The sequence below is a fragment of the Zingiber officinale genome, chromosome 5A (assembly GCF_018446385.1).
Source record: "Zingiber officinale cultivar Zhangliang chromosome 5A, Zo_v1.1, whole genome shotgun sequence".
NCBI lineage: Eukaryota > Viridiplantae > Streptophyta > Magnoliopsida > Zingiberales > Zingiberaceae > Zingiber > Zingiber officinale.
In genome coordinates, this window is record NC_055994.1 from 45,770,985 (window position 1) to 45,843,073 (window position 72,089).

General features: G+C 39.7%; 1 protein-coding gene across 5 annotated transcripts; it reads left to right on the plus strand.

Annotated features, from left to right (window-relative positions):
- The first annotated feature begins 20,871 nt into the window (after positions 1-20,871).
- LOC121980470 (ER membrane protein complex subunit 3-like) lies at positions 20,872-52,118 on the plus strand. 5 transcript variants are annotated; one of them, XM_042532533.1, is made up of 10 exons: positions 20,872-21,162; positions 21,294-21,466; positions 21,583-21,676; positions 23,801-23,920; positions 24,001-24,049; positions 49,846-49,945; positions 50,037-50,098; positions 50,203-50,261; positions 50,341-50,419; positions 51,711-52,118. In XM_042532533.1, exons 1-9 carry the CDS (start codon positions 20,887-20,889, stop codon positions 50,374-50,376), a joined length of 969 nt encoding a protein of 322 aa, XP_042388467.1. In that variant the 5' UTR covers positions 20,872-20,886; the 3' UTR covers positions 50,377-50,419; positions 51,711-52,118. The 5 variants fall into 5 exon arrangements, with proteins under 5 accessions (XP_042388467.1, XP_042388465.1, XP_042388466.1 ...); XM_042532531.1 differs by lacking the exon at positions 50,341-50,419; XM_042532532.1 differs by lacking the exon at positions 50,341-50,419 and having other exon boundaries at positions 20,872-21,150.
- The last annotated feature ends 19,971 nt before the right edge of the window (positions 52,119-72,089 follow it).

Consider the following 72,089-nt stretch of genomic DNA (forward strand, 5'->3'; position numbering starts at 1 on the left):
TGTGAATGCATTCTACATCTTCTTTTATATTTGATATAAACGAATGGACATGTGTTTATTATGATTTGCTCAAAATGATTTATAGGTGGTTCTGACGGGTGTTGTTTTTTATTTATCTGGAATGAAATAGTTTGTGTTAATCAATAGTGATTGTGGTATCTTCAAGTTAAATATGAAGGCGTGCTATAATCCGATTTCATTTGGTGAATCATAAATCCTATGACCCCGTATGGTTTCACCATATAAATCGTTAATCAGAATCATAATAAAATGGTGTTATAGATTTGTTACATGTGATATTTGCTATGGTTCATGGTTATGGCCTATTATCCAATTTTATTAGATTATGTGTATTATTGTAAATTCATAATATAGCCTATGTGCATGCCTTTTAACTTCACACTTTAAGTTGTAAAAGGATTTCTCTTCTCAACAAACTCTCCTCGAATGTAACTCAAGGCTTTATTTTGTAATGTATAAATTAGAATAATTCTAATATAATACTAAACGACGATTGAAAAGAAGGAGGCCAACAACATATCACAATCAAAGAAGCACTTAGAGAAGATGTAATCTCCTAGGTTGGCTTATCGATCCTCTCATTGGCTTGAGAATATCATAGTAGATGGGTCATAACCATGTCACATTTTTTGCTTATTTTGTATATATGTTGATGTATGTCATGCTTGAATATGATGCATATATAATTAGCAGTTTTACCATAGTTAGGTCAATTTAATATACCTACGAAAGTTTGATACTCACTACTACCTTGATCAATTATAGACATGTTTGTCAAAATAAAATGACTTAATTTATCTTAGTAGAGTGTAACAGGATAATTATGATGTCTAACTATTAAACTTTGGGTGTGACTTAAAAGGCATATGGTCATTCGATGAGCAACAGAACAAATAATCTTATTTACCTAACTATCCAAGAGTTGCATACGATGTAATTAGTAAATGTTACCTATCTAATATATCTAAGTCTTGAGTGATTAATCAAAGCTAACTCAAGATGAAGTACAATATGGATCTTGTCCCACTTGAATGTTATTGTTATTGGGGGTTGGAGCTAGTAGTGTGGGTAGACTATGGTTGCTCACATCTACGACTTGCTCCTACTAAGCTTTATATTTTAGTGGGAGAATCATTTAATTAAATGCCTAATTAAGTGATTTAAATATGATACTTGTTTCTGTATTTTTTTAGATCACTATGTAAACACACACATCTAATACCCTCTCACTGTGATCTATCCTTGATAAGGACAGGCTCAATAGAACTAATTTTTTGGACTGGTATAGAAACTTAAGAATTATTCTCAAGCAAGAGAGAAAACTATACATCATAGAGCAACCTATTCCTAAACTACCCGCCTCTAATACTACTCGTGCTAATGAGGATGCTCATAAGAAGCATAAGGATGATACTTTGGATGTGTCATGCCTTATGCTTACTACCATGAACTCTAAGCTCTAGAAGTAACATGAGAATATGAATGCTTATGATATGATTGAACATCTTAGACAACTATATCAGTGGCAGGCAAGACACTAGAGATTTGAGATATTTAAGGCTTTATTTCAATGAAAGATACACGGAGGTCTTGTAGGAACTCAACTACTAAAAATGATTAGGTACGTTAAGAACCTTGAGAGATTGGGATTTCCATTGAGCAAAGAATTGACCATTGACCTTATTCAGCAATCATTGCTAGAAAGCTATAGTTAATTTGTCGTGAACTATAACATGAATGAAATTGATAAACTGTTACTTGAGATGTTAAGCATGTTGAGAATTGTTAAACTAAATCTTAAGAAGATAAAGCCTAGTACCATTTTGATTGTGCAAAAGGGTAAAAGCAAATGGAAGCTCAAAGTTAAGGGTAATCCCCAAGCCAAAGGCAAGACCAAGTCTCATGCATTGAAATCTAAAGGTAGAGTGGCTAAGGAAGGAACCTGCTATTGACATTCAATCAAAGTCACACATTGAAAAGATTTAGGAAAGATCATAGGGTTAAAAGGATGTAGGATATCTTCATTGGCATGAGGTCTTTTGGGAAGAGCCCAAGATCAAATCCATAAGGGTCTAGGCTCAAAGTGAACAATATCATGACATTGTGGAGATATGTGAGCATTCTTCGATCCCAACAAATGGTATCAGAGACAGGGTCTAGACCAGATGCAATGTAGGGTGACCTTGAATGAAGTTGAGGGTAGACCCGGAGTAGGTCAAGATGACTGATGCTTGCGGGAAGGCCTAGAGTAGGTCAGGGTGATCGGATACTCGCAAGGAGGGCTGAAGTAGATTAAGGTGACTGAATGCTCATGGGGAGGCTCAGAGTAGGTCAAGGTGACCGGGTACGGATGCTTGCGGAGAACCCTAGAGCAGGTCAAGGTGACCAGATGCTCGCGGGGAGCCCCAGATCATGAGACTAATTGTGGTCATTCGTTTAAGAGGGGGATTGTTGGGGTTCAATCAAAACCCCCATATTGGAAATATTTGGGAAGATCATGGGGTTAAAAGGATGCAGGATATCTCCATTGGCATGAGACCTTTTGGGAAGAGCCCAAGAGCAAAGTCATGAGGGCCTAGGCTCAAAGTGGACAATATCATGTCATTGTGGAGATATGTGAACATCCTTCTGTCCCAACACCTGCTTCCACTATAGTGAGACCAGACATTGGAAGAGGAACTATAAGTTGTACTTGGAGGAAGTAAAAAAGAAAAGGAGTGAGACTTCTGTCTCAGCTATATATCTTATAGAAGTCAATCTATCCACTTTTTTCTTCATGGGGATTAGATATCGGTTATGCATCTCGCATTTTAACTAATTGTTGGGTTTTTCGGGCCGCGAAAACCGCTTTTTCGCGTCGCGGAAACCCCGAAACTCCCTAACCAACGGATCTGTACGAAGAGTATAGAACAAAACTTTTACATGTACGAGTTTCTTACTTAGATCTACTCTTAGATCTATATGTTTAGAAAATTACCCTTGATGGGTGCCCTTTTCGAATCCCGCTCGTCCAAGGAAGTTCTGGATCTCAAGATTATCAACGTAGACAATCCTCAAGAAGTATCTACACGAACAAGATGTGTTCTCTAACACACAAGGATGAAGAAGAGAACACCACAAGTGTGCTAGCACTTCTTGATGCTCTCGGATGGGATTGGAAGAAGAAGAAAAGAAAAGAAGAGAACACACTCCTCTAAAAAATCTCTATGTGACTTTCACTAACCTTTCTTCTTGGATTAGACTCACTCTCCTTTCTTCTCCCTTGCTTGAAACCCACGACCAAGAGAAGAGAAGGAGCAAAAAAAAGAGAGATTGAGGAAGAAGATGATGTGAATGTGAGTGAATGAAAAATTCATTCTCATTCAAAACCAAAAAGGTAACCCCCATTCTCATTAAATGTGGCCATTAAAGAGAATAGATTTGTAACCCCCATGAGGTGGCACACTTTGATGATGTGGCACATCATCATTAGTCCTCCTAATGCCAAATCACTAATGATGTGGCAAATAGTCAAGTCAAACTTGACTCTTCCTCTTCCTCTCAAGTCAAGTCAAACTTGACTTAATCTCTCTCATGGTTGATCTAATCCAACCATTTAATTCAAGCCAATTTAATATAATGAATCTAATTCATTTAATTAAATTGATTCAATGAGTTATAATCTAAATTAGACTCATTGAACACATGAATCAATTTGAGTCCAACTCAATTAGCCCAATTAGGATTACTCTTAATCCAATTTGATTCATCACATGAATCTAATCCTCTTGGTTCATCATATGAACCTAATCTCCATCCACTTGTTCTTTGCGTGTGACCCAATAGGTTCTTGTAACATTGGGAATGCCCCTAAATCCATTTAGGACCATAAGTAATGAGCGGTATCTAGCAATACATCATTACTACCCAAGTTTCAAGAATGTTGAGATCCAACATCACCTTGTGACTACTAATTGTGACTCCTCACAATATATGACAAGTGTCATTCTATCCTAGACATCTAGATTGATTAATGTGAGGCATAGACCGTGTCATCCTCTAATCAATCTAAATCTTGAACTCCAAGTAGACTCAATAAATCAAATGAGCTCAATATCTCATATTGACTCATTTGGGCATGGTCATGCACTTCGTGGTGTCACTCTATCAAGAATATCGATGTCTCTCCCGTCATATAGGATGGATAGATCCCATCTACATCACTCACATTCCTTCGCATAATTTGTTACATACCGAGTAATCGCCTTTATAGTCCACCCAGTTACGGGTGACGTTTGACGAAACCAAAGTACATAACTCCTTATGTAGGGAACTATGGTGACTTCAGGTCTAAGGACTAGTAGTCATACTAATAGCCATATGAGAATGTATATGACACTCATATAATGATTCATGATACTTTCTCATGGCGGGTCATTCAGTATACATTCTCTAATGTATACCCATGTGTCAACTTGATATCTCTATATCCATGACTTGTGAGATCAAGTCATCGAGTTGACCTACATGCTAGTCTTATTGCATTAACATTGTCCCTGAATGTTAATACTCGACTATGAATGATTAAGAGTAGTGTTCCCTATATCATCTCACTATCGATTCAACCAATCGATTGATATAGGTAAGAACCTTCTACTCAAGGATACTATTAAACTTAGTTTATTTGGCACCAATATAAGTAAGTATAATAACCAAAACAAATGCCTTTATTTATTTAAGAATATGATACAACAAGTCCATAATACAATCATCAAATGATTGGCTCTAGGGCTCTAACTAACAATTTCCCACTAGCACTAGTGTCAATCAGTGTAGGCTCTAAGCCCCAATGACCTAGTGTGACCATCATGCTTCCTCTGTGCCAAAGCCTTGGTCAAGGGATCTGTGATGTTAGCCTCTATGGGTACTCTGCAAATCTTCACATCTCCTCTCTCGATAATCTCTCGAATGAGATGGAAGCGTCGTAGTATGTGTTTGGTTCGCTGGTGTGAGCGAGGTTCCTTCGCCTGTGCTATAGCTCCATTGTTGTCACAATAGAGCTTAATAGGGTCAGCAATGCTAGGAACCACTCCAAGTTCAGTGACGAACTTGCGAATCCAAACTGTCTCCTTTGCTGCCTCTGATGCAGCAATATAATCGGCCTCTGTCGTAGAATCAGCTACTGTGTCCTGCTTCGAACTCTTCCAGCTCACAGCACCACCATTTATGCAAAACACGAACCCTGACTGCGATCGATAATCATCCTGGTCGGTCTGGAAGCTAGCATCACTGTAACCCTTTACAGCTAGCTCATCATTGCCTCCATATATCAAGAAATATTCTTTAGTCCTTCTTAAGTACTTAAGAATATTATTGACCGTTATCCAGTGACTTTCACCTGGATCTGACTAGTATCTGCTCGTCATGCTCAAAGCATACGAGACATCAGGTCGTGTACATAGCATGGCGTACATGATAGATCCTATGGCTGAGGCATAAGGGATCTGATCCATGCGGTCTCTCTCCTCTCTAGAAGAGGGACCTTGAGTCTTCGAAAGACTCACGCCATGTGACATCGGCAGAAACCCCTTCTTGGAGTTCTGCATGGCAAACCGAAGGAGTACCTTGTCAATGTATGTACTCTGACTTAGGCCAAGCAATCTCTTAGATCTATCTCTATAGATCTGTATCCCTAGAATACGGGATGCCTCACCTAAGTCCTTCATTGAGAAACATGTCCCTAACCAAGTCTTGACAAACTGTAGCAAAGGGATGTCTTTCCCAATGAGTAGTATGTCATCCACATACAATATGAGGAAGATAACTATGTCCCCTACAACCTTCTTGTAGACACAAGGTTCATCTTCGTTCTTGATGAAACCAAACTGTTTGATTGCATCATCGAATTGAAGATTCCAGCTCCGAGAAGCTTGCTTTAGTCCATAAATGGACTTATGCAGCTTGCATACTCTGCTAGTATGTTGTGGATCTACAAAACCCTCAGGTTGTGTCATGTACACATCCTCAAGTAGGTTTCCATTCAGAAACGTGGTTTTGACATCCATCTGTCATATCTCATAGTCATGGTAAGCTGCAATAGCAAGCATGATCCGAATGGACTTAAACATCGCTACTGGAGAAAAGGTTTCATCATAGTCAATACCATGAATCTGCTTGAAACCTTTAGCTACCAAGCGACCCTTATAGATAAGTCCATCCATGTCAGTCTTTCTCTTAAAGACCCACTTACACCCAATGGGTTTTACCCCTTCAGGTGGATCAACTAAAGTCCATACTTGGTTGGTGTACATGGATTCTATTTCAGATCTCATGGCCTCTAGCCATTTCTCGGAATCTGGTCTCATCACAGCTTCCTGATGGGTGGTAGGCTCATCCTCTACGAGCTCAACGTCATCATGGTCAGACAAGAGAAATGAGTATCTCTCAGGCTGACGAGGTACCCTATCAGACCTGCGAAGAGGTATGTCTACTTGAACTGGTTGTTGTTCCTCAACTCCTTGTGGAACAACATCATCCACAACACTTTGTGGTTCAAGTTCAACTTCCATCGAGGCTTCAGTGCTATTGTTCGCATCTTGAACTTCTTCAAGATCGAATGTGCTCCCACTAGTCTTTCTAGAAACAAAGTCCCTTTCTAGAAAGACCCCAGTCTTTGCCACAACTACCTTGTCTGAATGTAGAAGTAATATCCCTTAGTTTCCTTGGGATATCCAATGAAATAGCACTTGTCGGATTTAGGTCCTAACTTGTCTGAGACTTGACGTCGAACGTAAGCCTCACAACCCCAAATCCTCATGAAAGACACTTGGGCATCTCTCCCAGTCCATATCCTATATGGTGTCTTTATCACGGCCTTGGATGGAACTCGGTTGAGTATAAAAGCTGTCGTGTCTAGAGCATAGCCCCAAAGGAATGTCGGAAGATCTGTATGACTCATCATAGACCGTACCATATCTAATAAGGTACGATTCCTCCTTTTGGATACACTATTCCACTGTGGTGTTCCAGGAGGAGTGAGTTGGGATAGGATCCCACACTCAGCTAGATAGTCATGAAACTCATAGCTAAGGTATTCTCCACCTCGATCTGATCGAAGTATCTTAATACTCTTGCCAAGCTGGTTCTGTACTTCATTCTTGAATTCTTTGAACTTTTCAAAGGATTCAGACTTATGTGTCATCAAGTACACATAACCATATCTACTGAAGTCATCAGTAAATGTGATGAAGTACCTATAACCGCCTCTAGCAGCGACATTTAAAGGGTCACATACATCACTATGTATAAGTCCTAACAAATCAGTCGCTCTTTCGCTTTGCCCACTAAAAGGTGTCTTGGTTATCTTGCCTAGTAGGCATGACTCGCACGTCTCATAAGATTCAAAATTAAATGAGTCCAGCAAACCATCCTTATGGAGCTGGGATAAGCGTTTGTCATTTATATGACCTAAGTGACAGTGCCAGAGATAGGTTTGGTTCATGTCATTTGACTTGAACCTCTTGGTATTTATGTTATAGATAAGGCTCTCAAGGTCTAGAATATAGAGTCTGTTCATCAGAGGTGCACTACAATAGAACATATCGTTTAAATAGACGGAACAACATTTGGTCTTTATTGTAAACGAAAATCCTTTCTTGTCCAAACAAGAAACTGAAATTATGTTCTTAGTCAAGGCAGGTACATAACAACAATCATCTAATTATAGTACAAGCCTAGAGGGTAGAGATAGATAGTAAGTTCCTACAGCAATAGCAGCAACTCGTGCTCCATTGCCTACTCGTAGGTCTACCTCACCCTTCGTCAATGTCCTGCTATTTCTCAGCGCTTGTACATTAGTACAAATGTGCGAAGCACATCCGGTATCTAATACCCACGATGAAGAAATAGAGAGGTTGACTTCTATAACATGTATACCTGAAGTAGAAATCTTATTTCTCTTCTTCTTAAGATCTTCCAGGTATTCTTTGGAGTTCCTCTTCCAGTGCCTTGCTTGTCCTTGATATAGGTGACAAAGATGTTTAACCATATCATAAGCGCCCATCAACTCATGTTGCTTCTGAAGCTCAGCGTTCATGGTCGCGAGCATAAGACAGGACACATCTAATGCGTCATCTTGATGCTTCTTGTAAGCATCTCGGTCTGTTCGTGTGGCAATGGCAGGAGGAGCCTCCAGAATGGGCTGCTCCAGAACGTACAGTTTACGTTCTTGGGTGAGAACTATTCTCAGGTTCCTGTACCAGTCCAGGAAATTTGCTTCTTTGAGCTTGTCCTTCTTAAGGACAGAACGCAGAGAGAAGTTGTTCGTGTTTGACGTCATGGAAATTCTACAACAGAAATAAATGCAGAAATAGATATCATATTCTTAATCATTTAATTAGGCCTTCAACTAAATGATGCTCCCACTGAATTCTATAATTCATGTGGGACAAGATCCACATCATACTAACCCTTGAGTTAGCTTTGGCTAATACGCCCAAGACTTAGTATGATCGGTAGGTAACGATTATCAATTACATCTCTATGCAACTCTTGTTTATAGGATCAAGATCCGCATTGATATTAAAACTTGAGTTAGCTTTGGCTAATACACCCAAGAATTAATATAAACATGATTTTGTCCTACCTTTCCAACCGTTGGAAGAATGCCTATAGTTGTATTCGATCCAACCGAGTAAACTAGGAATACTCAATCTAATTGAGTTTGTACTCGCCCATGCATTGATAAGAGGGACCAAGATTGTCCCTCCGTACCCTACCAAGATAATATGTGTTGCTCTGCTTTGGCAGATTCAACAACACATGTGATCGAGGTAGTGATAGGTATCACGGCACGGTAGGCATTAGAGTTGACGTGATTTAGATCTAATCTAAACGTCGATGTTGTATCATATACTCGATATAGATCTAATCTAATCGATAGGGTGCATCTTATACATGATGTAGATCTAATCTAATCGTAAGGGTGCATCTTGTGCATGATTTAGATCTAATCTTAATCGTTAGACACTAATTAATTACTTAATTAAACATGCATCACATACACAAGTAATTAACTAAAATTTGTGATTATGTCATGGCCCTACTACGATCTTCTCAAGCCAATGAGAAGATCGGATGGTCAACCTAAGGTCAATAGCTTCTCAAGCTCCTTCCTTTGACCACCTCGTGTTGCTCGCGCCCTCCTCGTAACTTCGTCTCGAGTGGACCTTCCACCGCTTCAAAATTTACATTACAATTTTGAAACTCGAGTTACATTCGAGTCTAAATCTAATTTACAACCAGAATATAAATAGGGAGGCATGATGCCCAGGTCGCGTATCAAATACAGCACACACTAACACATAACGGCACGCAGGCCGTATTATAAATTACAACACAAATCCAATCATATTGGGTCTTTTTAGGCCATGACTATCACAAAAATAATATATAATTCAAAATTATATATTTTCATAATTTTCTGTAATTTTTCATAATTTTTACAATTTTATGAGTAAATTTTTCCCGGCTGTCCCAATTAGCAATTTCGGGCGCAATCGCGGAGCAAATCCCCTTGCGGGGTTAGGGGCAGTACCCCTACCCGCGATCTAACCATCGCGAGTTGCTCCTAAGTGATCCTACAGTGCCTTGGCCCACTGTCCCAAAAGGTTTTTAGGTCGAAACATTGTCGTTACGGAAAAATCTTCTCGGTAGTCAAAGCCTACAAGTGTCTAAACACTTGTGCTTCGCTTCTACGAGAAAAATACCCTTTAAAACTATAAAAATCATGAAATAACAGAAATTCACAGAATGTTTATTTTTCATAAAAAACAAAATAAACTCGTACACGCCTTCGCACGTGGCTCTGATACCACTGTTGGGTTTTTCGGGCCGCGAAAACCGCTTTTTCACGTCGCGGAAACCCCGAAACTCCCTAGCCAACGGATCCGTGCGAAGAGTATAGAACAAAAATTTTACATGTACGAGTTTCTTACCTAGATCTACTCTTAGATCTATATGTTTAGAAAATTACTCTTGATGCGTGCCCTTTTCGAATCCCGCTCGTCCAAGGAAGTGCCGGATCTCAAGATTATCAACGTAGACAATCCTCTAGAAGTATCCACACGAACAAGATGTGTTCTCTAACACACAAGGATGGAGAAGAGAATACCACAAGTGTGCTAGCACTTCTTGATGCTCTCGGATGGGATTGGAAGAAGAAGAAAAGAAAAGAAGAGAACACACTCTTCTAAAAAATCTCTATGTGACTTTCACTAACCTTTCTTCTTGGATTAGACTCACTCTCCTTTCTTCTCCCTTGCTTGAAACCCACGACCAAGAGAAGAGAAGGAGCAAAAAAAAGAGAGATTGAGGAAGAAGATGATGTGAATGTGAGTGAATGAAAAATTCATTCTCATTCAAAACCAAAAAGGTAACCCCCATTCTCATTAAATGTGGCCATTAAAGAGAATAGATTTGTAACCCCCATGAGGTGGCACACTTTGATGATGTGGCACATCATCATTAGTCCTCCTAATGCCAAATCACTAATGATGTGGCAAATAGTCAAGTCAAACTTGACTCTTCCTCTTCCTCTCAAGTCTAGTCAAACTTGACTTAATCTCTCTCATGGTTGATCTAATCCAACCATTTAATTCAAGCCAATTTAATATAATGAATCTAATCCATTTAATTAAATTGATTCAATGAGTCATAATCTAAATTAGACTCATTGAACACATGAATCAACTTGAGTCCAACTCAATTAGCCCAATTATGATTACTCTTAATCCAATTTGATTCATCACATGAATCTAATCCTCTTGGTTCATCATATGAACCTAATCTCCATCCACTTGTTCTTTGTGTGTGACCCAATAGGTTCTTGTAACATTGGTAATGCCCCTAAACCCATTTAGGACCATAAGTAATGAGCGGTATCTAGCAATACATCATTACTACCCAAGTTACAAGAATGTTGAGATCCAACATCACCTTGTGACTACTAATTGTGACTCCTCACAATATATGACAAGTGTCCTTCTATCCTAGACATCTAGATTGATTAATGTGAGACATAGACCATATCATCCTCTAATCAATCTAAATCTTGAACTCCAAGTAGACTCAATAAATCAAATGAGCTCAATATCTCATATTGACTCATTTGGGCATGACCATGCACTTCGTGGTCTCACTCTATCAAGAATACCGATGTCTCTCCCGTCATATAGGAGGGATAGATCCCATCTACATCACTCACATCCCTCCGCATAATTTGTTACATACAGAGTAATCGCCTTTATAGTCCACCCAGTTACGGGTGACGTTTGACGAAACCAAAGTACATAACTCCTTATGTAGGGAACCATGGTGACTTCAGGTCTAAGGACTAGTAGTCATACTAATAGCCACATGAGAAAGTATATGACACTCATATAACGATTCATGATACTTTCTCATGGCGGGTCATTCAGTATACATTCTCTAATGCATACCCATGTGTCAACTTGATATCTCTATATCTATGACTTGTGAGATCAAGTCATCGAGTTGACCTACATGCTAGTCTTATTGCATTAACATTGTCCCTGAATGTTAATACTCGACTAGGAATGATTAAGAGTAGTGTTCCCTATATCATCTCACTATCGATTCAACCAATCGATTGATATAGGTAAGAACCTTCTACTCAAGGATACTATTATACTTAGTTTATTTGGCACCAATACAAGTAAGTATAATAGCCAAAATAAATGCCTTTATTTATTTAAGAATATGATACAACAAGTCCATAATACAATCATCAAATGATTGGCTCTAGGACTCTAACTAACACTAATGTGTATGAGCTAAGAAAAAGTAGATCATTGACAAAGGGTGAAGTGGACTTACGAGTAAACAATAATGCAGGAGTTGCTGCTATAGCTGTAGAAATATATTTCTTATCTTTGCCACTAGGCTTGTCTTAGAACTTAAGGAGTGATATTAGAAGTCTTCTTTGACTAAGAATATAATTTCTATTTCTTATTTGGACATGAAAGAATTTTCATTTATAATAAAGAATAAGGATTATTCTATTTATTTAAATGATATGTTCTATTGTAGTGCATAACTAATAAATGGACTCTATGTTCTAGATCTTGAAAACTCAATCTATAACATAAATACAAAACAGTTAAAATCTAATGATTTAAAATAAACATATCTCTGGCATTGTCTCTTGGGACACATAAATGAGAAACGTATATTAAAACTCCATAAGGATGGACTTTTAGACTCATTTGATTTTAAATTATATGAGGTATGCGAATCTTGTCTATTAGGCAAGATAACAAAAACTCCTTTTAGTGGACACAAAGAATGAGCTAATGATTTATTAGGATTAATACATAGTGATATATGTGACCCTTTCAATATAGTAGCTAGAAGAGGGCTATCAATAATTCATTATTTTTATTGATAATTTCAGTAGATATAGCTATGTGTATCTAATGATGTAAGATACAGCAAATTAAATAATAAGTATTATTGGAGAAATAACCTTATAGAATTTTTTGGAAATTTTTAGGAATTTTTTTAGATTTAAACGGAGTTCATATGACACGTTTAAAGGAATGAATTGATTAGGCTTAGAGAAAACCTATTTAGAATATCACTTAAGTGAGAGTTGATTAACTTGATTAACCTAAGTTGATTAACTTAAACCTAAGTATATAAAGTAAACCTAAGTTTACTTAATTCCCTCATTTCTCTCCTTTCCATCTCTCTGGATCCAATCTATGTCGACTCCTCCCTCTTTCTCCTCTTTGCTTCCTCGCACCACTACCTAACACCGCGGCTTGGTATTAGTCGGCCGTCTGCCACCAGCCGCCCAAGCTTCCCCTATTTTCCCTGATTTCTCTCCTCTCACGTGATATGCATAGAAGAAAGCATCCACTGCTTGGCGTCGCCAACATCGTCGCTGGGAGGGTGGAGTTGATGAAGGGGTTGAGGGCAAACTCTTCCCCTTTCTTGCGGATCCCAGCAAAGCAACATCGATGAGGTCTATTGCCTCCTCTTCATCGGATTTGTAGTATCTTTACCTCGTCGGCATAGATCTGCTACTGACTCTTCCAATTTCCTTCAACCACGAGTTTTGCCCTAGTTCTAATCAAGTCACCTACCTTCTCACCCGCCAGATGCAACCACTTCTGTAAACCATCATCGTTGTGTGTTGCCACAGTGAGGTCTATCGTTAGTACCTCTTCTCCACGCCATTGCCACTGTCATTGCCTTCCTTCTGGTGAGCAATGGGTTGCTCCTCATGCAAAGATCGGGAAGAAGCAGTGAACCTCCGACAAAAAGAAGGAAGGTAACGAATGGAGGAGTTTGGAATTTGGGGTACTGTTTTGATTGTAGTTGATGTAGATTGAGGTTTGTGATAGTTTTGGACTGATTAAGATTATGTGAATTGGTTTGAAATGTTTGTAGTTGTTGGATCAACCATTGTAGCTCCAACCCTTCTTTTGGCAGCAGCTTCATAGTAGCTTCAATCATGAATTTCCAGTAGCAAGCTTCTCCAGCTGTGAATCCTATAGCGAAGCATCCGATTTAGGTGAGTTTTAAAGTTGATTTTATTTCTATATTAGATGTGAATATTGTATTATAGATTGGATTGATTGTGGGTTGGAATAATTGAGATGGATTAATTATGTAGCATTGATCCATGATGTTTAGTAGATGATACAATGGTTTGAATGAGGGGTTAATGGATTATAGAAATTGATTAAGTTGTATTAGATTAATTAATGGATTGTAGGTTATGATTGAAGCAATTAAAGGATTTATGGATGAAAGTAATTGAAGTTAATCATTAATTAGGATAATTAATCATCATTCGATTAGGGTTTTCCCTAATTAATTTAGGTTTGTGTTTAGCTAGTTGTTTCTTATGTGATTAGCTAAACTATACATCATGTGACTTGCAGAATTTTGATTCGAGATGAACGTTTCAAACGTGGGATTGCTTAGCACGATTGACACATAAGGCAGGTACTTCTTGCTTTGTCTCTTTAGTATTTTGACCTTAGTGCATGAGCTATATATTCAGATAGTTGTTGTATTTACCTTGACTCCACTCGTATTTTTCCTGTGCTTGATACTTATTCACTTGATCTTTGAGATACTCATTTCTATATCTATACATCTCACATTGCTATCCATGATATTTAGCAGATAATAGATACTATATACTAGATATTAGATATCATGCTTACTTGCTTTGAATACTATTTATTTACATACCTTATTGAGCATGCTGGCTTCCTATAGCATACCTGATTTCTATTTATATGTATATATGATGATTATTGCATCTTACACATCATGTCATTGCATGCATGTCGGCGACCATGTCACCCTTATGGTTGAGAGGGTCGTTGGCCAGAGCAGCACGCTCGGCCACTCATGGATAGTGGTAGCTGGAGCAGATATCGCTTGTCCTATCATGCCACACTCGACCACTCATGGGTAGCTGTAGCTGGAGTTATGTGCAGCAGGGACCCCCTTCGCTTACAGCTAGATAGCTACTCAACACCTGTCCACTCGATCACTCGAGAGTAGTGGCAGCCTTTGAGTGAGTACAATTGTCATCGATCCGGCCTCTCGACCATACAGGGGTCGTGGTGCAGAGGGGTGGGGGGGTGGCCATCCGTGTATATGCTATTATTATTATACCTGCAGATGTTGTTGATTGCTTACTTATGCGGTTGTTTTATTATATCCATGTGATATGCTTACATATGTTGAGTTATATACCTGTTGTATAGGCTTAGACACTAGCTTACTTGTTAGTAGTATGTATATATCTCACAAGTTATCCTTGTAGTTATGAGCAGTATTGTAGCAGATCTTTACTACTCCTGACATTCTATTACTAGCCTAGGATATGGTTTCAGGTATGAACATTTATTATGATATCACTGTAGTATTTGTTAATATTCATTATAAGGCTGTATACCTTGTATCTCTAGTTCTTTATTACGTTCATGCACTATCTATCTATTAACCACTGAGTCCCAGCACTCACCATCCCATAAACTAGTTTTCTTTTGCTAGGTAGTAGGTAAAGGATTTATGGAGTCACCTGAAGATCTTGTCTGCCAGTCTCATGTCACATTGAGCGACTTCTTTTATTATTGCTTTCATTTGCATTATTAGCTTTCGATTTGTTTCATGAATATGTATCCTTTGTATGGAGTTTAGTTTTGTGACTTCCTGTAATTATTTTGATGTGGTTGTGTCAAGACGGGTCAGCTCACATTTAGTTGTATTATGATTTTACATTCATTATTTTATGACTTCCGCTGTGTTTTCCTACAACCGTGTGGGTTGTTTACTATACAACTACGTGGTTATGTTCCTTTTGTTCCAGCCATGTGGGTTGTGTATATAACTGCGTGGTTGTGTTTTTATATCTAGCCATGTGGGTTGTTGTTGGCTTATGAGTAGCCTTGGGGCAATGTATACATGTTTCATTTGTCACTTCTACATGGGAGGTGCTATCCGATTTTCGTCGGACAACCATACCCGCGAGGCGTGACAAATGAAACACAAGTCAAAATCCTTTGTAAAATTAAAAAAAATTCAAGAATGAAGTACAAAACCAACTTGGCAAAAAATATTAAGATACTTCGATCAAATCGAGCTGGTGAATACCTAAGCCAAGAGTTTCGTAATCATCTAGTTGAGTTAGGAATCCTATCCCAACTCACTCCGCCTAGCACACCACAATGGAATAACGTATCAAAATGGAGAAAGCGTACTTTATTAGATATGGTACAATAAATGATAAGTCGGACGGATCTTTCTTCTTCCTTTTGGGGGCATGCTCTAAAGACAGCTGCATTCACACTTAACTGTGTTTCGTCTAAGGCAGTCACAAAGACATCATATATGATATAGACTAGGCAAAGTTCTAAGATGTCTTTTATAAAGATTTAGGGTTATGAAACTTATGTTTGACAACAAGTCTTAGAGAAGCTAGGACCCAAATCTGACAAGTGCTATTTTGTAGGATATCCCAAGGAAACAAAGAGATATTACTTTTATAATCTAACATAAGGTAAAGTGTTTGTCGCAAAAAGTGGTATTTTCTAGAAAGAGAATTTATTTCTAGAAGAACTAGTGGGAGAGAAGTAGATCTTGAAGAAATTCTAATTAGCACTGAGACCTTAATGAAAATTGAACATAAACCATAAAGTATTGTGAATCATGACTCTACTACACCACAAGAAGTTATGGAGCAACAACCTGTTTAAGTAGAACGAGCTTTATGCAAATCTGATAGGGTTTGTCGTCAACCTGAGAGATATCCATTTCTCCTGTCTAACGAAAATGATATAATGCTTGTTGATTTGAACAAGCTATATCCTATCAGGAAGCTGTGATAAGCTTAAATTTTGAGATAAGCTCAGATTCTGAGAAATGACTAGATGTCATAAGGTTTGAAATGCAATCCATGTATTCCAACCAAGTATGTATTGGATCGAGTCACACATGAGAAGGGGGTGAATCATGTGGTTTTGAAAAACTTATTTTGTCATTTTTAAAATCGTGAGTGCGCAGCGGAAAACTACAAGAAAAGACAGAAATATAAAAGCAAGTAAAAGAACATGTGTTTGGTTTTTCTTAGTTGGAAGCCTTTGACGACTCCTACTCCAAGATCCAGGTCCCGTGGACCTTTCGATGGGTAATCCACTAAATTACCTTTTCCGGTACCTCTAGAAAAGGGAATCAAGTATACAGAAAGAAGCAACAAGTACAACACCCTGCACTTGTCCTATTGCAAATAATTAAGTACACAAATTATAGTTTGTTACCCAACACCTTTGAAGATTATCAGCTTAGGCTTGGTGTCGGTTGGTTCCTCGGCAGTAGTTAAGCATAACAGTGTCGTAGCAGAGTCACAGCAGTAGGCCAGAGCAATTGGAACCTCAATCAAATGCGTAGAAGCTTGTATATGTGTTGTATTGAAGCATTCTCGAGACTGCCTTATATAAAGCATGGAAGGCACCTTCCATAGGCGTAGAAGGCGCCTCCAATGAGAAAATCTAGCCCAAACTTCGCTGGAGCTTATCGTCGAATAGGTCAAATTTTACCCTTGGGAAGGCACCTTCCGTAGTCATGGAAGACGCCTTCTATGAATAGTACGAAGATGCCTTTACTGCTTGAAGGCGTCTTCGGACACTATTCATTCAAAGGCAAATATGCTCCTTTTATCCTGCAAAACAACATTAGTCCAAATAACCTGTAAAACAAATATTAAAATAATAATAATTAATAATAAAGGGTAGTAATTAATTCCTTTCCTCCCAGAACCAGGAACTAGTCAAGGTCTCAGTTTAGGAATTCTAAATGGACCTAAACTAGACCGACACCTACTGTACCTCAACCAGGATGCGTCCTCACAGAGTTACTCTCTTTTAGTGACTTACCTTAACTTACCAACTTACCAAACATCCGGTCAGCCCGTCAATCTGTCTAGAATTCATACCAGCTATTCGGTCGGCCCGTCGACCTAGCTAGATTTCTTGCCAGATATCCGATCAATTCATCGACCTATCTGGACTTCTCCTGCACACTTAATTAAGTGGTTAGATCACAACAATACATAACTTAACTTACTTTGTTATTCATCAAAATCTTAGTAAGATTGTTAGTGTAAACTGCACCAACAGTATGAACTCTGGTTGACTCAACTAAAGATCTCAAACCTATTAAGTATAATTATATTTTTTCAAGAAGAAAACTAACATGGATGGCCAAGTGCGTACATATAAAAGGTGATTAGTAGTTAAAGGATTCAAACAAATTCATGGTATAAACTATGATGAAACATTTTCAATAGTTGCAATACTTAAGTCTATTCAGATCTTGCTTGATATTGCAGCTTATTAGGATTATGAGATCTGATAGATGGATATCAAAATTGTATTCCTTAATGAAAATTTACTCGCAACTGTGTATATGATGCAACTTGAGGGTTTTGTGGATCCAAAGGATATTGGAGAGGTATGTAAATTGTAAATGTTCATTTATGGATTAAAGCAAGTTTCTAGAAGCCGAAATCTTCTATTCAATGATGCAATCAAAGAGTTTGATTTCATTAAGAATGAAGATGAACTTTGTGTGTACAAAAAGGTTAGTGGGAGCATCGTTATATTTCTGATCTTATATGTAGATGATATACTTCTCATTGGAAATGATATCTTTGTCCTACAATCTGTGAAAACTTGACTTAGAAATTATTTCTCAATAAAAAACTTAGGTGAAGTTGCTTATATTTTAGGTATCAAGATCTATATAGATATATCTAAAAGATTATTTGGCCTAAGTCAGAGTATATATATTGATAAAGTGTGTAATCGTTTCCAATGTCACTTGGTGTGAGCCTTTCCAAGGCTCAATGTCCCTCTACTAAGGAGGAAAGAGATAACATGGATAAGATTCCTTATGCATTTGTTATTAGATCTTCATGAATGTCATGTTATGTACTCGTCCTGATGTTTTGTATGCATTAAGCATGACAAGCAGATACCAGTCAGATTTAGGTGAAAGTCATTGGATAGTGGTCAAGAATATACTTAAGTACTTGAGAAGAACTAAAAATTATTTCTTGATATTTGGAGGAGATGTGAGATGTGCATGACACTAATAGATGCTAACATAGTGGATCCACTGACTAAGACTTTAGCACAGAAGAAGCATGATAGTCACACTAGGTCACTCAATATTCGATACTTTAGTGATGGACTCTGGTGTTAATGAGAGATTGTTAGTGTAAGCCCTAAGAATTAATCATGAGTTGATTGACTTAGGATATATTGTATCATATTTTTCGCATAAAAGGTAATATTTTAGTTATTATATTTATTTCATACTTGTGCTAGCTGAATATATATAATAATGTCTTAGAATAGTAGGTTATAGTCTACAACATATCAATTGTTGAATTGATTATGAGAGACTGTCGACATATATAGAGACCACTATTTTTAATTATTCCTAGTCAAGTATTAATATATAATGACAATATTAATACGATGAGACTAACATATAGGTCAATTGATAACTTTCACAAAACATGAATATAAGATATCAAATTGACACATGATTATATATTAGAGAATTTATACTGAATTGACTCGTTATGAAAAGTTTTATGGACTATTATATGAGTGTCATAAATATTCTCATAGTGATTATTAGTATAAATAATCTTTAGACCTGAAATCACTACGGTTGCCTACATAAGTAGTTGTGTACTTTGATATCAACAAACGTCACTTGTAATAAGGTGAACTATAAAGTCATTCACTAGGTATGTAATAAACTATGCAGAGGGATGTGAGTGATATAGAAGAGATTTGTCGCTTCCATATAACATAAGAGATATCTATGAGCCCATTGATTGAGTAGGACCATTGAAATACATGATTATGCTCAAATAAGTCAATATAGGATATTAACCTTATTTGGTTAAGTGAGTTTATTTAGAGATCAAGAAACACATAGATTTATTAGAAGATAACATGGTCTATGCCTCGTAGATCAATATAGATATTAAGGACATAAAGGTTAAGCTATACAAGATAATGGTCATGGACATGTTAGGTCGGATCTTGATATTCTCGTCACTTGAGTATCATTGATACATTACTAGATGTCATTTATTGCTTATGTATCTAAAATAATTTTAGAAACACTGTCAACATTATGAGAATCTAATGAGTCACACACACAGAGCATGTAGATTTGGAGATTAATTTATTTTATGATTTCAAACCTTAAGCATATTGGATTAATAAATTAATCTAATTGAGTTTTAGACTTATTGGATTAATTAGTTACTCCATTTAAGGCTCAATTCAACTATAGAGCCTGCTAAGAGTTCTTCTTGAAGATGAATAATTTTTCTTGAAGATGAATAGTTCTTCAAGAAGGTGAAGGATTAATAAGAAGGTGAAGAGTTAACAAAAAAGTGAAGGATTAACAAGAAGATGAAGAGTCAACAAGAAGATAAAGAGTTAACTTTTTCTTCTTTACCACCTTAAATACCCATCACTAGCAAGACCCCCTTCTGTAAAAAGAAAAGAGTTCTTCTTCACCTTTTACCACCTTAAATAGCCATCTCTAGTAAGAAGGCATGGTGGTGTGAGATTCCGATTCTGGAATTCATGAGACGAATGAAGGGACATGCTCGTGTGGATGTCGTAGAGGTATGGACATTCTAATCGCGCTTAGATCAGCCGGACTAGAAGTCTTCTAAGTGTTGTTTATGCATCAAATGTAATAATCCTATTCACTAGTGTAGTTGTAAGAGTAGTTTTATAATCGCATGAATCTTTGGAGGGATCAATTTCCACTACGTTTTAATTTGTTTATCGCTATAGATCTCTACAATCGCTTGGTTCGTGATTTATCTCACTATAGAGCTAGCAATGAGGAGTGCTTGAGATGAGTGAAATTATCTTTTTGCTGCACTGATTACTCCTTGAAGAGCCTAACTAGTGTCGTAGCCCGAGCAACAGTAATATTCGAACACTCTCAAACATGTTACTAAATGATTATCACATACTATAGTAAAAAGATGATTGCACTCACCCTAAGTATTTCTCATAGTCCGCCCCCAGATATATGAAGGGAGGTAAATCATGATGTCAACTTATAACCAATCTCTAAGTGGTTAAAAAGTACAAAATATTTTTTTATAAGAATATATGTATATCAAAAATTGATCTCTTATCTATGATAGTAAAATTGTACTAAGTGATTATCCGGACAGAGAGATTATCACACACACGATCCAATTAGAGGAATGAATTGATACGATCCAATTAGTGAATGAATTATTCAGGGCAGTTCACTTTGGAAAAAGGGGTTATTTGGGAATTTAATGTTGGGAGTTTTTTTTTTTTTGGGCATTTCCCTCCGGCAGTGTGGCTCTATTTTTCTGTATCCTCCTCCGCAATCGAGCCGGCTGCGACCGCTGCACCCTCCGGCTGTGTGCCGTTTTTCGTCTCTGAGATTTGGACGTATTCCTTCCTCAATTCGCAGCAAGCAAGCACTGAGGCCTGTCGCCAAAGCAGAGTTCCCTACCCCCGACCGGTTTATCTCCCTGTCAATATCCGGATCGAGATCTAGTTTCGAATTTATTTTGGCTTCTTTTACCTTTTCTGCCTTACCTTTGCTCCTTGCGATCTTAGGTAGATTGAACCTAGTGAGTGTAACTGATGAACGAACTGCTCTAGGTTTGCAAGGACATTTTCACGATGGCGGAAGATCTTGTCCTTGACAGGGCCATAAGGGATTGGGTCTTGATCCCTCTCTCCGTTGTGATGGTTTTGATCGGCGTCCTCCGCTACTTTGTCTCCAAGCTTATGCGATCCTACCAGACCCCAGATCGTAAAGTTGTGAAGGAAGGGTTCGTCTCTCTTTCATTTCACATTCTCCTTCTCACTCTTCCTTAACCTCTAATTAATTCTGTCCTAATTCTCCTGTTTTATTGTATTTGATTTAACGTCCTTTTATCGCTTTTAGGCAAGTGGTTCTTAGAGCGAGGAATTTGAGGGCTGCAGCTGGATTTATTCCCACTAAGTCTTTCTGGTCCCGAAGGGTGTATTTCACCAATGAGGTAGGCATCTCGGTTTGGGTGAAGTGCTTAAAAGAAATTGTTTTATTAATACTTTTTGTAAGGAACAATAGTGCTAAACACATCGAAAAGCGTAACAGAAAAATAAGTTCTTATCTAGAAGATCCATACAAAGGAAACCATATACTAAGTTTTGTTAAAAGATATATATCTTTACTGCGTGTCCTTCGCAATCCCGACAGTAACGTTTCTTGAAGATGTAGATCTCAGCGCGATCAACACGTCCGCGCCTCTATGGTATCCACACGAACATGTTCTCCGTCCATCTCACGAACTCACGAAATGGAAAAAGAAACAACCAAAGGTTGTGCTAGCAACCTCTTGTGAAAGTTTTTGGCCTAGAGTGGAAGAAGGAAGAAGAGCAAAAACCAAGAAGAGCATAATCACCTAAAAGGTCACTTCATCTATATAAGGTAACTTCACAAAAGGGTTACTTTACCAAATAGGTTACTTCACCAAAAAAGTTACTTTACCAAAAAGGTTACTTCACTCAAAGGTTACTTTTACGAATGGTTTTTGTATTCATCTAATGAATACAAAATATTTTTGTCTCTTGATCTTCCTTTTGATTAATGATATATGAATCTCTATTAATATTCATTAATCTTAATGGGTTGGATTTAGAATATAGGATTAACCATTAACCCAATAAGTCATTAACCCAATAAACCAATGAGTCTAACCCATTACTTAATAAGTCTAATCTGAATTCATTCGAGTCTAACTCAATGTGTATAATTCGGATTAAACTTAACCCCATAATCCATCTACAAATCAACATGTTCTTTATGTGTGATCTAATAGGCTCTCGTAACGTTGGCAATGTATCTAAAACCATTTTAGAAATATAAGCAATGAGTGACATCTAGCAATGCATCATTGCTACCCAAGTGACGAGAATGTCGAGATCCGACCTAACTTTTCCGTGTCTATTATCTTATATGACTCAATCCTTCTATCCTTGATATCTAGATTGATCAATGAGGCATACAATGTGTCATCCTCTTATCAATCTTTGTGTTTCTTGATCTCTAAGTAGACACACTCAATCAAATAAGCTCAATATCTCATATTGACTCATTTAAGCATGGCCATGCATTCTTGTGTCTTACTAATCAAACGGCTCACAGATATCACTTCCGTCATATGGAAGGGATAGACCCCATCTACATCACTCACATCCCTCCGCATAATTCATTGCATACCCAGTGATCGACTTTATTGTCCACCTTGTTACAGGTGACGTTTACCGATACCAAAGTACACAACTCCTTGAGAACCGTAGTGACTTTAGGTCTAAGGACTATTCATACCAATAGTCACATGAGAATGTTTATGACACTCATATAACGATCCATGAAACATTCTCATGGTGGGTCATTCAGTATATATTCTCTAATATATATCCATGTGTCAACCTGATATCTCATATCCATGACTTATGAGATTAAGTCATCCGTTGACCTACATGCTAGTCTCAACACATTAATATTGTCCTTGCATATTAATGCTTAACTAGGAATAGTTAAGAGTAGTGTTCTATGCATATCTACAATATCTCACTATCAATTCAACCAATTGATATGTTATAGATTAGAACCTCCTACTCTAGGACATTATTATACTTATTCAATTGGCACTGAACTGAAATAAATATAATAACCAACTTTGCCTTTTATTAATAATGATATAGGATACAAAATGAGCCCTTTACAATCATCTCATAATTGGTACTAGGGCTAATACTAATACTTTTATCTCCCTGTTTTCCCTAAATCTTAATTTTCCTGAAGGAGATGCGGAGTGACAATATGATGTATTTTCATATGTGCATTAGATTTCATAAAATCATGGTAGAACCTCAATGGGTTATGGTAACATCATTGTTGTTGCAAAATAGCTGGAAAGAGGAAATATGTTCTCTTTTATCTCATAACTACTCAAAAGGTTTTCTTCAATAGATTTGTGCATCTCTACTTATCAAATACATTTTGCAGAACATTGTCTATTTGATTGGCATAGAAGTTGTGTTGAGAAGAAAAATGTAATGGAAACAGTATTAGCCAATCCAATCTTCTTGGATAGTGATAACACTTAGTGCTGCAGGAGAATGGCTTGCTGCATGTTCCAAAAGGGCAGGCTCAGAACCCACAAGCACAGATGTTTTCAGACCCAAACATGGCTATGGATATGATGAAAAAGAACATTTCAATGATTGTTCCACAGGTTAAAAACTTTCAGCTCTTTTTTGAATGGCTTTATCTCCACTTTCATTTTTTGATGGAAAATAATATTACATCTTTCAGACACTTACCTTTACATGGGTGAACTTTTTCTTCTCTGGTTTTGTGGCAGGTAAATATGTCTTCCATTGTCTGTTGTCAGTTTCTTGTTTACTTTATCTAACAATTGGTTGAGTTGATAGGTCTCTTGCAGTAAAGGATACTACTGTCTTTCTTTCCTAATCCATTAATCATGGAATCATGTCATTATTATCAACCTCTACATTTTTAGACATCATGGTTCAATTTATTTTGGTTTGAGATGAATAAGAAACTGAAGTAGCAATTTTTTTTTTCAAATATACAGTTGATGTAAATGCAGAGTAGCATATTTAACATGTTCGAGAAAATCATTTTCTGTCCAAGCCTTTATTCTCTAAGTGTTCGTCCTGGCGAACTCATACCATCTCTTAATCTTGGTGGTACACCTGCTGCATAAACTAATGAGCAAAATGAAGGAATCTCTGGAACGGAAGAGGATCTTACCCCCTGTAGACACTCTTAGCTCATAAAGCTTATGATTCCTCATTAGAATTTGGACATGATACATGCCCCCAAATTCTGTATAATACCTTTGAAGAATAATACCATTGAACCTGGTAAAATCATGGAAGTAAATAGTTCAAATATCAGGATTCTCCTTCACTGTAACTTCTAAATTGGATATGAATTCATATTATTTTGGAACTCCTTTCCCCAAAATTAGGATTGGATTGGATGTTTTCCTCAAAAAAATATGCATAGGCAAAGTTGATATCTTGCATTAATTAATTTGCTTGATGATGGATAGTAAAATCAAATTTCTCATAGTGAACTTGCAACTAAGGATTGCCACTGTTCTTCTATCCTTGGAAGTGATGTTAGAGATACAAAAACTACTATGCTCTTTTAGGAGGGAACACCTTTCTCGTACTGAAAAGGAATTGGGGATAGGTTTAGGTTTAGCTGCTAGGATATTTTTAGCATCCAGATTCATGCACAGGAAAAGTGAAGGGCAATATTTGCAAGTGCTTTGGGGAATACAAAAGTCACTGAAGTTTTATATTTAAAGAAATAAATCAACAAGGTAATACAGTTCTGGATTTTCATTTTATTATGTATCTTATGATTATTGATGATTATGTTATAAAAGAAAGATGAGCATTTGAATACTTTCAAAGGTTGTAATGATAATAGTCTAATAGATTTTTTTCCTTTTCATTTGAAGGCATACAAAAAATATGCAAAAACATAATATGGTCATTTCTAGAGAAGGGTTAAGTAATCATCATGTTGTGGTTGTCAAATTTTGCTGAACTTGTTACCAATTGGCCGATTTGGATAGGAATTAGCAAGTGTTGAATGCTGATCACATTTTGGCTTAGATCAAAATCAAGAAGTGTTATTTGATTTAGTCAAGAAATCAAGCACACTTATGAGGAGAAATACAATATGTGAGATTATTGAAGAAAATAGGCAGAAACCAATTTATCACATATGATTTTTATTGACTTGAAAAAGTCATATGACAAAGCCAGGCCCCTCCATTAGTATTGTTTTAGGTTATAGAGAAGAAAGGAATTTCTAATAATTATATTGGAGCAATAAATGATATCAATCATAATATAGTTACTAGTATTGGAGTTATAGGTAATGTGTCAAAAAATTTTCCTATGATTTTAGGTTTCTATCAAAAGGCTCAATTTCAACTTTTTATCTTTTTAATCTAATACTAGATGACTTCACCAATTATAGATGATCTTGTCAGAAAGTGAAGAAGATGGTAGGCTAGGAACGTGGGTGGACCTGGTGAAGACTCCTCATTGTCCTGCAAAACCAGGAGTGTTAGTGGTCTACTCGGGAAGGGGTTCCCGTCGTTGGTCCTCCGACGCTAAGTCAGTCTTCGATCTAGTGGAGAAGAGAAAACTATAGCTAGAACGTGTAGAATAACAAGATATTGCATACCTCTGCTTGTGGATGGGAACCCCCTTTATAGTGTCACTGTAGCACTGTGCACGCATCTCAAAGCGTATGCATGTTTTCCAAAGTATCCTAAGAAAAGACATGTCAAAAAGTGTCCCTGCTACCTTTCCTTAAGCGAGCACACAAATCTTTGATGTGAGGAAGCTTCTAAAGTACGATTTATGCTTTGTTGTCAATGACACAAACCTCCAAAAGAGTATGAGAAGATATGTAGGGATCCCCTTGGCCGATCGGAAGCCACTCGGCGGGGACAGAGGCCGCTCGGCAGGGACGTCCTAGCTCAGTTGCATTGAACATAACTGTTTTCTTTCACTCGTCTTTCATGTAGTAGGAGGGCTGCCTTTCATCCTACCGGCCATGGGTTCGGTTGGCCGGGACAGAGGTCTGGGGGATCCATTGTTTCTCTTAACCCTAAGCGCAGGTTTTTCGTGGATGGTCGTTCGGATGACCATGCCCGACATTGGACTATGTTCGGCCAACTATGCCTGATCGATGAACCTAGGCTTCTGACTGTCTTTGCTTTGACTTCCACGCCGACCGTTATTCCCTGCTTTGACCCATCTTTGGTGGGACCTCTCTTCATCACCGTATCATAAGCCTTCTCAAGTCTAGTCGAAGGAGGTTTACAAGTCCAATTGACTGAACAATTAGTATGTTCTGAAACTTTTTTTCCTGACCGGGTGTTCTAGGGTTTAGAGCCACCGCTCGGTTATGACATTCCGAGGTTGATGCCGCTCGGAGCCGTCACTGACGACACTTAGCCAATTTTTTAACTTCTTTCTGATCATTCTCCCGATTGGCTACTCAAACTCCGAGGTTGATGCCGCTTTGATCTAACACGGACAATACTTAGCCGTTTTGTAGCTTCTTTCTGATTTCTTCTCCGAGCGACCACCTTCACTTAGTACCTTTTAATTGTCGCTAATGTCACCATAATTTCTTGGAAACCATTTAAATCCTCTACTATTAATGTAAAGCACGCCGACCATGCCTTTTAATCATGTGCTTCTATTCCTCATTAATGTCACCTGCTATGTTGTTAGAGGCGCAAGGCGCACCGAGGCGCAAAGTGGCTACTAGAGCCCGAGGCGCGCCCCTCTTGAACATGAGGTTGATGACTACTAAACTATTGGCACACTCATATAATATGTCAAATATGATAACTATTAATATTCCACACACATCAATATCAAATATGACAAGCAAAGCAACACCATAATAAAATTAATAAAACTTTCAAACTTTCAAGTTTCAACTTTCTAATTTAAACTAACAAAGTTCATCAAAACAAGTGTAATAAGTCAAATTAATCATCAAACTCAAGATCATCCTCATTGTATTCTTCTTCTTTATCTTCATCTTCTTCAAATTCAATTTCTTCTTCTTCTTCTTCTTCTTCTTCTTCATCTCTAAGTCTTAGAGATGAGTATCTCATAGAGGAAGATGTATTTCTCTTCTCAACTTGTTTAGGCCTAGCATGTGAACTAGAGGTCATGGATGCAATATTTTTTCCTCTAGTACAATATTCAGGCTCTTCAACTTCGCTAGCCCTAGCAACGACATCCCATGTTAAGTCATCATCTTCAAAAACCAACTCATCTTCTTCATTATCACTTTCTCCATCCATTCTACCCATCAACCATTCATTACTATCATCAATATCTATGAAAGAGATGAGGTTAATCTTATCACGTGCATCATACCGAAGTTTTAAGGCACAATTATATTTCACAAATACCAAATCATTTAAGCGCTGCTAAGCTAGCCTATTCCTTTTTTTGCCGTGAATCTACAAAATGTCAAAAATCACAATAAGTATAATAAAATAGCAAAGAATATTTTCTATTTATAAAAGTAACATACTAATAGTATTAAACATTTATATTTATTATTATATACCTGCTCAAATACACTCCAATTGCGCTCGCAACTAGAAACACTACAAGTGAGGCTAAGCACTTTAATAGCAAACTTTTGCAATTCTGGGGTATTTGCTCCATAACATTCCCACCATTCTGTTGGAGATAATGCTCTTCTATGTCTAATTGCCACATTCTTCCCAAATAACCCTTCTGTCTTTCGATATATAGAGAGCTGGGTAGTGATTTTATCTTGCTCAGCAGCGCTTGAAACCAATCTCTCCATACTTTCAAACAAACCATTCACCACTTCTCCACAGATATTTGAATCTGTGTATGAATAAAAATATTCTGGATTCAAATGATGTCCTGCAGCATGCAGAGGCCGATGAAGTTGACATTCCCATCTCGCATCAATGATCTCAAACACTTCTTTGTATTTCTCTTCTTTCTCCTTAAAGGCCTTCATAATTATTTTTTTTGCCCTATCCATAGGCTCATAAATATAGCCCATTACAGGTTTTCTTTCGCCATCAACCAGTTTCAGAACACGGACTAAAGGGCCATATATCTTTAAAATATGCACAATACTGCTCCAGTTTCAGAACACGGACTAAATATAGCCCATTGCAGGTTTTTTGTCGCCGCCGCTTCTTTTGCCCATTTACTCTCTGTCCAATCCTTTGAAATGAACATTTTTCTTAAATTTTGCTTCGGTAGGTGCATCCTTTCAAGCGTGAGAAAAGTAGTAGCAAATCTTGTGACACTCGCCCGACAAAGCTCTTTTTGTCTTGTGAATTGCCTCAACATATTTACCATGCCGGGACGAACATAAATGTAAGCATTCACACTCATTGCCTTCTTCAATGTTGCTTTAAAATCAGACAATTTTCCAATATCTTCTAAGATCAAGTCGACGCAGTGAGCAGCACAAGGAGTCCAATACAAGTGTGGCCTTTTTGCTTCTAATAATTTTCCTACAAAAGAAGTTAGAAAAATAGATAAGTTTAACATATATAAGAAAAAATATATTGATAAGAAAGAATTAAATAGATTCTTACTAGCAAACACATTGTTACTTGCACTATCCGTAACAAACAACATTTACTTATCCTACACGCTCCACAAATCGATCAAGCAACTGAAATATTTTCTCTCCAGTCTTTGCATAATCAGAAACATAAACCGATTCACTGAAAACTGAACCTTTAGGAGAATTAACTAAAAAATTAATCAATATTCTCTGCCTTTTATTTGTCCACCCATCTGCCATCAAACTACAACTATACTTGGCCCATTCTGTTTCACATGATTTAATGTAATCATTTGTCACACTATCAACAACTTTTTTTAGAAAAGAAACCCGCACCTTATGATAACTAGGTCATTTTAGACCTATACCATATTGGCCAACCAAGTCCAACATTCTTTTGAAGCTTGAATAGTTAACGACATTAAAAGGAATTGCCGCATCATACATCCACTCAGTTATGGCCATATAAGCTTTTTCCCTCAATTCTTTCTTGTATGCCTCATTTATCGTGGTTTGTCTTTCTTTACCCTTTCAACTTTCAACATTTTTTTTTTTACATTAGGAGCAAAATACGTATCCATTGGACCTATTTGTCTGGGCCTTTTTTTGCATATTTACTGATCTAGAACTTGTACTTGTACTTATAGGCGACACAACTTTAGCTCTAATATCATCCATATCAATATCATCACCAAGAGGGTCTACATCCTCAAAGTCCAATGTCGCAAGTTTAGAAAGATTACTTTTCTTCGTCTTTTTCTCCATGAAAATTTTAATTTCTTCACGTACATGAGACAAACATTTTTTGTAAGTCGTAGTATTTCGAAACCCCCCAACAAGATGTTTTGCACGATAGATACTCTCTTTTGTAACTTTTTGACAAAAGTTACAAATTAAATCATTTTTATTATCCGGATTAACTTTTTGAAAATAATTCCATCCCAGATCTTTTGATATATATGTTGGAGTATCACTACTACCTTCCATGATAATTGAACAAGAAAATAGTCTAAAAAATTAAAAATAAAATAAAATCAATATGGTACCAGCAATAAAAAAGCACTGTACAGTCTGTACCAGCAATAGCAAAATAGTAAAAAACAAAAAGCAAAACAAGACAAAAAAAAATGAAAAAATAGTAAAAAAATGAAATATTGGACAGCAACACCAATACGAACCAATAAAAATGGAAAAACAGTACCAAAAAAATCCAAAATCGGACAGCAGTAGGAAGCAAAAACACAACCTGCAAAAATTAAAAAACAGGAAACCAAAATAAAACAAAACCAGATAGCAGCATAGCAAGAACACGAACCGGACAGCAGCACAACAAAGAAAAGAAGATACAGAACTGCAGAAGAAAAGAAGATACATAAACGAAGAAGAAAAAGAAACGAAGAGAAGAAGCGAAGAGAAGAAGATGATAACAGACGAAAAAGAAGAAGAGAAGAAGAAGACAAAGTGAAGAACAGAAAAAACAGAAAAAAGAAGGAAAACATACTTGGGCGACGATGCAACTCAGCGATGGCGCGACTCAACGATGGCGGCGGCGGACAGACGGAAATGGGTTTAGGTTTCTTCCTCCCTTCCTGTGTTCTCTTCCTCCCTTCCTGCATTTTCTGCTCCTGTTTCCCGTGTCCTAATTCCGAACAACGTTGATTTGGAATGTTTTTTTTGGTTTAAAATCCAGATTTGTTCACGATCGATCGCGGCGCCTCGATCACGCCTTCGTTGAGGTGCAAAGGGTCACGAGGTGCACCTAGGCACGCGCTTGGCGAACAGCGCCCGCCTCGCGTGGGAAGAGGCGTTCTTCCCAGCGCCTAGCGCCTCGGGCGCGCCTTTAACAACACGGGTCACCTGTAATTGAATGCCACGTGTCGCTTTATCCTAGTGCCGCGTGTGTGATGTGACAGGCGACTGTTTGGATCCGATGCGACAACTGCCTTTTCGAATTCAACGGTCAAGATTAAACCTTGTTTTCCTAAACTCTTGATCGGACGACTCAGAGCAGTCGTCCCTAGGGTTTTTAGACCCTTTGTTTCTTCCTTCAACTCTTATCGTTTCCTTTGTTCTCATCGACGTCTTCCTTGCTCCTTGCTCTCTTCTTCTCACTGGCGATCTTCTCCTTGTAAGCTCTTTCTCCTTTCTCCCTTTCGATCTTTGATTTCTATCATTTGTTCATGGTGCGTTCTCCTTCTCCACTCCCGGCTATCCCCGTGCTGTGGTATACCTCCACCGAGTCTAATTTCAACGGTGACAAGGTCGATCAAATGAAGATGACTTACCATATTCCTGACGATTACAAAATCGTAATCCCTTTTGCCTGTGCTCGCCCACATACGCCTCCGGACGGCTTCCTCCCTTTCTTTAAAGACCAATTCTATGTCGGCTTGCGATTTCCTATTCGCCCTTTTTTCTCTAAAAGTTTGTAGATATTTTCCCATTCCCTTGCAACAGTTAGTACCCAACTCCTTTAGGTTACTGTGCGGAGTGGTTATCCTATTCCAATTGTACGAAATTCCTCTTTTACCTTGTATTTTTTTTACTATTTTTATTATACAAAATTGTCCGAGCCGGACACCTTCCTCTTCTAGGCCCGAGTGGGTGTTGTATACTTTAAAAAGATGCCCACCTTTAATAAGAGCAGGAAGGATCATTACTTTTTCGTCCGTCTTCCCGATCATCCTGCTTTCTCGACCGACTAGCAAATGGAGCTGCCAAAATCCCCGTTGGGAGTTGTCCTACCTCCAAGTAGTCATGCACCTAGCCGATCAGAAATATCACATCCACAAATTATTGCTGGAGAGCCTTCTATATATGTTTGGGCTAAGTCCCATCCGAGCTCGGTTGCTTAGTTAAGCCATTTCTTTATCCATTGTTTTTGAATCTAACTGATTTCTTTTTCTTTCTTGCAGCTCAAGTTATGTTTAAGTCGTTGATGAGCAGCAAGGGTAAGCTAACTGATGTCGAAATCAACGCAAAGGGGGCAGCCAAGCTGGAAAATTCATGGGTGCCTGCCAGTCGGCACATCAGAGGAGCAGATCAGATCGGAGAAGCAAGCCGAGACGTGGGAAGCGATGCCGCGGCTACCATAGGTGAGCTTCCACCCGCCTGACCTCCATGGTCCCAGTGGCAGTTCCTTCCAAGTCGACCACCTCCGGCAAGCCCCTGATCCAGCGCTAACACCGGAAGAGGCTCCGATCGGAGGCTTCCTCCCGCTCGGAGGCCTCTAATCCGCATCTTTCTACAGTCGTATCAGCTCCTCGACCTCCATCTGAGCGGGGCAAGAGCTCTTCATCCGTTGTCCTTGAGCGGACTGTCGGTCTGCCGACACATCCATCGTCCAATCAGACCCCTTCCTTGTCCAAGCTGCTAGCTGGGACGACGATAGCACCCCTACATCAATTATCCGTTCCTCCCCGATGTCTAAGTCCAAAGGTAAGTCTACTTCGGAACCTTCAGATTTGAGCGGCCGTAGGCATATTACGGCTATCATCAAATTACCAATATGATTGGTGCCATCCGGACGACGTCGAGCCGCGCTTTCCCAAACACCAGATCAAGACACAAGGTCCCCTAGCCCAAACCTGGGTAGATGCTATGGCTAGGGCGGCGATAATTCTGCCCAGGGAACTCGCTGACAGCTTAGTCAGAAATCTACTGGGGTAAGCTTATTTGGAATTTCTTATTCCTTTTTCTCGGTCGGCCGTGAAAGACTTGCAGTTATGGATGGAAAGCTTGGCTATGTGCCAAAGACTATCCTTCCTTGAACATGAAAACAGGTAGCTGCATGCTTCGACTAGGCAGTCCAGCACCTCGCAGGCCATGGTCGATCAGCTCACTACTGAGGTGGTCCAGTTGAAAAAGATCTAGATACAACTGCTGAGCAGCTCCTAGGGTCTTAGCGAGCGCTGACAATTGAGAAGAATAAAAACCACGATCAGGCCCTCCAGCTCGATCGACTGACCAAGCAGGCTCATTCTTTCGAGGCCAAACTCAACTCTGCGAACGTCAGGAAGTTCCGGGCCATCGATGACTTAGATATTAAAAACAAAGAAACCCGGGTCTTGGCAAGAAACTTGAGGAGGCAGAGGCAGCTTTAGCTACGGAGCAAGTTAGCCGAACAGCTGAACAGTTAGCCCCAAATTGAGGAGTACCAACAAACAATTGCTGGAAAGGACGTCGAGCTGCAATCATTGAAGGTTGAGCTGGAGGCGTCCAAGGCTCAACTTGCTAAGTTACAAGAAGATAAGCCCGTCCGGTTGGAAACCTTCAGAGTTGAGTGTCTCCGTTCAGAGGGCTTCAATCAGATGCTTTTCGATCGGTCCTTCCGACTGTTTGAGGGCGGCTATCTTTCCACGAGGTCTCGAACAAGATTATCCAGAGGGAGAAGATTGTAGATTTGCTCCCCAATGATGTAACCACCGATCTGGCATAGTTTTATCTTGTATTTATCAACAACCTTTTGTGGCAACTCAGCAGCTTCTGTAAAAATTTTCTAAGTCTAATTCGATGTGCATTTGTTCAACATTTCAGAGTTCTCGTTCCCTTTAACCTTCATGTTCCGTCCTCGAGACTTAACGTAAGCGCAATGCAGAGCGCGAGAGCTAGGCCTGCTCGGAACTTGGCTGAATGGCTCAAGAGCCTAGAGACGTGAGAGTTTAGCTCACTTATAACTCGCCCGACTGGTGACACGTAGTGCGAGGGCTTTGCTCGTTTATAACTTGACCGAATGGCTCAAGAGTATGGAGGCGTGAGAGTTTAGCTCACTTATAACTCGCCCGAACGGCGCGAGAGTCTTTGACACTTAGCGCGAGGGCTTTGCTCGCTTATAACTTCGCCGAACAGCTCAAGAGTCTAGAGGTGTGAGAGCTTAGCTTACTTCTAACTTACCCGAACAACGCAAGAGTCTTTGACACTTAGTGCGAGGGCTTTGCTCATTTATAACTTGGCCGAATGACTTAAGAGTCTAGAGGTGTAAGAGCTTAGCTCTCACTTATAACTCGCTTGAAAGACGCGAGAGTCTTTCATGCTTAGCGCGAGTGCTTTGCTTGCTTATAACTTGGTCGAACGACTTAAGAGTCTCGAGGCGTGAGAGCTTAGCTCACTTATAATTTGCCCGAACGACATGAGTCTTTGACACTTAGCGCGAGGGCTTTACTCACTTACAACTTGGTTGAATGACTCAAGAGTTTGGAGTCGTGAGAGCTTAGCTCACTTATAATTCGCTCGAAAGGCGCAAGAGCTTTTGACACTTAGTTCGAGGGCTTTGCTCGCTTATAACATGGCTGAACGACTTAAGAGTCTGGAGACGTGAGAGCTTAGCTCGCTTATAACTTGCTCGAACGACACAAAAGTTTTTGACACTTAGTGCGAGGGATTTGCTCGCTTATAACTTGATCGAACGACTCAAGAGTCTGGAGGCGTGAAAGCTTAGCTCACTTATAGCTCGCCTGAATGGTGCGATAGTCTTTGACACTTAACGTGAGGGTTTTGTTCGCTTATAACTTGGCTGAACGACTCATGAGTCTAGGGGCGTGAGAGCTTAACTCACTTATAACTCTCCCGAACGGCGTGAGAGCTTTGACACTTAACGTGAGGGCTTTGCTCGGTTTTAACTTGGCTGAATGACTTAAGAGTTTGGAGGCGTGAGAGCTTAGCTCACTTATAACTCGTTCGAACAGCGCGAGAGTCTTTGACACTTAATAATTTTTCATTCAAATCTTCCTACATTCATAGAACAAATTTTTTTACAATTTACATGAATTGAATCGCAAACTTACTACCTGACTCGATAGGGCTGTAGATGGTTTGTGCTCTAAGGCCGGTCCAGATTCCTCCCGTTCTCATTTTGTAGATAATAAGATCCTGAGCTGAGCTTCTGAATTACTTTATACGATCCACCCCTTACTAATATCGTCTTGACTCTTTTCCAGACTAAGTCGTCGACTTGGAATGATCTGGGAATCACCCTTCGGTTATAGTTCTGCTTCATCCTTTGTCGGTACGCCATTAGTCGAACGACTGCTTGATCTCTGATTTCATCTACCAAGTCTAATTCCATGAGATGTCGCTTGGGATTGTCTTAATCATATAGCTGTCTTCGATCGGACTCCACGCATATCTCAATCGACACTACTGCTTCTCCTCCATACACCAAGTGAAATGGGGTTATACTAGTAGCTTCTCGACGGTGGGAAGTTCATCGACCTAGCTTCCTCCTAGGTGGTCGAGCCGAGTCCTGAGTCCTCTAAGGATTTCTCTGTTGGTGACTTTTGCTTGATCGTTGCTCTGGGGATAGGCTATTGAAGTGAAGGCCTGTAGAATACCATAGTCGGCACACTACTCCCCAATCCTTTGTTATTGAAATTGCCTTTCATTATCAGAGACGAGCTTGTGAGGAACGTTGAGCCAGTACACAATATTTTACCATAAAAATTTGATAACTATTTGTTCGGTTATCTTAGCAAGTGGTTTAGCCTCATTCCATTTAGAGAAATAATCCACGGTTACGAGAAAAAATTTTCTACCAGTCGCCATTGGAAAAAGTCTAACGATATTTATGGTCCACTGGTCGAATAGACAAGAGATAATGGATGCTTTCAGTTCTTCGGTAGGTCAGTATGGTATGTTCTAATACCTTTGACAAGATAGGTAAGTTGCCACTGCCTATGCGACGTCTGCTTGTGAGGTAGGCAAAAAATATCCAGCCAGTAAAATTTTCTGAGTTAGAGAGCGGTCGCTCGGATGACTGCCACAAGAGCCTTGATGCACTTCTTACAGGATGTATTGAGTGTCTTCTGATATGATGCACTTGAGTAATGACCTCGAGAAAACTCTTTTGTATAGGTGGTCTTCAATTAATGTGAATCGCCCGACTCTTTTTTTTATTAACCAAGCCTGCTCTCGGTCGGTCGGCACGTTGCCCGATCGGAGGAACTCAATAAAATGTGTCCTCCAATCACTTGAGACTCTCATTTATGTTGTTCTCTCGATGCGAGCTACCAACATCACCTGCTCGATCGGCTTATCCAACACTGTAGGACTTAAGGAACTTGCTAACTTGACCAACTTGTCCGTATATTGGTTGTTCGCCCGGGGGATCTTTTGCACGATCACCTTTTGGAATCTCGCCTTTAACTTCTCAAAAGCCTCAGTATATAATTTTAACCTGACGTTATTTATTTCGAAAGTACCTGAGAGTTACTGGGCTGCTAGTTGGGAATTCGAGTGGATAAGGACCCGTGTGGCTCCCACATGCCTAGCTGCTTGTAGACCGACGATTAGTGATTCATATTCTGCCTCATTATTTGTAGCTTGGTAGTCCAGCCGAACGGACAGTTGTATTTTGTCTTCTTATGGTGATATTAAGAGTATTCCTACTCTGTTGCGGACGACCCGTCTATATATATTCTCCAAGTTGCCTATGGCTCGGTGTTCTGTACTTCAGTGACAAAATTGGCTAAGGCTTGTACCTTGATCGCCGATCTGTGCTGGTACTGTATATTAAACTTGCTCAGCTCCGTAGTCCACTTGATTAGCCGTCCGGACGCCTTGGGTTGAGGACTTTCCCTAGCGTGCTGTTAGTTAACACAATTATGGGATGCGAGAGAAAATAAGAGTATAACCTCTGAGGGCCGAGGACTAACCCGTACGTTAACTTCTCAAGACAGGTGTAGCCACATTCGACATCTTTCAATAAGTGACACAAGAAGTACACCGGTTGTTGTTCATTGTCGTTTTGTCGCACCAACGCTGATTTGACCGCTTGCCGGCGATGAACTTTGCTAGTACGGGTAAAGAAGTTAAATAATTCTTGAGTTCTTTTCGTGCTTTATCACATGCTGCTTCCCATTGAAACTTCGTATAGAAATTTAAAGAATGGATGACTTCGATAGGACGACTTGGAGATGAATCTTGACAAGGCAGTAATCCGTTCAGTCAGCCGTTGAGCTTCCTTTAAATTGCACAGAGGGGGCATGTCTTGGAGTGCCTTCACTTTGCTTGGATTTGCTTCGATTCCCCGCTTGGTTACGATGTAACCGAGAAATCGTCCGCTTTTTGCTCCGATCAAGCACTTGCTAGGATTGAGCTTGACTCCGTACTTCCTCAAGGTCTGACATGTCTCCTCTATTCTGCACAAAGTCAGTAGCTCGGAGGGATTTTATCAACATATCATCGACGTATACCTCCATATTTCTGTCGATCTGCCTCCGAAACACCTTGTTCATCAATCTTTGGTAGGTGGTTTCGGCGTTCTTCAGCTCGAACAACATGACGTTGTAGTAGAAGGTCCCGTTTGTCGTGATGAAGCTGACCATTTTTTAATCTTCTTAGGCGAGCGGAACCTGATGGTAGCCCTGATAAGCATCAGCATGCAGATCAGCTCGCAACTAGCTGTGGAGTCCACTGATAAATGTGATAAAGGATAGTAGTACTTTGGACAGACTTTGGTCAGATCTCGAAAGTCGATGCAGATCCACCATTTGTTGCTCGGCTTGGAGACCAACACCACATTGGCGAGCCAACTCGAGAATTGTACTTTGCGGATGTACCCAGCCTCCAATAACTTCTCTACCTTCGCTCGGATAATCTGGTTATGTTCCGAGCTGAAATCCCTCTTTTGTTTCACTGGCCTGGTGTCCGATCAGACGTGTAGCTTGTGTTGTGTTATCATTGACGAGATACCTAGGAGCTCATGAGTTGCCCACACGAACATATCATGGTTCTGCCTTAGACAGGCAACCAGCTTGGCCTTCTTTTCCATGCACAGAACGACCGTGATAAAGGTAGTGGCACCCGGTCGGCTGGGATGCACTTGTACTTCTTCTTTCTCCTTATAGATCTGCGTGGGAGGTTCCTCTAGAGTTGCATTTACGTCCAACCGTTGCACCTTTTGAGCGGCTCGGCCAATATGACATTATAAGTGGATGGAGTGTCAACTACAATGAAATTAGTTGTCCTCATCCTCTTGAGCGGCTCTTCCCTGAGTGATATAGCCAGCGGAGCCTAGTCGATTGGCAACATTTCGTTACCCGTGAAACCGTATAAGGGACTCGTCATGGGCTTGAGCTCGCTCTGATCAATTTAGAGTTTGATCAAATGCCTTCTTGAATATAATATTCACTGAGTTATCTGTATCTACAAAAGTTCAGTGAATGCTATAATTAGCAATTACTGCCTTGATGATAAAGGCGTCATCACTAGGGACTTCTACTCTTAAATCATGAGGACCAAAATTGATCTTTGGCCCCTTTGTTCTTTCTTTGCTGCACCCGATAGTATAGATTTCTAATCGCCAAGCATGTGACTTCCGAGTCCTGTTGGAATCACCATCGATTGAGTCTCCTGTGATTATGTTAATGTCGCTGCCAGCGGCATTACTACGATTCTCTTCTTCCCAAGCAGACGGGCATGACCGCTCGGATGACACTTGGGTAGGCCTTTGATAATCTCTTCGTTGGGGTTGCGGTTAGTGCTGTTCAATTGTCGGCCTGCCCTCGTGTTGTCCTCTCGATCGACGGTGATAGTAGCGGTCAGGAGACGGGGATCGGCGGCGGAATCTTGGAGGAGCTAGTTGACGTGGCTTTGGTTTGAGATGATAGGAATCTCTAGTGTTATGAGTTGTTGAGCGGTGATAACTACAGAAGAGCGGTGCCCACGGTTGGGACTCGGTGAACTTCGTTTGCTCAACCTCCATATGCTGGATTGTATGAGTTCGGGGCTCTTGGTGTTGTTGCGCTAATCCCAATCGGTGCCCTTTTGGCGGTTGATGGGTATGGGCCGCTCGACGCTCCAGGACAGCTACTGGCTCGGGAATTACTTCCTTCTTTCGAGTTGACTAGGCCTCCTAGATGTTGATGTATTTAGTAGCCCACCCGAGCAAATGGTTGAAGTCCCTCGGGAGCTTTCGGATGAATGAACGAAAGAAGTCGCCATCTATAAGTCCTTGGGAAAAGGAATTTACCAAGATTTCAAGGGTGACTGATGGGACATCCATACCCACTTGGTTAAATCTTTTAATGTAGGCCCGCGATGCTTCCTTGGGCTCTTGTTTAACTGCGAACAGGTTCATGTTCGTCTTCTGGTAGCGGCGGCTACTAGCAAATGTTGTAAGAAAGCCGTTCGGAAGTCTTTGAAGCTGCAGAAGGATCCGATTGGCAAGTGTTTGAACCATTTCTGCGCCGATCTGGAGACCATGGTGAGGAATACTTGACACTTGACATCGTCGGTGTACTGGTGGAGCGTGACCATGTTGTCGAACTTGATTAGATGGTCTTCGGGGTCAGTTGTCCTCATGTACTCTCCGATCGTTAGAGGCCTATAGTGGGAGGCAACTGATCGTCAAGGATTTCTTATGAGAATTGCCTGTTGATCAACTCGGGAGAGTTGTCGAGTCGGGGTTCTTTGCCTTTCCACCCATCCCGGACGGGCACGCTCTCCAAGAGAATCCTTGTGTCCTGTCCCCTCAGTCCTGCTCTTCCGAGGGTGTGTGAAATAACGCTCGGTGATATAAAATTGACGCGTTTGGTGCTTCTCGGAAGGCGCCACTTGGCCTGTTGTTCGACTTACGGCCGACGGGGTCTGTTGCTCGACCTCTTGGGTTAGCTCGTTGGCCTGTCGTTGACATGGTCGAGTCATTCGGCGCTCAACAATCGACTGTTGTTTCTTGTTGTTGCTACACCATCGTTACAGCTCGAGAACTTATCAACATCTCTAAATTTTCCTAGGTTAGCGTCACAGGAGTGAGTCGTCCAACGCCTTCTATCTTCACGTTTCGGCTACAGGTGAACTTTCCACAGACGGCGCCAAATATGATCCTGTCCGAAAGCGAAGAAGATGATAGGCTGGGAATGTGGCTCTGCAGTTGACCGGGTGAAGACTCCTCGCTATCTTGCAAAACCAAGAGCGTTAGTGCCTGGCCAGAAAGGAGTTTCCGGTGTTGGTCCTTCGATGTTCAAATTAGTTTTCAATCTAATGGAGAACAGTAGTAGAGAAAACTGTAGCTAGAACGTGTAGAATAATAAGATATCGCATACCTCTGCTTATGGATGAGAACCCTCTTTTATACTGTCACCGTATCGTCTGTGCACTCATCTCAAAGCATATGCACGTTTTCTAAAGCGTTCTTGGAAAAGACAAGTCAAAAAGTCTCTAACACCTTCCTTAAGCGATCACACAAATCTTTGATGTGATGGGCTAGAAGCTTCTAAAGTATGATTTGCCTGCTGGACATGGTCTGTAGTTAGTGGCACAAATCTCCAAAAGAGTACGAGGAGATATGTAGGTGGCCCCGATCGGAAGTCGCTCAGCGGGAACAGAGGCCGCTCGTCGAGGACTTCCTAGCTTAGTTGCATCGAATAGAGTTGTTTTCCTTCATTCGACTTTTCTATTGTCGGAGGGCTGCCTTTCAGCCGATCGGCCATGCATCCGGTTGGCCGGGACGGTGGTCCGGGGGAGTCATTGTTTGTCTCTTAACCCCAGTCATAGGTTTTCCGCAAACGACCGTCTGGATGACCACCTTAGTTTCGCATTGGGGCTGTTCAGCCAGCTACGCTCGATCAATGAACCTGGACTTTTGACTGTCTTGACTTTGACCTCCATGTCGGCCACTCTTCCCTACTTTGACCCATCTTTGGTGGGAACCCCTCTCCATCACCGTATTAATAGATAAACTGATATTTGCAAATAATATAATTCAAAGCTTTGTATTCTATAGAAAAATCGGAAACCAAGGGTTCAAGTAGAACAAACACTTAATATACAAGTTGTATGGGATTAAGAAAAAATACTGCTGGAATTTTTAAGGCAGGTAACATGAAATCGTTGTTGCCAAATTCTTTTAAATATCTTGGATCAGTTATTTAGCATGAAGGAAATATTTATGAAGATGGCATTAATATGAGAAGGAATGTACGGAGAGAAGACTAAAGTTTTATGCATTATTGTGTGCCATTCAAGAGAGTAGAAAATGAATATGAGCATAAATTTTAGTATCAATATATAATAAGATGTGGGAATAGTTTGTTCGAGGATCGAGAGGCTGTGCTAGAGGGGATGAATAACAAATGTTTCTAATTAAAGATTTAAACAATTCTTGCTGATTGCTAGCAAGGTAAGATCATAACAAATCGAAGTGGAAAATAAATAAAAACAAATACGAAGGCAAACAAATTAGGTGACATAAGATTTAACGTCATTCACAGCTCCTCATGAGCTGCTATGTCCATGGTCTAAGTCGTTGTATTGCCACTAATCTTTTTCCTTCTTGGTTAAGTTCTGGAGGTGGAGAAATTTACACAAAAAATTTTACAATTAAAAACTCAAGGACGGCTCTCAATTTATTCAGGAATATGCTCAAATATAGTTGAAAATGTTTCAAACCCTAAATTACGCTCCTTTGATAGCTTTATTCGACCTCTTTTCCATTGTTACCCGATGCTAGTGGTCGATTGGGATTCTTCATCAATCGATTAGTTAATTGTTAATGTCAGTCGATCACCGTTGCTGCTCTATCAACGACTTCTGTCAGTGTGGATTGTGTAACAGAAGTTGATCAGAAATTGCCCCACAAGCCGACTCAGCAACCGACTGGGCCATGAACAAAACATTCTTTACACTGGCCATCTAGATGTAGTCCATTGCACCATCTGACTAGCAACTGATATTCCATAAGCTGGTCTGAAACTCTAACTTCTCATATGTGATTTGGGGCTTCACTAGTTGACTAATTCCCATCCATCAGTCGCCAATCAGTCTATTGATTCCCATCCCAAAAAATCACAAATAGAAAACTCTTGTACTCGAACTCTAAGTCCTCGATTCAGTTATCAACTCCTTTACTGGTCAACTAATCCTATGACTCTGGCCATTTTAAAACCCGAGTCTACCTATAGTGAGATACTACCCTTCACCGAGGTACAATTCTCTTAATGCTCAAACTCTCCAACAGTTTACCTTGCCTTGAAGCCAGTTCTTGTTAAACTACTTTTCCCTCAAATGCATCTGAGCCTTCGACTCCTACTTGTGCTATCCTTTATGCCTTCTCCTTTGCCTGCGATGTTCGCTTCCTTGGCTTAGTCATCCCCCAATGCTCCTTGTCTTACCGTTCTTCAGATGCGTCACACCATCCTTCTTTGAACTTTATGGACCTTGAGTCATTAGATCATCATCTAACCTTGACCACACCAAAGTCTCGCATGACTCAAATACACGTCAAATACAATACTAATCTTAACGTAAACTATTTGCTCAATCCATCAAAATATCGACCCTTAGATGATATTAACATGTTTAAAGGCAACTAATAAATTCATGAATTATTCGAATAGTTATAAGGGATAGAGGGAAACTAGAGAAAATTTCAACATAATCAAAATAATTTAGTCACTTTGAATGTTATTAGTGATATAATTTTGGATATATATAATATAATCTTAGTACTTAGAGTTTCTAACTTTATTTGTTTCCTTTTCTTGTGTCAAATCTTGGGGACAACATTGGTATGGAAATAATGAAAAGATGTGCGCATTGCCAAAGTATATATATGAGCAGAAGGATTGTAGGATTGGATGGCGCAAGGGGGGCGGGGGTGTGAATAGGCGCGTATATTTTTTTATTATTTCAATCATTCTTGTCTCTATAATATGTTAGTGCGCATATGAAATATAAATCAAAACACAAGCATAAGATGCAAGTACAAAATTAGTTAGCTTTTATGTGGTTCAAAATGTCGATTTTTATTTCATGGCTTATTATCCGTCGATGGATCACTTCACTCCTAGAATCATTATTATCCTTTCTCCTTTTCCGGATATACTTCGGAGGCAGAGAAACTTCTTACAATAACTTAGTCTTACAACATCACAAGAAATATAAAGAAATACATGCAAAATACAAACTAATGTGATAAATGAACTTACAATCAAGAACCCTTTGCGTGCTTTAGTTTGCATTTTGAAGGCTAGTGTCATAAATGAACAAAACGTTTGTGGTAAAAACTAGTTTATGTTCATTTAATATACAATGGACAAGCTTGAACAAGTCAATAAACTAAATGAGCAAACTTGAAGATATACACATTTAGTTTGTTAATATATTGTAAACTCTTCGTGAATAATGTCCACGAACAACGTTTGTGAACCATACTTATCAATAAAGTTCTTATTAAACTTGTAAATGGACAAAGAAACTCTCAAAATGAACAAATAATATTGGAATATCAAGTTCGCTAACTAACCAAACAAGTTTAAAAAGTAAAATTAAGAGCTTGATAACATTTAAATAAACAAAGCTCAAGCCAAGCTTGAACCAAAATCAAGTGAATAAAAGGGAAACTAAGCCGAGCTTGAATAACTGTACCATTGAGTTTGTTTATTTTAGGGTCAACTTGGATTGGCTCAACGGCCTTATTAAACAAGCTTAAACAACACAAAGTTTGACACAACTTTGCTTATTTACAATATCTTGAAGGCTTTAGAATACAACAACACTCACTTAAGAACCCAACAAACAACACTCACCCAAGAACCCAACAAACAAATGTTTCGAATCCTTTACAGATCTAGGCTTTTGTTAATGACTTGAATCTGTCGATCAATCGATTGCTTGTTGAACAATCGATTGATCTCTTCCTTCTAATTGATTACTGTACTGTGGTTATCAAGAATTCAACCATTGTTGTAACTTTATGTATCCCGGGTCACCAATGGATGTTGTTGTGACATTGGTCAACTCATATTACTATTTCTAGTTGACTGCTAATGCACTAGTTGACTAGTAAATATTATGTTAGTTCTCATGCAAGCATAGTTGACTGATTCTTTTGTTAGTCAACTAGTATGAGCATCACTCGATTAATCCAAATTGTAATTCATTCAAATCACAAGTTTGTGGTTTTAAATTTCTAATTGACTGACAAGCTGATTGCAAACACATTTAAGTTTTGATTCCATTTAAGCCTGAATTGACTCACTAGTCGACTCTAACAGTATCCAAATCACGAATTTGTCCAAACCAAGTTTGTGGTTTTAGATTAATCAATTGATTGCTCCTACTTCATTAGTTGATTGACACTTTGATTCCATCCACACCCATGTTGAATCCATGTCGTGCCAAATGACTCTATATCTTTGGGATTTCCTACTTTGTCATGCACAACTCAACCTTGACTCACCAAGATATCATTCTTGCTTAGTATCTAGTTGAACTTATTAAGATTTTCCTTGCCTAGAGATTCTGTCTCTGGGACTTAATATTCCGCCAACCTTGGCCTACTAGGATTTTCACTTGTCCACCCTCAAGACGATCTTAATCCGCTAGGACTTTTACGACCTAAAGTTCACTTCTTTGAGACTTCAACCTTGCCTAACATCCCGTTACCTTTTACCAGCCATGATTTCATCACTTACCTAAAGTTCGCCCCTTTGGGACTTCAGCTTTGCCCATTCACCTTTGGCCTTTTAGGATTTATCACGTGCTAAGCATGCATTCTTTTATGACCTTTTTGGATTTCCATCACTACGTAGTATCTAGTCCTCTTCCACGAGTTACTTGAACTTCAGTCATTGCCAAACATCTAATCCTCCTTCACCTTAACCTTAAGCTGCTAGGACTTTTCTCACGTGCCTAAGATCCAATCCTTTTTGACTTGTGAAGACTTCCCTCACGTACCTAAGATTCCATTGCCAACAATGGTTGCACTTTTTAAACTAAGGGCCTAGCCTGCCTGACCCACTTGGAGTTCTCATCAACTCCAAGACCTTTTCCCACCTAGACTTTTTCACTATCAAGTATTCGATCAATTTTCACCTACTTGACAAATCCAAACACATTGCTCAACCATCAAACATATTGGTGAAATATTAAAATCTAATCCATACCGTGGTCAATTGCACCTAGGCTCAGGTGATGCATCTGGGCTTGCACGACACATCCAGACTCGTTGCTGGGCAGGTGATGCGTCCGAACGAGGCACGGTGCGTCGGCACCATAGGCTTGCTTGTGCCTAAAGCACAGTCTAAGGCAAAGGCCTAGTGCGCCGACACCAGAGCTGCCTCGCTCGCCCACCATTCTCTCTCTTTGACCTCCTAAAGCACCGCCTAAAGCATAGGCAGCGATGCTCGCCTCATGTCTCGGCCACCATTTAGAACACTGTCTAAAAGTCATTTTGATTGCAATACCGAGGAAGGCAATATGTCGAATAGAAAATAAGTATGAAGACTACGTCAAAATATAAAGACATATACGAAGACAGCTTCTGATTTATTGGCTTATCTTTATCCAAATTAGACCTTAGTGAAATCAAAATCTTTTGATATTTTGCATTAATAACTAAAAAAGCCAAGATTTTGAATTGATTTGGTTTCTTTGTGTCTTTTTTGATGCCCATCCCTATTATCGTTACCATCAATACATCCTTGTAGTGTTGACATCAGATAGTTGATCATAGATTGTGTGTGCATCTAGAGGGATAAAAAAATGTATGACCTAAACATAAAATTCCTTTATTTGCAAAGTCAATATAAAGATTAAGTGTAGTGGAATAATAAAAGTAATAAGAGAAATTGCAAGTGCTAACATGGATAGTTTACATGGTACTACTCCACGGCCTAACGATCTGTTAGGCAGGGGTGGAGCCAATGTAGGCCCAGTGTGGGCAGCTGCCCACACTTGGCCGGAAAAGAAAAAATGTTAATGTACATGGCAGTGCAGCAGCAACCGTAGAGACAAGCCATGAACGAAGCAGTGGAAGTCAACTCTCTTTTTCTCTATTTGCATGATAATTTGGTGGGAATTTAAAATCGGAAAGAGAAAGAGAAAGAGAGCGTTTTGGTATGAATCAGATGACAGATAAGAGGGCAGGCAGTGGCGGAGATTTACATGAAATTAAAAAGTATTTTAAAAATAAAAACATAATCATTAAATGATGAGTTTATTTGACAAAAGAGTATGTCAACAGAGTCTACTAAAACTCCCTCTGTTTACAAAGGTATTTATTAGGAACTATAGATAGAACAATTACTTTGAAACTAATTTTCTACTGATTTACAATGTCCCATCATAATCCATTAAAAGTGATAAATTTGTATCACTACTGTGTTGATTTATTTTATGATGTTATTGATATGCAACTTCAAGAGTTAAATAATCGTTTTCTCAAAAGCAGTTATGGAATTACTCTTTTGTATACCTTGTTTTGTACCCACACAATTCATTTTTGATTTTTGACAAGAAAAAATTAATGCAGAATTGAACCTCATTTCGAGTTAGATTCTATTTGTTCAAACCTCAATTTGAGCAAAATCGAACTATAATTTGAAATAACTTAAATTTGAGTTCGATTCGAATTATTTATACCTTAATTTAAGCATATTTAAATTAAAAAAATTACGTAAAAATAATCAGAGTTTGATTTAAGTTCGGTTCGCGAGCTGCTCGTGAACAATCAAATAAAATATTATAGATTCGAATTCGTCATGAAAAAATTATCGAACATCTAGTTCGGCTTGAATTCTATAATTTTGTATATGAATCAAATTTGTTTCGAGCCTGCTAAAAAAACTTACAAACATGTTCAATTCATTTTCACCCTAATTGTCAACACTTAATCAAAATCTTAGCTCAGCCCTTAGGTGGATTAAGTCTCAAATTCCCACTACGAACTTTGAGAATGGTTAGGAAACTTCGTACATAAAATATTTAAACTTCTTACATAAAATCTTTTTACAAATATGAATTAAACACAGAGAAGATATTACCAAACGTGAGCATTAGAAGTCTTAGAATGAGCATATAAAGAAGCCAGTACTTATTGTGTATCAGTTGCATATTTGAGGTCCCCTTGCATCATGATTTATAGTAATGCCGATGTATTCTAACTCTTCTATCTTATCTGGGTATTTTTTGGTGGAAATCAATTGCCTCAATTTTTTAAGAGTCAACTAGTATCCACATAAGAAAATGTTATCACGGCCAATATCCAATTTACTAACTCTTGTAGCTAGTTGACTAATAATACATAGAGTTGACTGTGTTGGATAAAATCACAAGCCTAAGTTCAAACATCAGTCAGATAAGTCTATGTTTTGCTCAACTTATGCCTCATAAGCCATCGTAATCTTTTGAAATCAAGCTCATGCTTAGATTATGACTAGGAACTCATGTTCCTCTATCGAAGGCTCTCAATCAAGCCTATCCAATATGTAATCGTAAACCCAAAGATTCATTGTCTTCTGATTATCACAGCCATAGTTTGCAAAATCGTAATCCAAGCAAGATCGATTTGGGGTCAGGATAGGATTGGTCGAGATCGGATCATAGAATCATACGATCCTACCAAAACCCCTTAAAATTTTATGGTACATGCTAAATTATTAGAAAAAAAATCTAAAAAAGGTCATGTACATATAAATAGATTAATAATTTTGTATATACATGCAATCGCTGACACTCGACACCTGACATTATTATATGTATAAATTTAAATTAACTAGTAATTTAACTACTATTTCTAGCATAATAACACTCGATAATATTTATATTTTCACATCACAAAATGAAAAAGTATAAAATTTCTACTAACACAATAGCAATAATCGCATTCAACCTCAAGAATGTTCTCTTGGTTCACAAGATGACTCAATTTAAAGGCCAACAAAATAGTTGATGTAGTGAAAGCTATTGAAACCTTTGATTCAAACATGAACGCTGCAAATAATCATCTAAAAATCTATTGATTCCACATAATACTAGGCAATAAACATCCAAAAACGTATCGTTTTGGGGAAATGAAACGACATAATATTATTGATTAAAAACTAGCTAAAAACAACTAGATAGACGTTTAAATAGTCTGAGAACCATAACCCTATCTCTGTAAAAGAATAAAATAACCTAAATTATAAAATAGTCCAAAAGATAATAAGAAAAGAAAAAATCTTCCGGGCCTCCGAAAAGGTTTTAAACGATATTTTTTGAGTCTAAAATTGGACGGTTATCAACTATATATCTCTGAATGACTTCGATTTAATATATTATAGGTCTCGTGGTTCAACCCGAATCAAAATTTATGACCTCTCAAAGTTTCTACCGATCCTGGTCCGATTCTTTTCCAATCCTACCAATCCTGCTCCGACCCACCCACTGATCCTACTCCTATTCCACTATAAAAAAAACGATCCTGAACGATCTAGGATTGATTCGGTGTTCCGGCAATCCAAGATCTCGATTTTGCAAACATGGATTCACAACTTTATGCCGTCCAAGAGTCCATCTCTATCCTTTGGATGGGTTAATCCTACTGCCTGCTAATGGACCTTTTGAGTCTTGAGTTGGTCATGCCAAGTCAACATCACAATCATGGTTTAAAATATCGACCCGGGCCGAGGTTTCGGTCCTAGACCGGAACGATACGATTTCAGTATCGTATCGTACCGTGCCGATACGGTTTCGGTATTTTTTTATTTATATATAATAATTAGTATATAAATATATTTATTGTGTATAATTTAAAAATAAGTTGTATATTAATTTATATAAATTATTTGAACAACTTAATATAGTTAGAAAAAAAATTAAATATAGTTTTCTTTAAAAATTATTAATAACTCGAATTAAAATTGATATATTATAATTATATAAATTATTTATTTATTTATTTAATTATCAGTTTAAATAATATATATTTAAAATAGTAAAAAAATCACACTATCAATTAAACAGTAAAATAATAAAATAATAATAAAAATTTATCAGAATATAAGTATGATTTTTTTTTTAAATTTTATAATTTTTTATAATTTTTTATAATTTTTTAAAAAAAATTTAATTTTTAAATAAAATTTAAAACAGTAAAATAATTTATAATATCAATTAATAATTTTTCTAATTTTAAATATATTTTTTTATATATTTTATAAAAATAATTTAGTTAGAGCTTATGAAAGCCTATTCGAAATATTACACCTCAGTTGGGAGTTGGGAGTTGGGAGTTGGAAATTGTTTAAATTAATTAAATCTTTTATGTTATTTTTTCTTAACAGTGCATCATCATCACGCAACGGGCGCGCTAGTCGCCAGAAGCGCTAGAAGCGTCACGCGACGCTTCCATAGTCGGTGGAAGCGTCGCGGGACGCTTCCAGCATTGCAAAAGCGTCACGAGACGCTTTCGCTAGTGCTAGAAGCATCGTGCGTAGAGGCGTCCCACGATCGACAAATGACGCACGCGAAATTTATTCGCGTGTGGTGCCGGTTTCCCTTCTGCACTGGAATTGTAAATTTCGACAGTTTCAGGCGGCAGGGCTCAGCACTTCAAACATTGATCACAATTCGACCATGTTGATCTACAATGTTCACGTGTGCATGTTGCCAAGTCCTTGCAAACTCCATGTACACATTAGTAACACTGAGAAAATCCTAATTTAAAAACCTTTGTAACATATCAAAATATTTCTGAGCATTGTGACCTGCGGGACATTGCACCAATAATTGTGACTCATGAACTCTATTCTTTTCAGTTTTGCACAATTATATAATAATTTCAATATTTTTATTGGAAAGTTCATTATTGGTTTGATTCTAAAGCTTCTTAATATGATTCTTGTAAATGTATAAAGCTACAATTACGTTTTTTTTCCCTTCATGGTTTGTAGTAAAATGCATCTACTTTTTCAAACTAAGACTTTGGGTGGTCAGTATTGTAGTAGAGTAACATTGGTTCAAACTTACATCGCCCTTGGGCTGACTTAGGTGATTGCGTGGTGCATGTAAGTGTATATGCTTTAAGCAGTGTATATGGCTTATCTTATCATGGTATAGAACATGATCTAGTCAATTGTCTTCATATTTTCCCCAAATCAATTGCTAGTTAACATGATGTTTTTGTTTAACCTTCCAAGACAGTTCTACAGGAAGATGTAAAGTTGCAATTTTTGTTTATGTTTTCTTTTAGACTATATCTTTTTGTTTTATTTAATACTTGCTGTAAAATTGACCATATTATTAATATACTTGCAGCAAAAATACCATTTCCTTTAACCCAAAGATTCAGGGGAATGCTACAGAATGGGATTGACCTGAGCACTGTTGATGTCAGCTATGTCAGCAGTCGTTCTTGGTATATGATGCTGTATTATTTATTGTTTCTGTTTGTCTGCCCTTATCTTTTATTATCCAAGGACAAGATATGAAATTCAATTCTCCAACAGGTACTTTCTTAATTTGTTTGGACTAAGGGGTTTATTCACTCTTATTCTCGGTGAAGAAAACGGTCAGTACAAAAATCGTCATTTTGTACTAACTTTTAGGATTCAGATTAGAGTTACTTATATGGCTGATTATTCTATTTGTGGATACTTTTGTATGTCTTCTTAGCCACGGATGATACACAGCGAATGATGCAAATGAGTGGATTTGGTTTTGATCCAACAAGGGTAAATTGTCTAGAAATCATATTCTGTTTCTAATGATGAAATATATTGATGATTGCAATTTTTTTCTTTCACTATGTAGCAACTTTTTGGGCAATACACTTCGTTTCATGTATGATTTTCGTACACTAATGCTGCACAATCTTTGACGGAATGATGAGGTAGAGATTGTTCATATAATTTGTACTACATTATAAATTACACTATGTATAAATTAAACTATGATTTAATGAGCCCTCTTTGGCCCCACAGATTGGTGTAGTTGTTACCTGTATGGTATTTGCTCCAATAGGTTTTGGGGTCAATTCTCAGTGGGTGCAAATGCCTCGTTGAGTGCCTGACCTCCCCATGCAAAGGATCAATGCTCTGGGGCAAAATAACCTCCGTGATTTACCTGCTTGTATTTACCGTGAGGCCAGCGATATTGGGCCGCTTGAGGTGTGATATCACCTTTTAGCTCCAATGAGCCTCTTTACATATTTAATTTAGGGACTGGAAATTATGGTTAATAATTATAGAATTTTTTGTAGTATTTAGATCAAATGGGATTAAAGAATCTCTTCAGAAAAATAAAGGTTGTAAAAGTGTAGGTCTGGATGGTGTTCCTAGTGAAATTTAAAGAATTTAAGGGATCGACATAATCTAGAAATAAGTTAACAAATTTTTGAGGATTAAGAAGAAGCTCAGAAATTGAGGAAAAGTTCTAATATATATTAATAAAAGGGATATACAATGTTGTAGCAATAGAGAGATTTAGTTCTGAATTGAGATTTGAAAGAAGAAACAAGAGATGAAGCAAAATTTTCAAAAAAAAAAATTTGAGTTCATTGAAGATCAATTTTAGATACTCTTTAATTTGCAAAAGAATTAATATATATAAAAACGAAGAATTTACATATGATTTTTAAACATAGGAAAAAAAAGCTATTATAGAGTTTATAGAGAATTACTGTGGTGATTTCTGGAGAGAGGATATCTAGCGATTATATTAATGTAATAAGAATTTGATAGCAATAGATGATTTTTCCATACTGTCGGTTAACACCAAGCTTCAACTCTAGTAGAATCTATGTTTTAACATGACTATTTTTTAGTCACTAGGTTTATATTAATCTGTTAAAGTCTTAAAGATTGATTGTCACAACCCATTCAGTCGTTTCCACGTGTGAAATTAGATTCATTTATGGTGGCGATATTCCTATTGGCATGGTTTTGTGCTGGTTGTTGGATCATCTAGAGGAAGCATTACAAAAATGCTTCCAATATGGAATTGTCACTGGCGAAACAAAAATGTTTCGCTCATCAATGGGCATGCAGAATAACACACGATCATTGACCCTGTATTTATATATTGGTATTAATTGAATCATTCATTAAAATTTGGTCTTTCATCGTTGATAAATTTACTATGATATCAAAAATTTAATCTTTATCATTTTTGATAATTTTCAGAGTTTAAGTGCCGAGAAGGATAGCCTGGACATCATTCAACATGAGTGGTTTCTTGCCAATATGGAGAAACGTGCTGAAGATGTCTTGAAGAAACTTCTCAAGTAGCCACATCAACTTCCCCATAATAGTGTCAAGGCAGACAAAGCATATCACTTCCTCATATTGACCTAACATCGAAAGATAGAGTTAAGCCGATTATAAAAGACATTTGAAATTCTTGTCTATGAAATAATCATTCATTTATTATGTGTTTTGGAGTGAAGGAAAGAATATTAACAAAAGATATAATTCTTTATTTGAAAATTGATACTCAGTGTGATTTATGTAACAATGAATTAAGAGATGTTGAATGAATATTAATTGTCCATGTTCACGTTGAAGAGTGATAACAAATGGATGCATAAAGAAGTAAAGAAATCTCATAGCGGAATTGACCAAAAGAAATTATAGATAGCTCACAACCAAGTGAATTTTGAGTTTACTTCCGTTTCGAAGTTTTGTGTTATTCACAAATAAAAGTTTATATTTTTTGTTTTACATCTTGATATTTAGATTTTATTTGAGCAGTTGGATAGTTGGCACTCACATAGAGTGTAGATATAGAGGTCCTATGTGAGTGTGATTACATATTAATTTCGTTTTAGATGATTTTACAAAGTCAGAAGGAAATAGTTTATACATTAATATTTTATGTGAGTGCGATTAGTATCCATGTCTCAAGACCAGTAGATTTTTTCCATATATGTTTCTCTGGCTAGAGGATATTCGGAGGGATTATCATATCCATTTCAGAGCCAATTACTACCTTGGACTGAAGCACGCAATGCCTTAGTTGGAGTTGGTCTACTAGTTCACCAAGTGCTGCACATTCAAGGTCCAGATTAGAATGATACTCTGAGATGTCTAGCTAAAGATTATTCATTTCATGGATATCTATTTTAATTGAATGTTTGGCTGGTTCGATCTTTAAGTCTATCCATTCTAGTGGAGAGCTGTCAAATGTGTAGATGACAAAAATCTCTTCTTAAGAGTCTGAGCTACAATGTATCTAAAGTTTATGTAATAGCCCGTAAGTCATGAGTGTAAATGGAGTGATCCATTTTTTTTCAAATTGTGCGGAATCAATTTTTCATAATTAATATTTACTTTCTGAAAAAAGTAAAGTAGTTGGCACTAACACCCATAATTCTTTGAGTTTGCACAGGATGTGGAGAACTTTTGACATTTAAATTTGTCACTAAATTATGCTTCATAGATTATTGTCATGCCTTCTAGCGGACTTATGCAAAATATTTTAAGTACTTCGTATAAGTTTAGAAAAGTCTGAAAAGTTGACTGCGAATGTATGTAGAAATGTCTTCTGGAAATAATAGTGGGAAATCCCAGAAGTATATTTTCTGAATCTATTTGCACCATAGTAATTGCAGCTTTTGTTTTAAGTTGTCTTTTATGGAGGTTTGCCAAAATTAAGAATGCATGTGAGTGTGGTCTAATGGCTATATTTCCATTTGTTCAAATTGGGAGCTTGTTGCTTGTAAGTAAGTCTTTGCTGGCTGGACTCGTTAATTAGTCTTAAGTAATATACTTATAAAAAAAATTAGGGCATACGTTTACCCCAACGGATTAAATGCATCATCCAATGAGTAAAACCCATTATAAAAAAGTTTGTCGCATTCTTGGATGACAATTTGTACTTCCGCCCAATCAGAATATATTCTTGCTTAAGTATTAGAAAATACTGCATAGCAATTTTTTTTTTTTTCATTCTGGTTTCTAAACAATTGTTAGAAAGTAATTGGACAAGACATTGATTATAATAATCTTGTAGTTGGAGCTTCCCAGTATTGTTGGGATGTTCCAAATATTTTCAAATAGACAATTTTATATGGTGTCAAGTTTTTCTCTTAATGAAAAATGAAATTGATTCAAATGTCTTATAAATTGTTGAAGTTCTTAGTTCCCAAGCTTCATTATTTTCATGACAAAGGTTATCACCTTCTTCTATCGATCCATATGTCCTATAATATAAGTTAATGTAAAAATCTGGACAACGTATTCACTAGGAAATTAATTGTTCCCATAATATGTTCTCATTGAATTCTTAATCCTCGATTTATAATTATGTTTGTAAACTTAAGTCATCTTTTTTTTACTTAAAGTATTTCTTAATCCCTTTGTTTGTATTTAACAATTGTCTCACAGTTAGTTCTAATAGTAATTTCTTACTTATTATAGATAAAAAACATAAATGCATTAAGATAATAGACTACTACTAAATTTTCATAATATAGGGAAGTTAAATGACCTTTTTCCTTGTTTCAAAAGCATATCTGCATAACGCTTTAGAGGTTTTGAGATCATATTTGGAAGTTTTTCTAAACATAACTCCCCATCTAGATCCACACTCATCAGTTTCTATTACTATGTAATCAATATCTAATGGAAGGGTTAACATTACGATAGTTTTAACCATTTCTTTAATTTGTTTTACTAACTCAATATTTTGTTGATAGAAATATTTGTCTTGTATTCGAAGTCTTGTTGTATAGTGGTCCACTAATTTTTCTTATATTTTAAAAGTAATGTTGGATGTAGTTAAGATGCCCAAGAAATGCTTTAAGAGTCTTTGTGTCTTCCATTTTGTCAAGGAACGTAAGTATTTTAGAAGTCATATGAGATTGAAGTGAATATTCTCTGTCCAATTTCTGCTCTGAGAAATTCGACATGTGTGGTGGCTAGTTTCATTTTCTCCCGAGATACTATAAAATCATGTTTTTTTCAAATAAGTTAAAAATCATATGTAGATGAGCATAGTGCTCATCCTTTGTTTTAGAAAAGACTAAAATATCATCAATATACACACAGCTAAACATGGAGACACCCCGAAAGATATTATCCATTTTTCGTTGAAAATTTTGAGGTGCTATCTTAAGTCCAAATGACATGACTAATCATTCGAAATGTCCTTCTAGACATGAGAAGACTGCACATTTGATTGAATCAGACACATTTGATTGAATCATGATACATTTTAACTTGCCAAAATCCTAATTTCATATCAAATTTAGAAAACCATTTTGAGTTTTGTATTTTGTTTAGAAGTTGATCTTTGTCAAGTATCTTATAACTATCTTCATAAGTATTATCATTTAATTTTTTGTAATTAAAAATTATTCTAGATTGTCCACGTTTTTGTTTAGATCCTTTATTTACTATGAAGGTCGGACTCCTATGTCTTGAGGTGAATTTTTGAATGGCTCCTAGGTTAAGTAGTTGTTTGATGTATAATGTGCATTCTTCTGTTTCCCAATTTGTAAACCTTAAGTCTTGTGTTTTTATAGTTAGATTTGGATTTATTATTGTTAATTTGCAATAGATTTTATCTCTTTCTCAGTATTTTGTGAGGTTTTCTTTTATGATTTCTAGTTTCTCTACTCTGGAGATTAAAGAATCTAGCTCTGATAGTGTATTGATTAAGTGAAGTAAAGATGTTGAAGATAGTAGGTCTCCTGGGATATCTAAGTTTGGGTTACTAAGGTCTTCATTTGTGAAAGTTTCTTCTAAATAAAGGCTTGTACAGTCAAGTATTACTAGTTTTCTTGTAGATCTTGGATAGCTAAAGCACATGAGTATTCCTGTGTTACTAGACAGGAGCCCTTACATGAGTTTTTAATTGGGCATTGATGTGAGGCATTGCTAATTATAGTAGGAGCAATGACAATAATAGCAGTAGAGGGTGTTGGATCGTGAAACATCGATAGAGGGGGGGTGAATATCGATTCGAAAAACCCCGTTGAAAAGAGTTAAGCGCAGCGGAATAATAAAAAAACAATGGACAAATGAACACGGTGTTTTTTACTTCGTTCGGAGCCTGTGACGACTCCTACTCGAAGGCCCGTACTCCGTGAGTACTTTCGTTGGGCAATCACTAGCAGTTCGAAAATGATTACAATTTAAAGTACAGGAATGCTAGAAAAATAAAGAAAATACCGACAAGAATTAAAGAAAAGGAAAGGAGCGTATTGTCGGATCTTTGTTAGCGTCGCTGAAGCGCAGAGCAGTAGAGTAAGCAGTAGAAGACTTTCTTTTCGTTGTTGTACTGAAGCTCCCCTCTGACCCTCCTTTTATATGAGGCTCGGGGCGCCCTGGATCCCTTCCGAGTGCCCTGGTGGGACGTGGCAGGTCCAACCAGCAAGCTCCACGTGGCGACGCATGAGTTTGGATGAAATTTCCCTCCCGGGCACCCGGATCCCTTCCGGGCGCCCGGACCCTGTTTTCCCGCAGAATCCGTCCTGCAAGACAAACGTTAGTCCGGAGGCAAATTTACCCTGCAACACAGATTGTTAGCAAAAGCAAAGTGAGTATGAATTAGCAAAAAGGAGTATGACTTAGATTCCGTCTTTCCGAGACCGGAATCTAGTCACGATCTCGACTTAGATATCCGAAATGGATCTAAGCCGGATCGACGCCTAATGTTCCATTCCCGGGAATGCGTCCTCGCAGTCACTCCCCTCTAGTGACTTACCTTACTTACCTGCCAGACGTCCGGTCAGCCCGTCGACCCGTCTGGACTTCGTGCCAGCTATCCGGTCAGCCCGTCGACCTGTTGGGTTCTTCGAGCCGCGAAAACCGCTTTTTCGCGTCGCGGAAACCCCGAAGGACCCAAAGCCGTAGATCCGTGCAAAGATTCGTATAAAAATTCGAAAAACTATTTCTTGTACGAGTTCAAAAACTGATCTACTACTTAGATCTATGAGGAAAAAGTGTTTACCCTTGATGCGATGCCCTTCGCGTTCCCGCTCGTCCAAATGATGCCGGATCTCAAGACCGTCAAGCGCCGGTCCTCTAGAAGTATCCACACGGACAACTTAGGTGGAGAAAACCTCACACAAAGGTGTGCTAGCACCTTGGTAAGGTTCGGCCAAGTAAGGAGGAGAGGGAGAGGGAGAGCTTGAGAGAGAGAGGAGGAAGATGCACACAAGTGAATGAAAAATGAATTTTTCACCCAAAAACCAAGTGGCCGGCCACATTTCAAAATTCACATTAATTGCATTAATTGAAATTAATATGAAACCATAAAATCACATTAATTGCATTAATTGCAATTAATATGAAACCATTAAGAGAGTGGCTTTGTTACTTCCATGAGGTGGCACCCATGATGATGTGGAACATCATTATTGGTCCACCTAATGCCAACTCACCAATGAGGTGGCAAAAAAGTCAAGTCAAAATTGACCTTTGGTCTTCCTTCTCAAGTCAAGTCAAACTTGACTCCATCTCTACCATGGTGGATCTAATCCAACCATTTGATTCGAGCCAACTTAATATAATGAATCTAATTCATTAAATTAAATTGATTCAATGAGTCAAAATCTAAATTAGACTCATTTAACACATGAATCAACTTGAGTCGAACTCAAGTTAGCCCAATTAGGATTACTCTTAATCCAATTTGATTCATCAAATGAATCTAATCCTCTTGGTTCATCATATGAACCTAATCTCCACCTAATTGTCCTAAGTGTGTGACCCTATAGGTTCTTGTAACGTTGGCAATGCCCTAAACCCATTTAGGAGCATAAGTAATGAGCGGTATCTAGCAACACATCATTACTACCCAAATTACAAGAATGTCGAGATCCGACATCACCTTGTGACTACCAATTGTGACTACTCACAAAATAATGACAAGTGTCCTTCTATCCTAGACATCTAGATTGATCAATGTGAGGCATAGACCGTGTCATCCTCTAATCAATCTAAATCTTGAACTCCAAGTAGACTCACTCGATCAAATGAGCTCAACATCTAATGTTGACTCATTTGGGCATGGCCATGCGCTTAGTGGTCTCACTCTATCAAGAATAGCGATGTCGCTCCCGTCATATGGGAGGGATAGATCCCATCTACATCACTCACATCCCTCTGCATAATTTGTTACATACCCAGTAATCGCCTTTATAGTCCACCCAGTTACGGGTGACGTTTGACGAAACTAAAGTACATAACTCCTTATGTAGGGATCCATGGTGACTTCAGGTCTAAGGACTAATAGTCATACTAATAGCCACATGAGAAAGTATATGACACTCATATAACGATCCATGATACTTTCTCATGGCGGGTCATTCAGTATACATTCTCTAATGCATACCCATGTGTCAGCTTGATATCTCTATATCCATGACTTGTGAGATCAAGTCATCGAGCTGACCTACATGCTAGTCTTATTGTATTAACATTGTCCCTGAATGCTAATACTCGACTAGGAATGATTTAGACTAGTGTTCCCTATATCATCTCACTATCGATTCAACTAATCGATTGATATAGGTATGAACCTTCTACTCAAGGACGCTATTATACTTAGTCTATTTGACACTAATATAAATAAGTATAATAACCAAACAAATGCCTTTATTAATATACAAGAATATGATATACATGAGTCCGTACAATCATCAAATGATTGGCTCTAGGGCTCTAACTAACACGACCTAGCTGGACTTCGTGCCTAAGCGTCCGGTCAGCCCGTCAACCCGCTTGGACTTTGTGCCAGCTATCCGGTCAGCCCGTCGACCTAGCTGGGCTTCGTGCCAGGCATCCGGTCAGCCCGTTGACCTGTTTGGACTTCTCCTGCACACTCGATCAAAGTGTCAGACAACAACAAACTAACTTAACCTGATTTGTCATTCATCAAAACCTGGGTTAAATCGTTAGTGCTAACCGCACCAACAATCTCCCCCTTTTTGATGGAATGACAACCTGGTTAAGTTAGTGAAAACATATGCAAGAAACAACATGCATTTATGTGGTTTTAAAGTTAGTTTGTATTTTCAAATTGGTTTAGCTAACTTAACCACCTAACCCTCCCCCTTTGGCATTCATCAAAAAGTAAGCATGGATAAAGTAAGCATAGATATAGACCTCAGACAAAGTAAGAAATAATGTCAAGTTAATCTGGGGGAGTTAAACTTATTTAAAGCATTAGCTGTTTAGAAAAATAGCTAAGTTTAGATAGTCTGATTTTTAAACATAATTGTATAAGTTCTAAATTTCAATATCAAGTTTAAATTTTCAAAACAAGTTTCAATTTTGAAACGCTTTTCAATCATAAGTTTACAAATTCAAAATTCTAAAACTAAGTTTTAGATTTAAGGAAACAATCAGTTTTAAAACTTTGAAATTTATTTTTCAACAAAAAGATTCAATTTTCAAAATTAAGGAAAAATGATTTTGTAAACTTAAGTTTTTTTTTTTTAAAAAAAAAATCTAAGTTTCACAATTTTCAATAACAAAGCAATTTTAAGAACTAAGTAATTTAAAGTAAAATCAAATTGTCAGAATTAAGTAAAATCAAATTTTAAGAACTAGATTTTTAAATTCAATTTTCAAAACTTTGTTAAATCTAATTTTCAAAATCAATTTTCAATAAAAAGTAAAACCCAATTCTTAAAAACAGCTTAGTTTTTCAAAAATAGGTTTAAGAAATTTTTAATAAAATATTTTTCAAACACAAATTTTTAAAATAAAGGGAAAATTTTAATTAATACCTCCCCTGAACCTGACATAAAATTTTGAAAAGAAGATTAAAAAATAACACTTAATGAGATAATTAAAAAATAAATCTCCCCCTGAATTTGATACTCCTTTCATTTATTAATCCTCCTTATTTATTACTCCCCCTTAATATAATGCTAAGTGATCCTATCCGAATTGCCGAACCAAGGGACGCTGGGCACGTGGCGCTCTCCTAGTCGATGGCACAGGCCTCCGAAGCTCCGGCGAAGTCCTGCACAGAAGTCGGGCCGGGAAGGGGTTCCCGGCGGCGACCCTCCGACGCTCAAGTCAGGTAAGTAGTGGAAAAAGGAGCTCCCAAGCTTGTAGAATGTGTACCTCCGGCGAAGTCTACGGTTCTTTATATAGGGCGATGAGAAAGCTCCTACACGCCTATCGAGGCGCGTGTGTATCCGCAGCCCATGCCTCGGTGTGTGCCTGTCAGAAAACTTACTTGACGCCATACTGCAACAGTCCCATCGCGCCTTCGATGGGATAACAAGACACCCCGTTGTCAGACTAGGAGTATGGCTTAGTCACGTGGCTTGACGGCTATCAGGAGATGTTCCTGTTCTCCTTTACCGCCGGCCGGGACGTACGTCCGGCCGGCTGGATGGAGAACATCGTCCGTACAGCCTTCATCCCCTGCGCCGGCCGGACGGCACGCCCCTCACATCTCGCCTGTCGCTTGTGCTGAGATGCCGGGGAGACTTCCAGGCGAGTGACTTCGTCTCGGCTCTGAGACATTGTTTCATTGAGCGTCGAAACCCCAACCCGGCCAGGGCGCCTTTTACTACTGAATGTCCATTGGTCGGCCGATCGGCCTTATCCATTTCTTCCAAGTCCGGTCGGCTCACCCTTCTCCGGCGGGCTACTTGGCCATTTGACCTCCACGTGGCGTTGACCCCTCGTTAGGGGGTCCCGGGCTCTTACCACCGGATCACTTGCCTTCCCCTCGAGTCTAGTCGAAGGAGGCGAAGTCCGACTGACTGGACTGCCGATCTGACAGAACAACGATAATTGCATTGGGCCGCTCGGCCAGGTCTAATGATGCTTGCCCGTTCGGCGATATCTGGCCCGTGCCTTGTGGTCTCTTGGACTCCATGTCCTATGCTCTCCCCTACTATTCATCACGTGCACTGCGCACGGTAAGGGGAGCTCATTAAATGCGGCCAGTATCCAGCTGACACGTGGTGATCATGCGTTTGTCAGAGTATGGCGGCGGCGTCACTTCCGATGGGACAGCCGCCATTTGAAATGGACGGCTGGATGATGACCTCGTTATCGATGACCTGGATCGGACGGTGGAGGTTGCTCCCGGGCGGCGATATAAAGCCCGCGACTCCGTTTCCGCCGCCTCGTTGCTTCATCTTCCTCCGGCGCTCCTCTGCTCATTTTTTTCTCCGGCGACCTCGCCCCTCAATTCTTCGGCAACTCCCAGGCCCCCGTCGATCGTCTTTCTTGCTCGTAAGACCCTCCTTATCGTTCCCAACGTTTTCTTCTTTCTGTTAATCGTTTCCTTCAGTTGGTTTTCCTCCATTCCTTGCTTGAACCTTCCCTTTTGGTCCCGTGTCCTTGTCTGTCGACCATGACTAGCACCTCGCAGCCAACCGACGGTGCTCCGGGTCTTTGGTACTCGAACATGGAAAGCCGGTTCGACGAGGAGGACGCCTTGCGCCTCACTCGAGCCTATGACCTGCCGATCGACCACCAAATAGTGTTAGCCACACCGGCCGATCGGCCTCACGATCCGCCGCCCGGCACTGTCGTTTTCTTCCGAGACCAATTTCTGGCTGGACTGCATTTTCCACCCCACAAGTTTTTCTTAGAAGTTTGCAATTATTTTCGCATTCCGCTCGGCCAGGTAGTTCCCAACTCTATTAGGCTGCTGAGCGGAGTGATAGTTTTATTCAAACTGAACGGCATCCCCTTAGAACCAAAAATTTTCCACTACTTTTTTTATCCCAAGCAAGCCGAGTGGGGCACCTTTGTTTTCCAGTCTAGGATAGGCTTCGTCCTTTTTGATAATATGCCGAGCTCCAACAAACATTGGAAGGAGCATTTTTTCTATATACGTTTTCCCGAGCGGCCAACTTTTCGCACCAAGTGGCAGACGGCGATGCCATCACAACCGGAGCTCGGCAAATTTAGAGGTGACGCGACCTACCTTCATGCAGCCGAACGGCTAGTTGGCCAGCGCTATCATATTGACAAGCTACTCCTCCCGGGAGTAATGCACATATTCGTCTTGTCCTCTACCACAGCCGATCTGCCCTGCAGCATGAGTAAGTTTCCTTATCTTCCCGTTAGTTTTGTTCTAACTGATTTATTTTTTGCTCCTGCAGCTGAAGTCATGTGGCGCGCCAAAGCTACCGAGAAGCTCAAATTGAAGGCCGCTCAGATTGAGGCGGTGACGAACAAGGAGGCCGCCGAACGGGGCCTTGCTCCAACTAATCCGGCCGGCGAAGAAGGTGAGGGGACACCAACTGTCCCCGAAGCCTCAGACGCCCCTGCCTCTCACGATGAGGCCGCGGGCGACATAGAACCTCCTACCGAAGCCGAGGTGGAGGGCCGTTCGGCCGATGATGTGCCGCTACGCACTCGGAAACGTCGACGACCAGAATCCGCATCTTCCTCGACTACACTTGATGAGCCACAACCCGAGCGGGGCGTGGATGCACCGGTGCTGTCCGGGACGGTTTCCCTCGAGTGTACTCCGACCCCTCATGGTTCTCCGAGGGCCAGCTCTGAGGTGTCGTCGTCCAGCCCTTCAAGAACTTTGCGCCGTATCAGGCGCTTGGGCGAGCTTCCCTCCTCGTCTACCGGTGGGCCGTCTGGTAAGGCCGCCGCTTCCCAGAGCGAGCCGAGCGGCCAAAATTTAATTAAAACCGTTCTGCGCATTCCTTCGGAGGCGTACATGGCTGCTGCTGATCGGCCTGTGGTCCCCGAGCAGTAGATTACCTTGACAGGCCCTCTGGCCCAAGCTTGGGTGGACGCTCGGCGTCGAATAGCCAAGATGACTCCCGGCAGCTCGGCGACAACAATCTACAACAGGCCACCGGGGTATGCTCTGTTTCTTTGTTTACGTATTTAAATTATGTTTTTAACCTGTTCACATTTGCTAGCAGAACTGGGTGGAGCAGATCACCATTAGCGATCGATTGGCCGAACTGGAGGACGAGTTGAAAAAACAAAAAGCTGCGGGGGGGGGGGGGGGGGGCCGGGCCGTCGACGGCCGCTCTGGAGAAGACCAAAAAACTACTGGATGCCGAACGGAAAAGGGCTTCCGATCTGGCGAGCAAGGTCATTCGGCTTGAAACGATGATCAAGCAACGAGATAAGGAGATCAAAACGGCGACCACTCGGAAGCAACAGGCCATCAATGATATGGACCACATGAAGGTGGAGATCAGGGGGCTGGAACAACGCATCAAAGATTTGGACGCCCTGCTAGCCACCGAGAAGGAGAGCCGCTCGGCCGATCTCCAAAGATTTGATGGAGATTTGAAGGATCTTCAGGCCGCCAGCGACGCTACCCATGCCGCGCTCAAAGAATATAAAGAGGGGGAGTCGGCTCGCTCCGAAGAAGGGAGGAAGGCGTTCCTCCGCTCGGAAGACTTCGGAGAGAAGTTTACCGACAAGATATCCCTCACTTTCGAGGAGGCGATCAAGGCGGCGGTGGGCTATCTGAAGACCAAAGGCCACCTGCCTGCCGAGCTGACCATCCCCCCCGAGGACCTCGCGAGCGTGATGGACGCCATCCCCGACGCTCTTTTTGATGTTGATGTGTGAGGAGCGTTTTTATGAACTTTTTTGTATTCCCTTCGTTCGGCCCAACTTATCTCTGTAATGACTTATTTGATTTACCTAATGAGTAATAGATGACCTTCTGCTCCTTCCACTTCTGTTTTAGCAAGGCATTTTTCCATCGTCACGCCAAAGTGTTCTTTATATCCTTTCCGCTCGGCACCACGCTTCTGTCCGGCTCAATTCGATCGTCTTAATGACATCTATCACGCGACCGCGCAGCTGCTAGGATTTCGAACGTAGCCGCTCGACATTTACATGCTAATATCCCTAACTTCCACTGACCCACTTTTTCTGTGTGCTTTACCCCCAAAGGGTTTTTTCGTACATTTTTGATAAGCGAGCCGCTCAGCCATATAACCAGGCTATCGTTGATTGCATCATGTGACTGGCTATCCGCTCGGACGTTTATAGGCGCCGGCTCGTCTCTCGATATTTATCGTCGGAGCTCGACGGCCTTCCGCTCAGACGTTTATAGACGCCGGCTCGTCTCTCGATATTTAACGTCGGAGCTCGACGGCCTTCCGCTCGGACGTTTACAGACGCCGGCTCGTCTCTCGATATTTAACGTCGGAGCTCGACGGCCTTCCGCTCGGACGTTTATAGACGCCGGCTCGTCTCTCGATATTTAACGTCGGAGCTCGACGGTCTTTCGCTCGGACGTTTATAGACGCCGGCTCGTCTCTCGATATTTAACGTCGGAGCTCGACGACCTTCCGCTCGGACGTTTATAGACGCCGGCTCGTCTCTCGATATTTAACGTCGGAGCTCGACGGCCTTTTGCTCGGACGTTTATAGACGCCGGCTCGTCTCTCGATATTTAACGTCGGAGCTCGACGGTCTTCACGACTAACTTTTAACTGATTATATACGCCCTGCCGCGGGCCGAGGGGCGTTCGTTATCGAGCGCGCGGCTCGTATATTTATATGCCCCAGCCGAACGGCAAGGGGTCTTCACGCAGTAAGCCGTTCGACGGAGAATGCTCAATGTGTTTTCATCTTTTTGCTTCCTGCATTACAAGTACCTAGGCGACTAGCATATACACAAAAATGAATTACATTCGTGCACCTTTCATCCAGCTCGATAAGGCTGGAGATGATTTGCACGCCACGGTCGATCCAGCTGTCGCCCGACTTCATCCTCCAAATAATATGCGCCCGAGCGGAGCTTTTCAATAACTTTGAAGGGGCCCGCCCACGGTGCCTCCAGTTTTCCGACGTCGCCGACCGGCTTGACTTTCTTCCAGACGAGATCGCCGACCTGGAATGATCTGGGGATTACGCGGCGGTTGTAGTTTTGCTTCATCCGTTGCCGGTACGCCATCAGCCGAACGGACGCCTTGGCTCTCTCCTCGTCAACCAAATCCAGCTCCATATTACTCCGTTCGGCGTTGCCATCATCATAGCTCATCCTCCGGACGGACTCAACACCGACTTCAACTGGAATGACCGCCTCGCCGCCATACACCAAATGGAACGGTGTGACGCCCGTCCCTTCCTTCGGAGTTGTTCGGATGGCCCATAAGACGCCCGGCACTTCATCCGGCCAACTTCCTCCCAAATGGTCGAGCCGAGCGCGCAGAATACGAAGAATTTCCCAATTGGCTACTTCGGCTTGACCGTTGCTTTGGGGATAAGCCACGGACGTGAAGTGTTGCTCGATGTCGTAGCTTTTGCACCAATCCTCTAGTACCTTCCCTGTGAATTGCCGCCCGTTATCGGAAACCAATCGGCGAGGGATGCCGAACCGACAGATGATGTGTTGCCAGATGAATTTTTTAACCATCTGTTCAGTGATCTTTGCCAGCGGCTCGGCCTCCACCCATTTAGAAAAATAGTCGACCGCCACTAGCAAAAACTTCCGCTGCCCGGTCGCCATCGGGAATGGACCAACAATATCCATTCCCCATTGATCGAACGGACATGAAACTGTTGATGCCTTCATTTCTTCTGTCGGTCGATGGTTGAAGTTATGGTACTTTTGGCATGAAAGGCACGTTGACACTGTCCGAGCGGCATCTGCTTGTAAAGTCGGCCAGAAGTATCCAGCTAGCAGGATCTTCTTAGCTAGTGCTCGTCCGCCCGGATGTCCTCCGCATGATCCTCGATGTACTTCTTGGAGGATGTAAGCTGAGTCCTCCGAGCTCACACATTTCAACAACGGGCGTGAGAAAGCCTTTTTATAAAGTTGATCGCCGATGAGTGTGAACCGACCGGCTCTCCTCCTTAGCAGCTGGGCTTCATACTCATTGGATGGTGTGGCGCTCGAGCGGAGGAACTCTATGATGGGAGTCCGCCAGTCGCTTGGAAATGTGTGGCCTTCCATCCGGTCGACGTGCGCCACTAACAGTACTTTTTCAATTGGCTGCTGAATGGCGACCGGCGTTATTGAGCTCGCGAGTTTGGCTAACTCATCAGCTGCTTGATTTTCTGCTCTGGGTATCTTCTGGACAATAACTTCTCTAAAATCTGCTTTCAGTTTCTTGAAGGCTTCAGCGTAGAGCTTGAGCCGAGCACTATTGATTTCGAAGGTACCCGAGAGCTGCTGAGCGGCCAACTGCGAGTCCGAGTGGAGTGTTACCCGACCGGCTCCTACATGCAGGGCAGCCTGCAAGCCAGCTATGAGGGCCTCATACTCTGCCTCATTGTTGGTAGCTTTATAATCCAGCCGGACGGATAGGTGCATTTTTTCTTCTTGTGGGGAGAGCAGCAATATTCCAATCCCGCTTCCAAGCCGAGTGGACGACCCATCCACATATATTCTCCACATAGCTTCCGACTCCGGCCTTTGCACCTCAGTCACAAAATCGGCCAAGGATTGCGCTTTGATCGCCGAGCGGGGCTGGTATTGGATATCAAATTCACTTAACTCCGTCATCCATTTAATGAGCCGTCCGGATGCCTCCGGATTTAGTAGGACACGTCCGAGCGGGCTGTTGGTTTTGACAATAATGGTATACGCCAGGAAATATGGACGAAGGCGCCGAGCGGCGAGGACCAGAGCGAAGGCTAGCTTTTCGAGCCCAGTGTAGCGAGATTCAGCATCTTTTAAAATGTGACTAAGGAAATACACAGGCTCTTCTCCGCTCGCCCTCACCAATGCTGAGCCGATTGCCTGCTCGGTCGAGGATAGATAAATACAAAGTGGTTCACCAATAGTCGGCTTGGCTAATACCGGGAGCGAATTCAGATATGCCTTCAAATCTTCAAACGCCCGGTCGCATTCTTCGTCCCAGTAAAATTTTGTAGCTCTGCGTAAGATCTTGAAAAAAGGAAGGCTCTGGTCGATCGTTTTGGAGATGAATCTGGATAGAGCGGTTATCCGACCGGTCAAACGTTGTACTTCCCTTGTATTTCTTGGGGGCGGCATGTCTTGTAGGGCTTTCACCTTGCTGGGATTTGCTTCGATTCCCCGCTCGGTCACTATGTACCCCAGAAAACGCCCCCCTTTTGCTCCGAACAGGCACTTCTGAGGATTTAACTTGACTCCATATCTGTGCAGCGTTCGGAAGGTTTCCTCCATGTCTTTGAAGAGATCTGCCGCTCAGACGGATTTGATGAGAATGTCGTCCACGTAAACTTCTAGGTTCCGCCCGATCTGCTCTCTGAATACTTTATTCATTAAGCGCTGATATGTGGCTCCCGCATTTTTCAATCCGAACGGCATCACATTGTAGCAATAAGTGCCGTCGGCCGTCACGAAGCTGACCTTTTCTTGATCTTCACGGGCGAGCGGCACTTGGTGATAGCCCTGGTAGGCGTCGAGCATACAGATTAATTCGCAGCCGGCCGTAGAGTCCACCAGCTGGTCTATCCGGGGCAGAGGATAAAAATCTTTCGGGCAAGCTTTGTTGAGATCCCGGAAATCTATGCACACTCTCCATTTGTTGCCCGGTTTGGAGACTAATACTACGTTCGCCAGCCAGCTCGGGAACTGAACCTCGCGTATATGGCCGGCTTCCAGAAGCTTCTCCACCTCCGCCCGGATGATGACGTTCTGCTCGGCGCTGAAATCTCTTTTTCTTTGCTTTACCGGCCGAGCGTCCGGTCGGACATGTAACTCGTGTTGCGCTATGTTCGGCGAAATTCCGGGCAGCTCATGTGTCGACCAGACGAAGACATCATGATTTCTTCGGAGGCATTGGATCAGCTCTTCTTTCTGCTTCTCCTCCAGATCGGACGCAATGAAGGTTGTGGCTTCCGATCGGGATGGGTGAATCTGCACTTCCTCTTTTTCTTCATAAATTAAAGAGGGTGGCTTTTCGGTGATGGCGTTCACCTCGATCCGAGGCGCCTTCCGAGCGGAATTGGCTTCTGTTCAGACCATCTCTATGTAGCATCGCCGAGCTGCTAGCTGATCTCCTCGTACTTCTCCCACTTTGTCCTCCACAGGGAATTTGATCTTCTGATGGAAGGTTGAGACGACCGCTCGGAATTCGCTGAGCGCCGGTCGTCCCAGAATGACGTTGTAGGACGAGGGAGAGTCGACCACCACAAAGTTTGTTGTCCTTGTCCTTCTGAGCGGCTCTTCTCCCAACGAGGTAGCCAGCCGGATCTGTCCGACCGGCTGAACTTCGTTACCCGTAAACCCGTAGAGCGGAGTTGTCATGGGTAACAGCTCGGCTCGATCAATTTGCAGCTAATCGAACGCCTTCTTGAATAAGATGTTGACTGAGCTCCCTGTGTCAACAAATACGCGGTGAATTGTGTAATTGGCTATTACCACTTTGATGAGATGAGCGTCGTCATGGGGTACTTCAACTCCTTCCAAGTCCTCTGGCCCGAAACTGATTTCCGGTCCGTTCGCCCGTTCTTGGCTGCAGCCAACGGCATGGATTTGGAGCAGCCCGACGCTCGCCTTTCTTGCTCTGTTAGAGTCTCCTCCGGTCGGCCCGCCAGCAATAACGTTGATCTCGCCTCGGGAGGTATTGCTTTTATTTTCCTCTTCCCGCGCGGACGGTCGAGACCGTTCTCTGGACGCTCGGCGATTCTCCTGCCTTGGGGATCGGTGCCGGTCGGGAGTCTGTTGCTGTCACTTATCAGCTCGCGTTCGATCGGCTTCATGAATTCTATGTCGCCTGTCGACTGAGGGAGACCGTCGTCCGTGGGAACGGGATGAGACACGAAGGAAGACTTCGACAATCCCTTGTGTTGTGCGATCCGTCGGTGGAAGGAGCGTAACATCGGGTCCATTTCTTTGGCCGGGCGACAGCTACCTCTTGCACGTGGGACCTGGCATGGGGGGATCGGATTGCTTCGGCCCTTGGTCCTCTGGGCAGCTGATGGGTTGCGTGTTGTTTCCGCTCGGACGGAGGAGCCCGCTCGGTTGGAATTTCTTTTTTCCTGGCCGCTTGTGCATCTTCCACGTTGATGTATTCGTTCGCCCGGTGTAGCATGTGATCATAGTCTCGGGGCGGCTTTCGGATGAGCGATCGGAAGAAATCCCCATCCACCAGGCCTTGTGTGAAGGCATTCATCATGGTTTCTGAGGTGGCCGTTGGAATGTCCATCGCCACTTGGTTGAACCGCTGGATGTAGGTTCGAAGCGATTCGCGGGCTTCTTGCTTGATGGCGAACAGGCTCACGCTCGTTTTCTGGTAGCGTCGACTGCTTGCAAAATGGTGGAGGAAGGCCGTTCGGAAATCTTTGAAGCTTGTGATGGATCCGTCCGGCAATCTCCGAAACCACCGTTGAGCCGAGCCCGAGAGAGTGGTAAGAAAAACTCGGCACTTTACTCCATCTGTGTATTGATGGAGAGTAGCTGTGTTATCGAACTTACCCAGATGATCATCCGGGTCGGTTGTTCCATTGTACTCGCCGATCGTCGGAGGCGCGTAGTGCTTTGGCAGAGGGTCTCGTAGGATAGCCTCTGAAAATTGGCGATTGGTCCGCTCGGGCGACACGTCCGCTCGGGGGGTTTTCCCCTTTCTGTCATCTCGTCTAGGCATTTCATCCGAAGAAGATCCCCTATCCCGGTGGGCTACCACGGCTTCAGGGGTGCGGAACAGAGCCCGATGAAATGCGACGGTGGCAGGTGGTGCTTCCGCTCGGCCGCCAGACGCTGCTGCCTTCTGTTTTTGCTCCACAAGCTTGGCGGCCCTTATCTCGATCAGAGCGTCGAGTTCCTCAGCCGAAAGTGTCACCGCGTGTTGTCGTCCAGCCTCGTCCATTGTTTCCAATCGGATGCAGGAGCGTTCCCACAGACGGCGCCAAATTGATCCTGTCCGAATCGCCAAACCAAGGGACGCTGGGCACGTGGCGCTCTCCTAGTCGATGGCACAGGTCTCCGAAGCTCCGGCGAAGTCCTGCACAGAAGTCGGGCCGGGAAGGGGTTCCCGGCGGCGACCCTCCGACGCTCAAGTCAGGTAAGTAGTGGAAAAAGGAGCTCCCAAGCTTGTAGAATGCGTACCTCCGGCGAAGTCTACGGTTCTTTATATAGGGCGATGAGAAAGCTCCTACACGCCTATCGAGGTGCGTGCGTATCCGCAGCCCATGCCTCAGTGTGTGCCTGTCAGAAAACTTACCTGACGCCATATTGCAACAGTCCCATCGCGCCTTCGATGGGACAACAAGACACCCCGTTGTCAGACTAGGAGTATGGCTTAGTCACGTGGCTTGACGGCTATCAGGAGATGTTCCTGTTCTCCTTTACCGTCGGCCGGGACGTACGTCCGGCCGGCTGGATGGAGAACATCGTCCGTACGGCCTTCATCTCCTGCGCCGGCCGGACGGCACGCCCCTCACATCTCGCCTGTCGCTTGTGCTGAGATGCCGGGGAGACTTCCAGGCGAGTGACTTGCTCTCGGCTCTGAGACATTGTTTCATTGAGCGTCGGAACCCCAACCCGGCCAGGGCGCCTTTTACTACCGAATGTCCATTGGTCGGCCGATCGGCCTTATCCATTTCTTCCAAGTCCGGTCGGCTCACCCTTCTCCGGCGGGCTACTTGGCCATTTGACCTCCACGTGGCGTTGACCCCTCGTTAGGGGGTCCCGGGCTCTTACCTCCGGATCACTAAGGTTTGAGTGTGTTAAATTTCAAGCCCTAACACATTTGTCTAATATAGTAACACTTATATTATTATCTCTGTATTCTTGGTATAATTGTTTATTTGAATTTGATTAATCAATTATTAATTAATTATCCCTGAATTGGTTACTCCCCTTAATTTAATATTTAAGCATTATCAATAATTTATTGATTAGTTTTTACTTGATTTAATAATTTAATACTTAGTGAAATAATTTAAATTTCATATTACTTGATTGAGTTGGTCAATGAAAGTGTTAATTATTATTATTATTTATATTTATTTATTTTTTTAAAGGGATTTCTAAAATAGCATTTAAAAAGATTTTAAAATGATTTACATAATATGTTTTACGTCAATTAACATACGTTTGATTCATTTTAGATTTAAATTAATATTAGTGGTTAATTTAAGCTTAAGTTTAATTTTAAGTTTAAGCTAAATTATTTAATTTTAATTGTAATTTCAATATTAAGTTTTAATTTAAGATTTAATTTTCAGTTAAGTTAAATTTAAAAAAATAATTTTAAGGTTAAAATTTTAAGATTAAAAATGAGTTAAAAATAAAAATAATAATTTTTAAAGTGAAAAGAATTTATAGAAACAATTTATTATTATTACTATTTTTTTTAAGATAATAGAATTTTATTATAGTGAAAAAATAAAAAGAATTTTTTTTTTAAAAAAAATAGTTTTAAAACGATTTTTTTAATTTTTTTTTTAAAATGATTTTTAAAAGTTTTAAAATATTTTTTGAAATAATTTTTAAGTTAAAATAATTTTTATGTTAAAGTAATTTTAAATAATTTTTAAGTTAAAAAATGATTTTAAAAATATTTTTTAAGCTAAAAAAAAAATAATTTTTAAGTTAAAATAATTTTTATGTTAAAGTAATTTTAAAAGAGTTTTTAAATGAATTTTTAAAATAATTTTAAAAATAGGTTTTAAAGAATTTTTAAAATAGTTTTTAAATAATTTTTTAAAATAGTTTTTAAATAATTTTTAAAATAGGTTTTAAAGAATTTTTTAAAATAATTTTTAAAGAATTTTTTAAAGAATTTTTTAAAATAGTTTTTAAAGAATTTTTTAAAATAATTTTTAAAGAATTTTTAATATAATTTTTAAAGATTTTTTTTTAAAATAGTTTTTAAAGAATTTTTTTTTAAAATAGTTTTTAAAGAATTTTTTAAAATTGTTTTTAAAGAATTTTTAAAATAGTGTTTAAAGAATTTTTTAAATAGTTTTTAAAGAATTTTTTAAAATTGGTTTTAAAGAATTTTTTAAATAGTTTTTAAAGAATTTTTAAAATAAATTTTTAAAATAAATTTTTAAAATAATTTTTTAAACAATTTTTAAAGAATTTTTAAAATAGGTTTTTAAAGAATTTTTTAAAAATAGGTTTTTAAAGAATTTTTTAAAAATAGTTTTTAAAAGAATTTTTAAAATAGTTTTTAAAGAATTTTTAAAATAGTTTTTTAAAATAATTTTTTAAAATAATTTTTTAAAGTATTTTTAAAATTGTTTTTAAAGAATTTTTAAAATAGTTTTTAAAGAATTTTTAAAATAGTTTTTTAAAGAATTTTTTAAAAAAATTTAAGTTTAGAATAAAATTTTTAAAGTTGAATTTTTAAGTTAAATAAAAAGTTAAAAAATTTTAAGTTAAATATACAAATTTTTAAAGTTAAATTTTAAAATAATTTTGAAAGTTAATTTAATTTTTAAAATATTTTTTTTTAAAGTTGATTTAATTTTTAAAATAATTTTTAATGTTAATTTAATTTTTAAAATAAATTTGTTTTTTAATTCGAAATTTAATTTTAATTTGTAATTCAAAATTTAATTTTAATTTTAAATTCGAAATTTAATTTTAATTTTAAATTCGAAATTTAATTTTAATTTGGAATTCAAAATTTAATTTTAATTTGAAAGTTAATTAATTTAATCCTTATTCATCTCACCCGATCTAGATTATTAATCACGGAA

What these genes read in the sequence shown, in the direction of transcription:
- LOC121980470 (XM_042532531.1), top strand. Translation starts at nt 20,887, where the DNA reads ATGAATTATTCAGGGCAGTTCACTTTGGAAAAAGGGGTTATTTGGGAA. An exon ending in GGGTGTATTTCACCAATGAG is followed by an intron (nt 21,677 to 23,800) that starts GTAGGCATCTCG and finishes TTAGTGCTGCAG; the next exon opens with GAGAATGGCTTGCTGCATGT. An exon ending in TTTCAATGATTGTTCCACAG is followed by an intron (nt 23,921 to 24,000) that starts GTTAAAAACTTT and finishes TACATCTTTCAG; the next exon opens with ACACTTACCTTTACATGGGT.